Here is a 71,358-nt window from a genome sequence, read left to right as displayed (position 1 = left end):
CTAATCTGGAAAAGGCTTAGTAGCTCTAATTCTAATTCTAATCTAATTTGAAAAAAGCTGTGTAGCTCTAATTCTAATTCTAATCTAATTTGGAAAAACTGTGCAGCTCTAATTCTAATTCTAATCTAGTTTGAAAAAAACTGTGGAGCTTTAGTTCTAATTCTAATCTAATTCAGAAAAGCTGAAAATTTTCTAGTTGTCCAAGTCTGGTTCAGAGTATCTGCAAAATTTCATTCCATTGAGTTTCTTAGTCACGCCGTATCTTGAAGTATATGTTCTTTTCACGTTCTTTTGCGAAACTTCATCTCCGAGAAGCGCAGCTGGTTGGAATACCACCAAATTCCCTTGACGCCTGCTTCGCTTAAGTTTCCGTTCAGGTTGGTGGTGGCGCATCCTCCATACCACCAGGCTCCTTCGAAGCGAGAACCGCAATTATCATAATCATAATCGTCGTTATCTGCGTCTTTCGTTGTAATTTGTTGATTATTGTGAGATGAGAGACCATCTTCGGTTGCATTCCTGAAGAATCCGGACACGTGAGCGTGTAGTTGTCGGTTGCTGATCCGATGCTGAAGTTGCTGGAAAAAGAAGAGTTGTGTAACCATAGTGTCCCATATGGTGTGGACACAGCGAGATTGAACAGCTCACTGCATTTGAGTTACGTCATACTTTCCATTTGACCAAAGCTACTTTACGGCCGGCTTGCCGAGCGCTAGATTCAATAAAATGGGTATCAATGGAAAGCTGCTGCTATGCTGGTTACGGAAATATAAATTTTATTCTGTTCATGATCCTGGAACCGCCCAAAATTAGCCTAGAAATTTGCATTGCGGTCGAGTTTTGGCATCGTGACGCGACCATTCTGTCTAGCAAAACGAGAGTGAAGCTGAGAAGAAAGAGCCAGACTGTCCTGTTGCGTCACAATGCCAAAACTCGATTCCAATGCAAATTTCTAGGCTGATTTTGGGAGTCCCAGGACTATGAACAAAATGAAATTTATATTTTCATGATCAGTACAGCAGCAGCTTTCCATTTATACCCATTTCATCGAATTTAGCGCTCGGCAAGCCGGTCGCTTTTTTATCGCAGTCTTGTGATGTTTTGAAACGATGGAAATATTATTAAACCCGATTGATTGATTGATTCATGGTGTAACGAATTGTTCGTCAGTGTCTGTCACAGTGTCACACTAGCTTTTTTGAGAAACAGAAATCGACCTTTATGTTACATTTGCTGAATTATTTCCTGTCTTACTTTCACGTAACTGTTATATCTTTGTTGAAACCTTTAGACCAGTGGTTCTCAACCTTTTTGGCTTCGCGGACCCCTTGTGACTGCCACGGACCCTCGCGGACCCCCTCAAGTTTTAGTTCAAGTTTAACTTAATTATAGTGCCACTTTCATCTGTCTTGTGCAAATATGAAATGTAGGCTTGTGATAAACAGCAACAAAATGACTTTTCTTGATAACAACATCATACTGTTTATGTAGAAATTGAGTAGAATTTTATTAGTTCAAAGCTAACTTTGCAGCTGTATTTCTTGAAGTAGGCCTACGTGGTCCTAAATATCAGCGTCTTCGATTTGATATGAACGAGTGCCGAAAATCCCTTTCCAAAAAGATAGATGGTAGCTAATGTCATATTTACGCGTAACGTTTCCGACGACACTTTTGGTGAGATCACAACATTTATGGCCATGGAATGAAAAAAGATATTTTTAATGAACATATCACGCCCAGCCTAGTCATTTTTATCTAGCATCTCATCTTGGAAATTATTCTGGAGTAGTGCGGTTATGTATATCACATGATAGAATGGACTTCGTGGCGAGGTTTCAATCCCTTCATTGAGAAAAGTTAGGAAACATACTCCAGGAGTTTTTATTTCAAACCACTTAACTAATTTGGTGACACTGACTACGAAGTCACCCTGATTGATCTTACTATATCACCATATTTTAGTATTTTCCACAAACTCTAATAAAACGTCATGAAAGAGCAAGATGTTTGTATCAGTATAGGTTATTGGCAATTAAAATGAATTTGCACAGTGAGGATATTTCATGTCATACAATTATTCTGATGATGTGAGTAATGAGGTTTTAGAAGTTGTTGAGGAAAACTGTCTCATGTTTTCCCTAATTTAAAAATATACAAATTAGGTTAACAATCCTTTTGCTAATTTAGAGGTCTCGCGGACCCCCTGGAATTGCTTCGCGGACCCCCGGTTGAGAACCGCTGCTGCGGAACCCATTTTCTCATGAAAAGTCTACTTTCGTGCCGCATGTTATGGTAACTAACTTCATACGACGGAAGATTTTTTTTTAAACATTAGGGGGTAACGCAGTATGTAAAACTGCGCTCAAAAGTTATGGCAGGCTATATGTTTCGGAGGTTTATCTGGCTCATCACATCTCATCGATGTCGATATGCACGAGGCCTGAAAGAGGCTAGAAGCGTAACTGAAATGACTTGAATCAATAACAATAACATTCCTTGAAATATAAAAGTTAAATATTCCGCACACCATGATGTCATTTTCAACAAAACAAATATTGTTACAGTCCCTAGTCGGCTGTCCATATTTGCGTAGAAGACGGTTGCAGTATGATTGAGATAAATCTGAACTCAAGTTTGACGGAAGTAGACGGACAAATAGTTTGAGAACCACAGGTATCAAGCATGTTTTCAAAACAGATGCCATGTCAGGAGATCCATTGCATCAAACTTGCCTGTATTTAGCCACGCAATAAATTGCTGTATCTTTCGTGATCATGTTGATTTCCAATTCCATATATCCTTCCTTCGTCTTTTCATGTAAATAATTCCCATAGCCCTGGAGACAAGCATTACAGAATTATGGAATGCGTCGGTTTTGAATCAAACTACTTTGCCAGAATCAGCTTTATTACAAAGGTCGTAACCAAGATAAGATCGACGAAATCTTCCAACTTCGAGGAATCAAATCAAAATCTTCCTACCGAGCCACAAATCCCCATTACAATCCCCAAAACTTTTCTGGTAATCATCCCAGCCTCGGTAGAAATCCACGTCTCCGTTTATTCGTCGCTGGAAAACCTGCAACGTAATTCAGCATATAATCAAAGTTTCAGATATACCACGAATCATATTCTCTGAGTGCCTGTAGGATGGTTGTTCACACCTCATTTTGAAGTCCTGTTCACCATAAAGCATGTTTGCTCAAGGCGTTGCAAAAGAATGATTTGGAATGTTACACACAGTCCCTTCCTTGCCCGCAGTGCATATCTTGTTATCATCTTTCATTTTGCGTTGAAGTTTCATCTGCATCTCCGACGTCCATCCCGGACACTTCATGAAACGTACACATAACAAAACCTTCAGAGGTGACGTCAATCTACTTGTGTACCAACCCCGCAGTCCCCCTTCGAGATCCATTTGCCGTTGACGTATCTTCTCATACAGAATTCCGCTGGAAAAGACAAGATAGATTATTCCGATTCAAATTGGAACGAATTCCTCGTACCTGCCGAACGAAGGTACATTGCGAATACAAACAGCAAAAGAATCCAAGTCTTGAGCGACATTTAAGAAGCAATCTGATACTCAATATCAGATGTAGTGACCACGCGTATCCTACTGAACGTAATAAGATTGATGGAGGTAGGCAGATGAATTTATGCTATGCGACCGACTGCAGCTGAGTCACGCCGGCAAATGTGTTTCTGAGTACCGTGATTTCTGATTTAGTACGGATCTCAGGTGATGTTAGTTCATTGAGAAAATATTATCGACTGTTTATGACTTACATGGAAAAGATTTACATTTTCAAAATAGCATAGTTTTATAAAACTAGTAAATGAGAATGCTGGTTTGATTACACTCAGAATATTGAAATGACTTGACAAGGTATATAAGCAATGAGTAAAACATTGTGAAAACAAGACTTTGAATGCCTGCTATTATCTTAGTGTTAGCACTCATTAAATCGCTAACGATGTTCTGAATTTGTGGCGGATATCTCTACATAGGGGCCTCCTAATAGGCACTGCCTACCTATGCTTGTGGATTGATCTGTTGCTAAAGACGTAGCATCCATTTTGTTTTCCAAGATATGGTGATACCATTTTATAGCGTTCCCAGTATTCCTAACATGTAGGAATTACATGTCAGATTGCGTAACTATATTTTCGCCCTATATACTATAATCAATATTTCAGATATTATTATATTCGCACTGCGCGAAAAATTAGATGCTCACTGACTTTGCATAGCATTGATATCATGGATTGTTGTGCGTGATATGCTACTTGATATCACCAAATAAGTCTCGTGCCCGCCGTTACCTAATTCACCCAGTTCGTGAATCGCGTAATACCGGACTTAGTCCACTACGGAAATGGTGTGCCGTATGAAATGAACGTAACGATGAAATGTAACGGTAACGATCAAATTCATATATGAGGAGGATCGTTCATTGTTTATTATTATTATTTATTTTGTTTATCATCAAATATCGAATATTGCAACGATTTTGTATCCTGCACGCAAATCGAAGAGGTTGGCAGCCCCATTTTACACCCACAGGAATTTAAGGAGGATCGTCGGGGGAGTGAACAAAGCAACGATTAAACAATTAAATAGTACTACAATTCCACTGTGCTATCCGAAACGCATCAATCTCACATTCACAAAGAAGAGCTTGTAATATAATGGAAATGAAAACGAAAATCGAAACAACCTGGTGTAACTTAATGTAATCGATATTTCTTTCGCACCTTGGTTCGAGCGAAGCTGTCATTATACATTACGCAAACACACGATATGGAACATGCACATTTTACCGTATATTTACATTGGCTTATCCATGCAAAGTTGTCTGCTGTTTTTTCGAGGACATTGATACCGAACTAAGGAAGGAGATCATAAAGTTTCTTTATCCAAGAGAATGCTATAATATCCTGATTAAAAACTGTTAATCGTGACAACCTATTTCGCAGGATTAAAAGTTTAACCAGAAAGTCGGGATAATCCTCGCGCGAACAGTTTTAATTATACGATTAGCATTCTGCCGGATAAGCTAACTTTATTATCTACGCCTTAAGTTTCAAGCTATACACATGTGGGTTATTTGTGCTAACTTAGTGTCCGTGGTTTATTCATACAGGCGCCACCTGAGATGTAATATATACGTGATAGTGTCGACTCAATACTTGGATATTCCGCTAAAATGCACTTTAGGCACATTTAGCTCTTCACTATCACACTAGCAACGAAAGCACAAATATAGCTTGGTTCGGAAACCGAACATTGCACATGAGAGATTCATTATCTCCCTTCGAAGTTGTAAGTCTACTCATAAAACTAGGACATGCATACAAGTTGTATTCCAATTAAAAAATTGATGCGCCCAGATTCCAACTATAGTTGGTAAGTCGCATATGACCCAGCATAGTCGATATCTGCTATGACTTCAATCTTTTCAACTCTGAAAATGATATTTCAGTAGTGCAAGATGTCGCAGAAATGATAGCAAATATATCAACAACCTATGAGAAATGGAAACGGCTTTTTTCAGTGACACTAGAAATGAATTGAGTTAAAAACGTTCTCCCGCACCCTTGAAAACTCTGTTCGGATTGAGGTTTCGGAACAGAATGTCCTCAAGACACAACAATTTCCGCTCTATAATTCTATTGTAAATGTCATTGCAATTCTATTGTGACATTAACAATGTACGATTTAACAATTTTACAGTACCACACAGGAGCTTTCAAGGCAATGTGAAGATACGTGGCGTGGAACAATGAATGTGAAAACAAAACTGAAACAATGTGCTGGACCTTAATGGGAGCGAAAGTTATGTCGCAATCCACAAATAATCAGTTTTAATAATATCTTAATGGGGAGCTCACCTATATAAAACTCCTATCATATGTTATTGGTCAGATTGTATTCCGCATTTCGGGCAAAGAGCTTTAAAAGTTAGCCAAGCCAAGATTTAGCAATATTCATCTATATCAGCGGTTTTTAACCAGGGGCCTATAGATCCCTAGGGGCTACGAAGCACCAAAGTAAAGGGTTACGAGCAAAGTTCCCTCTAATTTTTGACGAGTCTGCGCACACTCACCAACTCACTGCGCAGACCCTTGCACAACAGTGCGAAACGACTAAAAAAAGGTCATCATTTCGGATTTTCTGTGCGCAACTGAGATTTAAGTGCGCATAGACCGTGTCGGCACTGCGCATTTGCGCACGTGCGCAGCTTAGAGGAAACACATTGCTGGTTACGAGATGCGGAGTAAAATTATACGCTTTTTACGGCTCAAATTTATTTCGCAAATCAACATAAAGTAAAATTTTTGAAATTTATTCACCTCAAAAATAATAGTAAGCCAATAATAAAAAATACCATAAGTTACAGAAATGAATCTTGCCTTCTTCAGTTTTATTGATAAAATATTCAATAAATGCCTTTAAAAAATTCACGATTCGTGCGGCTAAGACAACGAATGTGTTGCAGGAATATAGAAATAAATAGATTTGTTTTGCCTTCGTGAATGGCGTAATCACGGGCTTTGTTCGCTAAGGAAAAATGTGTTTGTGAGTGACCCGCGTGTACCAGCAATATATAGCGGTAAACTGCACCCAATAATAAGGAGGTGTGGGGAGCGAGGCAGTGTTTGTGTGCAGCCTTGAAAATGTGCGGCTCGGTCATGGATAGGCGCTACGAGAATAATTTCGTGACAGCTTAACGATTTCGGCCTACGAGCCCTGAACAGATTAAGAAATACTAATCAATACGGTAGTCACGCACACGTATAAATTATGGGCTACGTTCAATGTTTCCACCGCAAAAATGGGTTCCATAATTCGTCATTTAATTAAAGAGATTCTCCTGTAGTATGTGTATGTGTACCCATACCCATGTATACCCATGAGAAGAACCATCATTGAAAAGCAAACGGTTTTATGTCAAAAATTATTCGCGACAACTTTCCACAGCAGTGGTTCTCTACCCCTTTGTCTTCGCGGAGCCCGTTTGGACTGTCACGGACCCCGGATAAGTTTTATTTCAGATTCAGCTAAATTATGTGCAACCGCACTCTGTTTTAACGGTAGGCTAGTGATAAACAGCAGCAATTTGACTTTTCAGGAAAATAACATCATACTATTAATAAAATTATGGAAACTTTTAACATCTCCAAACGAATTACGCAGCTGAATTTACGGAAATACGTGTTCATCTTGAAAATCCAAGTGTTGCCTTTGAAATGAACGAAAGCTGAAAATCCATTTCCATGAGATAGGAAGAGGCAAATGGCGAATTTCAGTCCCTTTGGTATAGATTAGGAAAAACCCGAGCTAGACATTTCTAAACAGCAATAAGTATGTATCAGTAGACCTACCCGGTGGTAATTAAAATGATTTTGCACAGTAAGATATTTCATCTCTCATTCTGTTGAAGTAAATCCTGAAGTATTAGCAGCTATCAAGCGAAACTGCATTACGATTTCCCTAAAGCTTAGAAAATTACAAATTAGGTGATCAATCATGCTGTAAATTTAGATGTTTCCCCGCCCCGTGACAATTTTTCGCGGACTTATGGAATTCCGCGGACCCCGGTTAATAACCACTGTTCCACAGGTTGTATTTTATAGTAGATTGGCCTTTACATAGCTCACGGGAAATAATGAGTTCCCCTTCGCGAAACGAGGAATGTTCGACTCAAGATAGTGATGCGACGTGTTGCGGCATCAAGAATTGTTGCCTATCAAATATCAGCGCATGCTTCAGCTTATTCCGTCAAGTGTCAATGTCCATATTTGTACGACTTCTATACGCTGTCTTTGTGAGCGGCGTATTCATATTCAAGATTGCAGTGAGAGCGGGCGGAGCAACATGGGTATATGATTGGTTGATCTTGTGCTTAGGCCTTTTCATCATCGTGGAGATGTTTTACACCGCCATACGAAGAAAGGGAAAAGAATGGAAGTGGTATGTTTAGGGTTGTGTGTATTTACAAGGGAATGTGCTTAGAAAGACGGGATGTGTTATGAAACATGGATTCATCCAATACGCATTTAAGACAAGGTTTCTGTAATTGTAGTTTTGAAGAATATATCCATCAGTAGGGCTGCATTTAAAACAAATGGTTGTTTAAAACATGTTTTAGAGAATTTTAAATAAAGGCCTGTTTAACAAAAGTCTTGTTAAATTATACCATAATTGTGTAAATACTTTCAAAAAACATGTTTTATGAGCCTGTGGACAATTTCCTCTCGATATAACCGACATATACGATACGGGGTGGTTGGAACCCACAAATAGTCGGTTTAAGGGCTATAGTAGCCTACGTAGATATTTCGTCACCGGAGCTATATTTACCCTATATTTTCAATTGTCAATGTCATTACAACATGACGTCACAATTGAATATTCGTGACGTCATCGTTATAAAAAAAACATACAAAAACAATAGAAAACATGTTTTAAACAAAGGGCCTTGTTTTAAACATGTTAGCTTTAAATTAATTTTTGTTTTAAATGCAACCCTATCTATCAGTAAGTACAAATAAATATATTATTGGAATGGCTTATTTCCGCACCATTCGTGCATTGGCCCAACGGAGCACAAAACACATAAAAGTAGCTAGTGTTGAATTTCTTAAAGTGGCACCACGTTTGCACGTTGCGTCACAGACCTTATATGCGAGAAGGATCGCCCTTGTTCATAATGTTCATACTGTAACGGCAGTTGAACCTGATATCATTCGAATGAATGATAAGCTAATGTTATATTTTTCAATCTCACTAGATATACTAATATAATATCTGTGCGACCGACGTGTATAGATCGCAATTGATGAAATGCCACAGTTATTGATATGGAGTCATTTTCACACGTAGAAGCGCATTACAGGTCGGAATGACATGCTCAAGAGTTGCGGACTAGACTGCGGATAAATCTCAATATTATTTGATCGAATGTATTATTAACCCGTTTCAGGTTCAGTCCGAGTACGTTGGCTTTGCTTATCGCAATTCTACCCACTATCTGGGAACTGCAACTAACGGATGTGCATGGTGTGGAGAAAGAGGTATATATAGGCTTACCATACGTCCTCTTTTAAGAGGATTTGTCCTCTTTTTTGACTTTTTTGAAAGTGTCCTCGGAGGACGCCCTTTTGTCCTCTTTTTTGAGATTTTGTCCTCTTTTTTGAAAATTTAGGTCAGATTCAGAGGAAATTGCGAGTGATATGCCGCAAATTAGCGCAGAAGTGAAGCTCCGGCGGGTATTTCGGAGGGAAAGGTGATTTCAGCTCTGAGCGAGAAGAAGACCTTTTTTTTTTTTAGTCATCCACCTCTCACAATGTGGAGTGAAAAACGTGATTTTGAGCTCTGAGCGGAAGTTTTTTTTTTTTTTAGTCAACCGATCATGAAGTGGGAAAAATTTACCGGTTTTTGAGAATTCTTCTCCAGTTTTGCATGTCTGAAATTTCTGAAAAAGTGTCCTCTTTTTTCATTTCCGAAATATGGTAAGCCTAGGTATATATTTCTAACTATATACATTGTCCGCATTTTCTTTTATATATTTCAACTGTTGACGTGAGGGACTATCCAAATTCATGTTTCATATTTCGTGTTGATAAGACCCAGACAATCTTATTATTGCCAGGCAGCAGCACTGCCATGGGCCATAGGCTGCGTGATAGTTGATCTGCAGAAATGTTGTTACTGTCATAGCGATTACTCCTTCATACCATTACACTTGATTCACATAAAATGCCCTATCTATATTACCAGGACGCGGTACCAGGTATAGTGCTGGCCATGGTGTTCTTGATTATGTTCGGAAAGTGGATGGCTCCTAAAGGAAAATTGTCAAATCACGAGCATTCTCTACTCTTGATTTCTACACTCGGATCTGGTGCGGACATAGTGGACCTTCTGGATATAGTGGGTGGAGAGAAGGTAACTAAAGGCGTAGCCCTTGTTAAGAGATAGCGTAGATATTTCCGACTATTTTTTTATAATATCTCCTCAAGAATATCCGTTCATCTGGCTGGTATGTAAATGATAAACAGCTCTGTTCGCTAAATGCAACGTCATGACTCTTGTTTACGAGCCCTTAACGATATCTACTTTTGCAGTTTGCACATCACGCAGGGTTACTGGTTTAAAATCACAATAAATGTTAAAAATCAAGGATTTAAAATTAAAACCCTCTGTCTATACCGACACCCTTTTTCGACACCCGTTTTATAGTCGCTGGACATATTGTGGTGATTTGGTGACATTATCATTTATAGTCGATAACCTTAAGTTACGATCGATTTAGAAGTTATTGATTCTTGTGATTACTATGAGCCTACTCGATATATATATACCTAAATTCAGGACCATGGCCCAGGATTCGACATCGTGGTACTAACCGCCTTTTCGATCAGTCTTCTGCAATTGTGTGTTACCACTACCACTGTCAAAACGCTGTCTGCGACTAACCACAAGGATAACAGTAGGAATCGTGTCAAACCAATCGGCACGTCTGAAGAGAAGGAAAGCCAAATGCAGGATCTTGACAATTCGTCCACTAGCATTAACTTGGTACGAGGAAGATACCATCTGTTTTGCTTCTACAACGAGATTTGGGCGCTAGTGCTCTGTCTCGTGTCCCAAGACGTACCATTTTTAGCCATCCGGCTGGTTGCCATCTTCGGCGTCGGTAAAGATCGGAGGTTCTCGACCCTTTTTTTCGCGATCAAAAACGTCGTCACCATACTATTGGCATTCAACCGAATCCGGGTCATTTTCAAAGAAGACTACAGACCGTGGAAGCAGCAATGCAGGGATATGCGAAACCACGAGAGCGTAGGCGAAGACTCGCACAACACTGGAGTTGAGTCGCCAAATACTTTAGAAAGCCCCGCTCCCTGAGATGAGCATGATGGTCGATATCTGTATGATGTATATTGTATATAGTTGTTTATATGCTGAACAATTGAATATAAGAACTGTATGGACATAGGTAATAAAATGATGTATCAAAAAATTGTATCTGTTCTGTTTTCCGTATAGATGATGATGTCATCTTATTAGCTGTCCAGGATGGGCAATATGTACAAGTTACAGACTGAAACCCACACGAGTAAAACAGCATAAATCGTAAGGTGATTTTTCATGAGTATAGCGACAAATATTTCAAAATGTGTAGCCGTTCGGTCGTAACAGGGCGGCTACAAATGCAATTTCTACAACAAATTGCAGCAAACTCTGGCAGATCTCGTGGACACAACGTAAATATAATAGTCTACTTTGCGTCCAAATTATTTGAGGAAAATCCTACAGTCAGCTGGATAGATTGTCGTTATCACTGAATTTTGGCATTTATAAATGAGATCCGATCGGTTATGATTTTCCCGGCCTATTTTGGTCGGTAACATTGTAAGCCGGCTTCTGTGTGTCACGCAATGATCACAGAACAGCTATTTATGCTAATGTGGCACTGCAATGTAAATATGATGTTGTTGTTGTCTCAAATTGAAGATAGAAGTGTGATCAATTATTGAAAGCAACCATTCTTCTCAGAAAACCACCGTATTCAAATTTCAAGTAATAAATTCACACGAGTGTTACTTTCCACTCTGGCTTACCTTTGTAACGTCGAGGTCACGCCTATTCGTTTTATAACCATTTGTGAAATTTCCAGCGCGTGTCGCTTTCTCGACGCGATCCAGCAAAGGAATTTGCGATAGTTGTCAGCCTATATTACGAATGAAATGTGTCTTACGTACCACGGTGGCTTAGTTATGGTAATCAGGCGTACGGTGCCGGCGATTCACGGACGACGAAACAACGATGACAGAAATACGGTTGGTACCTGTAACAAGCTTCACAGACCAAAATATACATGACTGACCGTCGTGCGCCAGTACCGAATGCTGTACGGCGTGGTATCGCAAGATGCAGTTTCTTCATAATATTACCAAACAAGTACCTCTAATTCCCTGCTTGATCGCGCCTAGAAAGCGATGCGTAACAGACAGTAAGACGAGGACAAACATTCACCTGCAGGGTTGCATTTAAAATAAAAATCAATTCAAAACAAACATGTTAAAACAAGGCCCTAATTTAAAACATGTTTTTTATAGATTTTATGTTTTTTTAAAGCCATAACGTCACGAATATTCAATTGTGACGCCATGGTGGATTGAGATTGACAATTGAAAAAATAAGGTAAAAATAGCTTCTTTGACGAAATATATGTACTACTGCTGTTGAACCGACTATTTTGAGTGTTTCAACCATCCCATATAGATATACGTCGGCTACATCGGGTGGTAATTGTCCGTAGGCTCATACAGCATGTTTTGTGAAGTATTTACACAATTATGGCCTAATTTTAAAACTTGAAAAAAAAAATTCACTGTACCTAAACATGTTTTAAACAAAGTGTTTTAAAACATCATTTGTTTTAAATGCAACCCTGCCTATATGGGTTGGTCCTTGTGCTACGTAAACAAGCGCAGATTATTTTATTAATTATAACATGCGTTCAAGATGATATTATGTAAAGCACATCCACACCGCATTTTTCAAGAAAAAAACACTACACTTGCAGAATTTTTGGAAAAGAATACGCCTGAACACTATAGTTAAAGTCAAAATCAACTAAATTTGGTGCAGTGGTTCCACCCAACCTTTTCGATTCATTACCAATCTCGACCCTTGTTTCTCAAAATCGGCCACGTTAGGAACCACTGATCTATTATAACACTATTATAACACTACATCGAATATCTCTCTCTATATATATATTTACCTATTAGACTACTTTGGTGGACAGTCCTGTTTTGAAGCAGTTGGGCGACAATTATCGCCAACAGAAGGAGACAAGCTAGGCGTCTAAAAATAACTCGATTGGTTTTGGAATATCGATTCCGCGCTTTGTCACTGGTGATTTGCGGTTTATATCGCAGCGTTTAGAATATACACGAAATGTCCTCCAACTGCGGTCGCCCTAATTTTTCCCAACTTTTGCAATATCTATTAGACCACTTTAGTGGACATTTGTTACTTAGGGAGACAATTCGCCATTTTGAATTACCAGACCATGACCATTGCTGTTACTGAACTAAGGTGGACATTGACGTCGTATTATATGACAAGGTTCGGGAACCAGTTTCGTCAAAAGAGTCATTTACCAATGACAATCACTTTTGACGTCACTATTTGAAATCCACGACGTCATCCTTGTACGATATCGATGATCGCGATATATAATTCGCCGTCTGTTTGTTTTTTATTCATGGTGTTTTGACTAATTTGGTAGTTTTAGAGTATGCCTATATTCATTTTTTGATTCCGTATTCACCGACTTTTAGCACAGCCCACTCTTAGGCTTTTATAAATCACCGCTTACGCGGATCACATGACGGCGTGGAGCCTAGATAAACCTCCAACACTTGGGTAGGAATTCTCGTGTGTTCCTCAGCCGGACTCGAACCAACAACTCATTTGTGTTGCAGCTGTGGATTATACCAATGACCACGCCATTTCACCACGCACATATTTGCGTTTGAAAACTGCTGTGAAAATACGGAACATATGTCTTTATAAGAAGCTACAGTTGGCCATGCTGCATATTAGATCACCAGTTATCTACGGCTAGTATGCAAATAACTACGACATTCAATAGCTACCTTGCTGCGATGGCAGATCTCAGTTACCATAAAATAATAAATATATTCATTTATTATAATCGACCCGCATATCCATCGGAAGCTTCTTGTTTCATGGACTTGGGGTGTATTAGCAGGTATAAGGCAATTTTCGACTTAACGTAAGGCACACTTTTTGATCAATTATTACTAGTGCTGCAAGACAGAAACCTTCGAATAAAGACCACTTTAACATGTCTCTACCTCCTATCTCAGACTCTCGTCATGTTAAAGCTGCTTCAAATCGTTACGGATTAGCTGGAAATTAGTCCACTTCATTAGGATAACTCCATTAAAGGGTGGTGGGATAATTTTTTGAAATTAAGGACGACGAAAATGAAATGAGCTGACAAGCAGGTAAAATACGGGTAAATATATTTCTCCAGTATTAGTAACATGTATTTTTGTCGGACCAATTTAGATTTCATGAAATCAATCCCAGTTATACAGGGCACACCGATGTCTCTCTGCCTTGATTCGAAGTTTTTACTGATTGCAAAGTCGCCATTCCTAAAATCTCATCCACAGAGACATCAATTGCATTCCTCAGCAACTCAGCGTTCGAATATTTCTCTGTCACTTGACATTGACTGATCCAGGGCGTAAATGATGCCGATTGCAATTGAGAATGGGCTATGCCAATGAATGGTATTTATGAGTTGAAAAAGCATTTATGGTACTTCACTTAAGCGTTGATACTAGAGCTGTGTATGTGCTGGAAACTTTGCGAGCTTCAGGGAAACTAAATGGTAACCCACTGAGCTTATAAAGCACATTCGATATTTTCTGGTCTTTCAATATCACCAGAACCCCCTTCTTGTCATAAAGTAATAAAAAACATTGGTGATTTAACACGATATATGGATACAATTAGTTATTAGATGGTATTCACCGAATGTGGAGGATGACATGAAAAAAGGACGATGGCTTTTGATAGGAATAAGATCTGTCACGATGCCAATTAGTCTTATAATCCGCCTGTAAGAGTACTATAGGAGTGCTGCAGAGCAAATGATAGAATATCATAAATATCAAATTGTAGCGTGAAGGAATCCACCTTGGACCGATAAAGAATATAGATATTGACTATCACTTGAAAAATATATTTACCCGTATTTTGCGTGCTTATTGTGGTCGTGAATTTCAGTGTGTAAACTACTCTATTGGAAAATTATCTCACCATCGTTTTAACGTGTCTATTTCAATGAAGTGGACTAATTTACAGCTAATATGTGTCATCAATTTCTTTCATTTACTGGCGATGTAGGCCCTTGTCAAGATCAAAACAAGTCTAAAAGACATCCCTGCCTCTTCAGGCATAAATGGAACACGATTTTTGGTCATGTCGGTGTGACGAAATTGGTCACCGTAAATACTATTATTTCAAAAATGACCGAAATTTCCATTTGACTGGCCTCGGCTTCTACGCAGCGGGAAATCCAGCAAACCTAACCGAACATTCGCCGCATTCATTCATAGACACGCCTAGATCTCCAATTCAATCATTCTCGCTAGTGAGAGCGTGGCGAGATAGCGTATAGTGGAATAATCCACAACCGCAAGACCAGCTGGTTGCGGTTTCGGGTCCGACCGAGGTCGACTCCAGAATTTGTACTAAGGTAATAAAGGTTTATCTCGGCTTCTACGTAGCATCTCATTCGCGTAATCGTTGTCTTATGAAGGTAAATATGGCATAAAAAAACATCGGCATGGTGTAAAATGTGAACAATGTAGACGAGCACCGTGAATATCAAACAATAACGACCAAAATTGTTGCGGTACGTTACATTGCGGCGTGAAAATTGCTTTCATGAATCGCATCGATCTGATATCGTCTATGCTCACTGTTCATACTTTCGCAGTTGAAACACATTAACCTAGATTTACCGGCTCGGAGTCGAATGAATCTTCACTAATCTATACTAAAACAGTCAGAGTGGGTTTGTTGATGCAGCCATCCACCAGTAAAACCAGATTCGAAATAGTGAAGTCATGTACTATTGACCTTGATACCGATAGATTTCCTTCATGTGTAATTTCGTAACTAAAGCTATATTTGTCGCCAATACTACGTTGAATACGCGTTTTGTAAGGTATCATAAATGTTACGGGTAATAACCCTGCCCGATCAATTATAATTACAATTATCAACATGGCCAAAGCGTCAAACCCTCTATAAACTAATCCCAACCTATCTTCATTTCGAATTGCGAACCTCCTTGATTACCTTGGCGCTTGATGGGGTCATCATCATTGTAACCGGGTATTGCACGCGACGTAATATGATTTAATAGGCTCCAGGCTCCACCCATGTCTGCAGGCCTGTGCTTCAAATCCCGCACTCATCATAAATGTCATAAAAAATAATTCCGGATTCCAGCCATTCACTTATTAAATTGTCAGCTTACTCTAAAAAAACACTGCACACCAAATTCGGTTCAATTTTAACAAGCATAGGACTCCGCAGATCAAATTAGAATTTTTAATTTATTAGGTAAAATTTAAAAAAAATACAAATTTTTCTGCCAACCCCATGAAATTGTTGAGCTGTTTTCAAAGACGATGCAAAACAAATTTGACTCAATTCCGACCAGTAGAAGCGGAGTTATGTGAGTTTTTCGATTATAATCCTCGGATTATCCTGGATCGGTGGATCATCCGAGAAGTTCACGTTTTTCATAGGCGGGCTATCCGAGGTTCCGTCTCGGTCGTTCACACGACTGGGCCATACGAGGTACCGCTGCGTTCGTCCTCGGGCCCCGCGTAGACCGATACCCGATACGATCGTATCGGACTTTCAGCCGACTCGGAATCGGCCTTCAAAAAACAGTGTATAGCGCTTTTTTCACAGTTTTTTTAATCACCGATTTCTCGCCAACCGAATATCGTAGCCGGATAAATTTGGTACCGGCAGACGCGTAATTCGATTACGATTCCAACGATGCCCGGGAAATGGGGCTGGGACGCGTAGAAAAAAGTTTTCTTCCAAAAACCCGTGATGGTACGCCAATACGGGTTACGCAATTGGTTTTCGATCCGTCGGTATCAGAACAGAGATCAAAATACCAATCGACAACCGCTGGTCTTAGGGGTTCGACAGAGTTATCCCCGTTTTCCTCTCGTCGAACTGAACGCGATGATATCCGATTCAACGGCTTGGGACCCGGGGTTGGCCCGGTATTGGCGTTTGAAAAGTCGGTTTTTGTCTCCCAAAGGCTACCGAATTCGCAGAATATACAGATCGATCAGTAGCTTAGGAATAGCCTACTTGTATCACAAAAAATTTAACATGCCGCCTTTCTTACAGAGATAGGCACAATTCAAAATGTTGAATTAGGTCGATGACTTTAGTATTGTATACGTACGCGCGACCAATTGCGTGCCATCAACTGATAAGGTCTCATGTCCGCTGTCACCGAGTGATTGAAAGATTAGTTTCAGCGTATTAGCAGGTTATTGTAAATGGACGTTACTTTGGACGATGGACTAGCAGATGATGTAGAATGATGCAGAAGATGTATTAGCACCTCATGGCCCTAAAGTTTCATGACAAGTATATTAGCATGAATCCTATAAACACGAATCTTATAAGAAAAGTTTAAGATGCAAACATGCGTGAATGAGTTACTTCCCAATCAGTGTTTTCATCGAACGATTCGTTCTGCGTATTGAAGAGTATTCCACATAGCTGCTGAATTCTGCGTAGAATAGCGTATAAATTTGGATCGCCACGCCGACTCCATTTCCATGACAATAAGTGAGTATTGAATATAGAACGCATTTCTCTTCTGTTGTGTTATATTTCACGCGAACGGGTAAATACTGGACAGGACAGTCGCCAAACGGATACTGCGGCCTATGATCTCTCCCTCACTAATTCAATTCATGTCGTAATAGATTTTCACTTCGTAACGCGCTTTCTGATACATTTTTAAACGTCTATGTCAGTAGCAACGGATTCAGAATCCTCCTTGATAACGTGTTCACATAACTCAGTTAGTAAGATGTTGACTGCCCGCTCAATATATCTGAGAATATTTTGATCGCGTAACGTTAACTTTATATTGTTTCCCGATTAATTTCAAATATTTCAACTAGATACTGATAAATATTGATATTGATAAATCGTATTTAAACGCTGTGTGAGGGAGCATATAGTTACGATAACATCTGCTTTTTCGTTTTATTGATTCGTTGTAAAATTCAGTGTGTGGCCTATTGTAAAGCTCAATCTTGATGAGGCAACTAATCATGTTGCATTTTTGTTTTGCAATTTACTGGAGTTGTGTATCATCTCCAAACGTGTGTACTGTGCATGTAGTTAACAATTTGGCATTACATCGCTGCCTTGTTTTTCAGCCACTGCAAACAATCGAGACGTTAAGGTAGCTGGGAAGACACTCCAATGAATTTGCCGTCACGCAATTCTGTTCAATGCGTGACCGATAAGTGCCTGCGGAGGCTTCATTATAACCAGACGCAAATGTGAATATCACTCCCTAGTCTGCCATAATGAGCAGCGATGATGACGTTATACCCTCTGATCAATTCGACATCAGTCATTCAATATATGTAATGTTGCCCTTGCCTTGACTTGAACAGACGGGGGCCGTAATCGATACCCGAATCAGACTGCTTCTTACCTTGTTTTAATATAAGGAAACTAAAATATCTGTACCCATGGAAAGTATTAATGTAACGCATATAATGTAGGATTGTGGGTTTGAAGCCTATACTGAGCTTTGTAGCCGGCGCTTCATGCGAATCCGACACTCTGAGTATTTATATAGCTGATACCACAATATGTTTGATAGCTGTTTGATTTGACATTCTCCTGTCGCAGCATTGTGACGTTATGAAATGCCAAACAAGTCAACTAATTTACTATTTGCACTTGGCTGCTTTTCAATCCTATCTCGCCACATTTCAGCCTGATCATCATTATTTGTTTAGGTTAGCTTTGCAGAATCATTCTATCCGTGTATGTGATGACGAATAAACGAGCTCGATTTTTCGATCAAAAACGAAATTGGTGTGGATGCGGAGAGGGGATGATTACACCCGCAGCTATATTAGATCACATTTTATATTCATCTGCGTTGACTACTGCGTTCAGAGAAATATATTATTCTTGTATAGGAAAAAGCCATAAATCCACTGACTGTTACATAGCATCACGCCTCCCATTGATACAATTAAGAATCCTATATCTATCTGGTGATCGCCACTTTGACCGAATGTAGCACTTTTGACCTATGCAATTTCCACTTCGATGCGACCATGTAAAATTTTTGAGGAATTAATGATTGATTCGGTCAATAGTATTGATAATTGCGTATATATTGCTATAAATTTTCTATCATCTCAGTCCACGTAATCATATTTACCTGTAGAGCTGAGTGAGATATTGTCTAGGAATATTCAGGGCACGTAATTAATAATTGAACATATTCGGGCGGGCCCGTTGGTGAAATTACTTAGCTACATGTTGTTATTTCTTGACTTCATGTTCGCTATGTAATCAAAAGATATTGAACTCACCTAGATGTAGGCTACTAAACTAAAAAAGCACACGATTCAAAATTGGTATTTCTTCACTGTCAAACAATAATTTGGGATGGGATGTCATTTGTCCTGTGAGGTCCAGATTGTCACGACATGAATATTCAGCGCCAGCAATTTAATCACCCGGACAAAACATTTTTATACCGAAGTTTACGGTCTACATAAGGGCAATCCTGTTCGGATAATGCTTTCTCGCTGACGATCTTTTTGGCACACTTCTCAGAGACCAATGTTGACCCAAACTTCATATGTCTTCTTACATCGTGGCGTGTTAATGGCCAACGCATAAATGCCTACTTCCATAACTGATGCGTATTTATCGTGGAGGAAGGGTGCCTGATAATCAAAACATTTATCTACATGAAATCGCGCCAAGCGCGAGAAAGATTAAAAAGTTGCAAAAATTTCAAATATACAGCGTATCATTAATGTTCTTCCACGAAATAATTTTCGACACCCTTCGGCACCCCCTCCCAAGTGGGATAGGATTATCTGTGTGTGGCGGAATTGATGGCAGAAACGGGGGGAGGGGTAGCGTAGCAGTGCTGCGCGCCTCTTTTTGATCTGTAAATCATGGGTTCAATCTCCGGGCGGGTGAGACCTAAGATTCGAAAACTGGTATCCACGGTATCCGCTGGTTGGGATAAAAATAAGTTTGTTCGCTTCCTCTCTCACTCTCTCTCTTTCACTCTCGCTCTCTCTTGAGCATTTGCAAGGGAATCCTTTCTTATTTGTACGATCAGAGCAACAACGCTCCTCGGTTTATCTGGGCTAATCCTTCGACAAAGACATGGATTTGTGAATGCCAGGAAAGTGAACAGTGAATTGCAAGGACAGGCAACTGAAACGCAGCTGAAGAGATCAAAATAGAAGCCAATCACCTTGGCTATTGTTAGGCCGAGATGGATGCTAGATTGAAGACCGTGCTTGGTAGTTTCAGCATTATCCATTCTGTTCAATATGTCGCAATGCATCTTTTCTACCGCATTGTACATTGTCTGGCTTGAGCGGAAACAATAATTTGAGCTAAATTAGAAATAAAAGTAGGGGGTCCGCGGAGGCTCGCGACGGTCCAAAAGGGGTCTGCAAAGACAGAAAGGTTGATAATCACTGACATAAAGTATATGCCTTCCACTCGCAACTGACAGAGCATCTTCAAGCGGTCTTGACACAAGTAAATCAACGACCTATCAGCTCGACATATCGGGTGCGGGACATACTACAGAATATTTATCATGCTATAACCAAGACATATATTTGATGGAGTTATATTAAGGCAAAGCAGTGATTCTTTTTAACAATATGTATCACGCGTGTTAAACAACAACATGTAACAATGATATAATGCCTTTTCGCCTTTGCTAAGAGCTAATAAGGGCCCAATATTAGGAGTCGACATTAAAATCGTACGACCCGCGGCGTCTACCAAGATCGCAACTAGACTTTATGTCGAGTCATCTCAATGGTAGTCAGCATTTTTTATGTCGCCATTTTTTAACACAGTGTATAAAGGCTAAAAATCCCTATATATACGGGAATGCTCTTAACTGAGTAATTCCAAAGCAAAAACTATCATGTATGCAAAGCGGTGTCATTTTATACACGCGAAAAGTGGAAGAAAATCCCCCCTATTGGTTGTCGACTTAATGCCACTTTTCAAAATACGGGGTTTATACAGGGGTCAAAATGTCGCCATTGTAACTCGAAATTCCTGCTACTTCCTGTCTTGATTTCTTTTGTAAGGGACAAATGAGGGACCAATAACCGTGGTCCCAAGCGGATTTGCTTGACAGACGATAAAAACTGAGGGAAAAATGTCGCCAAGAATTAGGGGGACACAAAATTGTCTCCCAATTTTTATCGTCCCCCAACTGCCACAAAAATAAGTACGATTGTCTCCCAAAGTAGCCTAATAGGTAAATATATATATATATATATAAATATAATATATATATATGTCTGGATAATTCGTCAGCAAATGATCAGCACAGCTAATACTTGACTTGTAATAATATGCAGTGGAATCTAAAAACCCGGTTTTCTACTTACAATACCCTGATATAACGCATTATTCGTCGTCCACGAACGTTCAATTTATGTCATAGTAGGCTATACTCACAAAAGTAGAGAGTTTAGTAAGCGTTCTTTCACAAAGAAGTCGATTAGATACGTGAAATGATAATCGATGGCGATCAGGATCACTTCCCATTTTTGCGATTGCAGTTGATTGCGATTAAAATCACTTGAAAGTGCTGTAATCGTCATATTCGATCGCGAACACAAAACCCAATTGCCCCATTTCTGCAGCGGCAGAAAATTCAGTCGGCATAAAGTGGATCTTCAAGTTCACAGTATATCAAAAAGCCTTAGACTATATGTACTTTCTACATCGTAGTAATATATTACTGATGTTTCTTGGCTACATATGATTATATTATGCAGTGGCGCTGTTAAGAGACGGAATGCGGACATGTTTGACCCTGCAAATTTCCTACGTATGTATCGTGACGTCATTTGCTTTCGTTACGTCGCGTCCTCCGGCATTTTTTTAAAATAGCCCCACCGATTAGTTCAATTATTAAGCTCACTTCACATATTTAATTAAAATGGTTATTCAATGAACGGTAACCTGCAGAAATTGTCCTGATCACGGGCATGATTGTATAAGACAGATCGATGATGGTGCATTGCGACTAACCATACTATTCACATACGTAAGACAGAGGCTAGATATCTAAGATATACCCACAGAGATCCATACTGTACAGAAGACCAAAGCTGTTTAGAGATCGGTTAAAACAGTGGTTCTTAACCTGAACGCTAGCGTCCCCCAGTGGCCGATTCGGATTTTGAAGAGGGCCGTTCTATCACACAAGATAGGGATTGTCCCAACATAATGTTTCTAGCATCTTGTATCCTGTATCTTACAGCAAACGGCGTGTCTAAATCTGAAAAGTGGCGATAGTTGTAATAACAACTTTGATTTGATCCCTTAGTACATATACAATGATTAGGTCGTTAATTAGTGTATTGTCGCTTCCAGCACGAAATATTTCCACTAGTGCGGAGCATGGACCGGAGCCGGATTGGATATCCGGCCGGATTTTTTCAATTTTGGCCGGACCGGATCGGAGCGGACCAGTACTTTTTTCGGATACGGCCCGAGCCGGATCAGTACTCTTTTGATAAGGCCATAATCTTTATGGATAAGCATGACGTTTGTAACTAAATAACTACCAACCAACAACACGCAAGTAACTGCCAATCCAGTGCGAAAAGAATCGAGCAACCGTGTTGGGCCGGATTTCCGGCAGGACTTTTTCATTTGTGGCCGGAGCCGGATCGGAGTCGGATCATTACTTTTTCCTGATACGGCCGGAGCCGGATCGGAGCCTGACCAGAGAATTTGTCGATCCGCTCCGCACTAATTTCCAAGTGAAGTCCAAGCCCGAATAAGGAGCGCTGAAGGAATCGCGCTTGTAGGGGCGCGTAATTCAAGTGTCGGTCCATCCCACCATTGAGAGTTACATTAGGATATATTTCGTTATCCACGACGTAGACTTCACGTGAACGAGAGTTCCCCCAACAATGTGAGGCTCTACCACCAACAATGTTCAATTGTTCATACTTCGATGTCCATTATCAGAAACTACTGTTAATGCAAAGCCACGCTAAGTACAATGTGGTTCTGGACTAGCCGTGTGAAAGTTTTGTCAGATATGGCGGTATCGCACGTGTGTGCTTTCATATTTACACCTTTTGCGATTCGGATCATTCCTCTTGAAAACGGTTAGATAACGGGCCAGCAAATTTGAACGATCGCGTCTCTTTGATGATATATCGCATAATATGATCACCAGTCAATATATTGTCCTGTAACAATGTTTAGCGATGTGGAGTTGTCAAACTATACTCTCGCGATATAATCGCATAGACTTTCACTCCAGCTATACAGGGACTACGCGACGTTATATCGCTTAGATTCGGCTGTGATAAATCGGCTTGAGGCACACTTTAATAAATCATTGGTTTGTATATTTTACTCATGTTAAAAGCAAGTTTGATTGAAAGATCACACATGAAAAGATGCCACACCCCTGCACCAATAGTCAACCTCATCATATGACCCAGACTTGGACAACTAGATATTTTAGCTGTCTAATTTCACTAAATTAGTGCGAAATGCCAGTAATCTAATTCTAATCTAATTTGTGAAATGTTTCCATTCTCTAATTTTAATTCTAATCTAATTTGTGAAATGTCCAAATTCTCTAATTCTAGTTCCAATCTAATTATTGTTTTCCTGAAAATACCTCTTTGTCCGAGGCATATTGCACTATTGCAGTGAGTTAAGAAGAATATCCCTCTTGCGCAGGGAAATCCAGTGCCAAGCCGCCATCGCCTTAATCACACCGTGCAGTCATAGTAGATATTATGACGAATAATAGCCTGCTAGAGTAGCTTGTAGTCTGCGAACAACATTCTAGTTTTTAAAACTTTACGTTAGTACATCGCCGTTCTGACTAACATGGGCGATGCCCATGGTTACCATAAGAAGTAATATTTTATTGAAGTATAGTAAAAATCGAGCCAAGCTCGGTGTACAGAAGTTAACCATTCTCATGGTTATGGGAATGCATTGTTGTTGTTGTTGTTGTTGTTGTTGTTGTTGTTGTTTTTTATTAAACAAAAATATGTGGCGCTTATCGCCTGACGGATTTTTGCACCACGCGCTGTGATTTGATATGAACTGAATTTTGCTGTATTCATTTCACATATACAATTTCATTCAATTTCCAAGTTTTTGCGAACTAAGTAGCTCTAATTCTAATTCTAATCTAATTTGGAAAAAGCTTAGCTCTAATTCTAATTCTAATGCAATTTGGAAAAACCTTATAGTAGCTCTAATTCTAATTTTAATCTAATTTGGAAAAAGCTGTGTAGCTCTAATTCTAATGCTAATCTAATTTGGAAAAACCGTGTAGCTCTAATACTAATTCTAATCTAATTCGGAAAACCAGAAAATTTTCTAGTTGTCCAAGTCTGAGATGAGCCATATCCGTTGTTGGTGGTGTTGCTGGTGTTGTTTGTGGTGGTGGTGGTGTTTCAACTACATTCGTAATTTTCCATCAGGCCAATATTCTTCACTATGATTCTTGCTCTATTCTATACTGATCTACTGAGTCTACAGCTGAACCTCCAACACATAGGTAGAAATTCCGGAGTCGACCGCGGCCGTGGTCGAACTAGTGGCTGCCACCATGCAATTAATGTTACAATTGCGGAATGTATTAATACACTATCTCGTCACCAGCTATATTACTGTAATTGCTTATTTTTCATCGAAAATGTTGTTCTCATTAGGTTACTATATGGTGGCGGTGGAACCACCGAATGAGCATTTTCCCGTCCCCGAGAATAGCTTTTGTGCGATTCGTCGTGTGGACGTTCTCAAGGCAAGTCCATCTACATCGCTGTAAGAGTTATGGAAAAAGCCAGCTCGAAGCCTACTGTTAGATGATATCCTATTTGTACAAGAGACCTATGTCAATAAACAGTCACAATAGAAATAAACCATGACTGTTGACGGTATGCATCAGATAATGTCGCCTTCTATTACTTCTCGGAAATATACCATTAGTTAATTCGACAGCGCGTCCCCGAGTTACAACAGAAAGTTTATCTTGATACGAAGTAGACTTCATGACATTTGTCAATTTTCTTTGTCCTTTAGGGTCAACTCTACTGAGTGGAATTTCGTCGCTGTGACACAATAAAAAATTGTAAAAACATGTTGGAACATTTGATGTCGGATCACGATAACGCCATGGAAATAAGGACAATAAGTATTCTCGGTAGGGGGTGAGAAATTCACGATATGGCCACTCAGGCCTCGTGTAGTAGTATAGGATGTACTTGTTAATGGCCCTAGCAGTGAAAATGGATCGGGCGTGTATAGAGGTTGCTCTGGAAAGTTATAATCCGATTCGAGGACATCAATGACTATTACAGTTGATTGAAAGAGAGTCCAGAGTCTTGTATAAACATGTTTGCATCGTAGCAGAGTGTGTGACAACGCCACTAATACCTATACTGATTCGTCCTCAAATTAAGTAGAACGCGAGCTGTATTGTGTGTAGATTGAGGACACGGTACGGTTAATGTGTCTTGTTCTGAGGTGACGGTATCGTACGTGACTTCAATGGCTTGATATTTTGCGATCGCCAATGTACTAGTCTGGATTCAGGTTCCTAATTACAAAACCTGTTTTTCGAAGAATTATTTATTCTAGTTCCTATAACATAAGTGCCATAGCAGTTTGCTTATTGGCGTTAGTTAGGAAGTAATTAGTTATCTATAACTATGTCTATCACATTGTCCTTTCAACATGAAGATTAGAAAAGGGGTCTTAGCTAATATCGATGCTCGCGCGATGTTTGCGCCGACATGAAAACCAAAGACAGAGACTCTTAATCTGCGGTTGCGATGCAAATAACTCGTTGCTAAGTCACTATCGCAATATATAGTCTACAATAACTAAGGCTACTATATTTCAAGGCCGTTTTCACTGTCATTAAGTTGATGCACTTGGCTCCGGATAGCCAACACCCTGTCGTTCAATGCAAAGGATAAATAATTGTACCTAGTTTCTAACAATACCAATCCATTGTTAGCATATCTATTTTATATTTGATCGCCGAGCATGAAATATTGTAGCAAGTAGTTAGTGAAATGGCATTGCCGAAGAAAAAGCTTCAAATCGATCGACATAGCCCATTGCTTAACCACGGATGTGTCTTCAGCATAATCAGTCACTGTCGCATAAATAATTGCTAAGTGGAATTTAACAATAAGGTCTGTGTAAAGCCACAATGTGCTGTTGTGGCCTCTTGGAGAAGGAATACACTACACCTTGTGGTGTGATATCCGGACCAACGATAAAGACCTTTCTGGTAACCTTTGAGAAAATCATCAAAGTTATCATAGCAAGATCACTGTATGCGTTGTACACATTCCTGGTGGTCTGGAGAGTGACTTTGGCATTAAATGACGAATCATACTGGTCGTTGCTGTTCTGCATTTCTTTGGTCGGAATGGAAACTCTTCATACCATCGTGTGGAGGAAAGGCGGGGAACTGAAGTGGTAAGTTACGTTATAAATTTGTATATCCATGTTTGTCGATAAATGCTTTTATATGGAAGAGAAAGCCCTGTTGCTGAATTTTCCGGGTGACGAATGTTCTTCCTTGCAGAAAGCTTCGAGTATAGAAAGCTTCCCCATATTCATAAGAATTGAAGTAAAGTTCGCCATTTTTGTAGTAAAGGGATGGTCTCAATTGTTGCAACCTTGTTGATTGTCATCTCTTGGCTAGTTAATAGTATAGTCATAGTGAATAGCCAGTCATGCAACCGCAGCTTTGCATCTCGTTATTGGCAATTAAAAATGCTAACATCTGAAATATTGTAATCGTCACATGAGTACCTCCATATTCTGGTCTGGAGTCCAGACTATCAATCTTGCAGATTTCTTAATGGGACTATACCTAAAAGTATAGTGGTATCCCATATCTTGCTTGATTCACTCAGTAATGACATCCAGCATGTAGCCTACTGTGTGAAAATTGACAGCCGTCATTGACGATATATTCGCTACTGAAATAGGTATGTTGTTAATCAGACAAAAATATTATCGATCACATTTGTGTAAGAATATTAATGTTAGACAGCACCCGTTAGTCCCACATCCGTCGTCATAGCGAGCTGACATAATGGTACAAATAATCATACCACCGATTCTAATCGGTTGCGGATTGCCGAAGTAACGTGCTCAAATGTATACTACGCGCAGGGTGACGCCAAGTGTCTTTTTCTACCTCGTTTGTGCGGTGCCTTCTATATGGCTCCTGGAGTTGAAGCTTCTTGCAGATAGACAGAGCTTCAACGGCACAGATTGCTCGTCTGGCAGTTCTCTGTCTCCGACTAGCGTGGTAAGTTGTTATACCCACGGGTGCTTCTTCTTCATTGGTGTAGGATACATCACAGGTTATACCAGAGGTGGGCAAACTACGGCCCGCGAGAGTCTAAATAAATTTATTTAAAATATTGATAAAATGCGTACTAAAAATCGAATTAATGCAAGGACGCGATTAAACTTTTTCTTAGTATATTTCTTCGTGATAATTCTGAGGCAGTGGTTCTCAAACTGGGGGCGCGAAGTTGAACTCAACTGAAATTTTTTTCGCGCTTCGCGCTATTCACATTCGATTCTTATTTATTGCTCTGTATTTATTCTGAATTTCATATTTTGAAAATCTCTAATTCACGGCCGTAACCTTCCATGCCAACAAACTATCCGTCAGGTTTGCTAGCATACTGGTTGTGTTTTGTGATATGACGATAAGGGGGGGGGGATCTTTCACCATCATAAGGTGGGCGTGTATTAAAAAGTTCGAGTACCACCGTTCTATGGCAAATACTTCCCATATTATTTTTTATGTTTAATTTCTGGCTCGACAGCCCGATCTCATGGCCCACGAAGTTTGAAAGGCTTCTACTGCTAAACATCACATTAATCCTAAACGAGATTGACATAATTCGGACATAATTCACGAGTGTGATTCCAGATTGGCCACTCCAGTTTTAATTATTTCAGTGATGTGCTTATAAAAACGATTCATGCGTGTCTTAGGTAGATTCGTTCTCTCTATATGCGTAGAATTAGGGTATTGATATTTTATCTACACATAGTAGAAGGGTGTTTGAAGCTAGCATGGTTATGATGCTGTCAGCATTGTGTTTCCTGGAACTGAACCAAAGGCGGAATTATTAAATCTATGAACAGATCACCCTTCGCAAATTCAAATTTCAATCCTGTTCTTGAGCCTATGAAATCTCGCCACTGTTTCTGACGCTTGTATGATATCATCAAAGCACTATTTGGTTTGTTTTAAATAAGCATATATATTATCTCCATGTCCTCACTATATAATCAAATACCAATATTGCGTTTTGGTTTATAATCCCAATTTTAAATAGTGCGGCCCGCGAATGTATTCAGATGTTGAATACGGCCCGCGAGCTCAAAAGTTTGCCCACCCCTGGGTTATACCATTATGGATACACAAAAAGTGTAAATATTTCGTATTACTGCTACAATAGAAGTTTTGATAGATGCATCACTTTTCACCACTTGTTTAATGATATCATTACTTGGTATCTTGAGCTAGTAACATATACTATAATACGAGTTGCCCTTTTTCATTCAGTCTGAATTGACATTGACGGATGATGATTGGACTCTGGCTATGGAACAGATATTGATATTCGTACTTGTGTTCGGAAAATGGATAGCTCCAAAGGGAGAGTTATCGAGGGATGAGCTGTCACAACTTCTTCTAGTGTATCTCGGCACTGGGGCGGATATTATGGAGCTCCTCGAATCATTCAACGAAGACAAGGTTGGAAGCTTTTAATATGTCTGCAATAATTTGTCAGCAACAAAATCCACACCAATGCACATTGATTAAGTGCGATTCAATAACTATTCATGCAGTTGCGGCGAAGTGTATATTTGAGAATAATTCACCCCAATTCCTTTCCATATCAAATACTATCTCACCAAGTAGCCTACGGTCAACAAGTTCCATGATACCATTGTTTTGTGAAACACTCCTGTTTCTAATTTAAGGTGAGCAACAACGCGGATATCGTTTACTTGGTGATGTCCATCTGGAGTTGGAGTTTGTTACAATTCTGTATCGTTCCGACGGCCACGAAACAATTACCTGACGTAGATAAGCCTCTTAAGCCGGAAGACTTTGACTCTATAGACAGCGAACATAGCCGAAGTGGAATCACAAAAATCTCGAATCCTCAAAACGGACACACCAGAACACGGGGAGAATCAAGCTTGCGTTCGAATGGGACAATAGTGAAAGCAACTGACGAAACCAATAAAACTTCTCCAAATAATAAAGACCAACGAAAAACTGGCAACAATAAAGCAATAAAACAATTTGGCAGTAGCAACAAAGTGGGGGCAGCTAAAGACGTGTCTATCGGGGCTGAAAAAACGAAGAAACAACAACCGATCAGTTCAAAACAGTCAGATAAGAGTGTAAGCAAAAATCGAATCCCAAATGACAAATCTAAACCTGCTACTATCACAGTTAAAAGTAATCAAAATGTAGAAAGTAAAAAGCACAACCCACCAACTGCACACACTTATAATCAGCATGCTGCTATTGGCCATAATCAGTCACAGTGGGATCACGAAATCATCGTCATACACGATTCGAAAGATAACTTGAAAATTGAAGATACCGCCAACGAATGGATCGCGGGAAAACGGTGCTGCACCTCATTCTGTTTTTACAACGAAGTCTGGAGCATGGTACTAAGCCTCGCGTTCCAGGACGGGCCATTTTTAATCACAAGACTGGTGATCATGTTCCATTATCAAGTGGTCAGTCACATGACCGTGTTTTTTACGTTCAAGAACATTGTTACAATAATACTGATACTCAATAGAATACGGGTGGTTGTACTTGAAGATCATTCAAATTGGAAAACGCACATGAGAGAAGTCAAGAAAGTGAGAAAAAGGAACGGTGAATTATTGCGAGAGAAAAGAAGAAGGGAGTTACGTGAACTTGACAATCACTCCAGAAATGAAGGTCAGCAAGAATCATTAATGTCAGAAGATGATTCAAAATCAAAGAAGACCGTTTGGAGAAAACCAAAGTGGCTGTTTTGGCGGTCGTAAAACAGACCTTAATTTCCATTTTGATCGCATCGCATTTTTGGCATATGAATGCTTTACTGTTACCATTCTGCGTGATGGAGATCTGCTGACATGCTTCATTCGATATATTTGCTCTGTGGTTCCACCAAATACATACTTATAAAAATTATGTGTTATGTATGCATATGCAGAAGTCGAAACCGAAGCCCCGTCGGAAAATATCATAACAGGACAATCAATTGTGCTCTAATGTATTTCCTTTGTATAGGTTACATTGCCTCGTCGCCATGAAAGAATGCCGCAGATGTGATGACAGACTATGGGTGGCGTATGTGTGTAAATATGTCACCTTACGCATAAGGAAACTTCTATGGTAAAAAGTCATCGTGCGTGACGTGGTGACAGATCGCTGGTTGGTGCACTTTGAACAGACCGCGGCTTAAGGGATTGGAAGATCATGTTTCGTAATTTCTGCCCTTAAAAACAGCCCACTCATCGCTAATGCTGCCTCACCTCGAGTCATGCCGTATATCCCTCGCTGCTGAAATTAGTACTCTGATTTCTGAAGGGATAAATGTTTGTGATTCAAAATCTTCGTTTTTCATAACGGTGGCTTGCAACAATCGTATTATAGGTATAGGTTTAACGGTACGGGAAGCATTATTGTTCGCCACGATAGAATTATGTGTTCATATAGTGTCCATTCTGCTATACGTTCTGACTCGAAGTCAGCGCCGATCGTTATCTTATTATCCTCCATTCAAAATTATAATCTGACGTCAGTCAGCCACGTATGTGAACAACTGAACATGGTTCGTAGCATAAATGTAAATCAGTGGGGGGAGCATTCGTCAGCGACAAATTTCCACAATGGCTATACTGTGACGTATAAAGCAACTGACGTCGTCATTTTCGAAAATATGTTTTTCCCTCATAGTGCAGTCCCATCGGGATTATTATCTCGCCTTCGAATATCAGTTCAAAATGACTGAAGTTCAAGGAAGCAATGCAAACAAAATAAAGGTGGTTATAAATAATTGTGATAAATTCTCCAAGTAATGACAATCTACTACTTCGGGAATTTGCTTTAATCGCGACGTCATGATGACCACGTGTTCCAGAAGTAATCGTAATCGCGATCGATTACACTGGTCAACACATATTTTTAGGCAGACAGAGTAAAAATGATTTCGGGGGTTCTGACGGGCACTGATTCCGAATATGACCTGTTTTTTCAAATTGTCTCTTGTTTTGGAGATAACCCGTGGGGTCATTTTGACAAAATATCCCAATTTCGCTGTAATGGCTAGATAGAAAATCGGCTCAGTCGGAATATTAAGTTTATAAATTCGATCTACTTGTTATTTTTACACACGGAAGACTCTTTTAAATCAAAATACAGCAATATCACTATATTTAGGGTTATCAGATTTATCATAGTTATAGACTTTCGCGGATATCATGTACAGAAATAAACTTCAGTCATGTATAGGGCAAGTTTTGTTACAGCTTCCGGCAGCTTCCTACATACTCGTAAGATATGTAGAATGCTGTTTTAAGCTGTTTGAAGGAATCTTATAGTGCAACTTTTTGCAGCTTTTGTCCATTTTTTCCATGCAACTTTTTGCAACTTTCTCGATTTTTCATGAAAGTATTTTCGATTTTGGTGAAATACACGGCCAAATTCGACTGAAACACCGTAAATCAGCACCGAAGTAACGCTTTTACGAGTATTTCGGGAGATGAGCCGGAAAATTGACCTTTTTTTTAGTCAGTCGAGCAAAATGTGGTCAAAATGCAACTTCTGCAACTTTTCAACTTCTTTCAAAAATAAATGCCACTTTCCACGGATTTAACTGCAACAGAAACTTGCCCTAGTCATGAACATAAGAATTTACCTAGAAACTCAAATAACGTGGCATTAATTCAATCAGTTTCACGTCAACCACCTATTGTAAATTTGAAATAATCAGTTGGAGTATTATATTATTCATCTATTTTAAGGCACAATTATTGCTTGTTCGATTTTCACCTTTTTTGAGCAAATTAGTGCAGTTTCTCGAAAAGTTCCTCCAATTGTCTGTCATAATATGTTCATCTCATATGACCAAATATCTTTCTCTTGTTGTTTTGATGTCTTGGTGGAACCTCTCCCCTTGCTAATCAACAAGATCACCAGGAAATATATTGAGATGACTGGACAGGAAGTGAACTTTTATGCTCATGTTTGTTCCAAACTTACCATAGGCAGATACGGATTTTCGGATAAACTGTTTGTAGTTGAGTGCTTTATGATCATCTAAAAAGTTTTATTTACTACATCTTTTGATGAATTCCATGCAGTGAACTCCATCCAAAGATACCAGACTTAAGCTTCTCGTTTGATAGGGATACTATAGTTGTACCCACTTTGTTGATTCAGCGAAAAATTACTCATTTACAAGTCAAAAGAAATGAGACGCATATAAGTATTGTAGTTAAGCTTTTCAAGGACAAAGTTTATAGCTTTATATACTCCTATTTAATCTTGGTAGAATGAACAATTGATACAGGAGAATATGTATTTCCGTTGAGCAAAAGTAAAATATCCAAGGGTAAATACAGTAATTTTCGGCATTTTAGGGGTATAAATATCTTCTGAACAAGAAGCAATCTGGCTAAACTAATGTGATATTCGTAATAAGCAACCTCGAAAACCCCAGAAACGGTTCTCAGATGTTTTGCTAATATTTTTTTCATTTTGTTGACCAGTGTTATACATTGTTACAGTAATCGTTCTGTGACGGGTTCAAGACTAAGTTCAATGAAGCAAAACAAATGCAATCGTAAACAATCGTGAATACTTTACCATGTAACCGAAATCGCAATCGAGATTTTTCTGTAATCGCAATCATTCATGAAGCAATCGCCCCCTGTCTGACCGGTACCACCCACCGCGAAATATATCTGTCATCAATCTGTTGTTTCACCGTAACACTTTATTGAACGTCAACATACGGTACAGCGACGCGACAACGTTTTCGATATACTGAATCGCTTCATAAAACGTCAAATCCATCATCGTCACTAAGATATAGGGACGAGAATATTGCTTGTTGACAATAGTACCTCATATACCGATTCGAGAATACTACGGAAGGTTCACTGCAACAAAATAAAAGATCACGTCACAGAGCGCTCTGCTACGTTGCCGAATATAACTTGTATCGAAGTGCTATACTGTACATATACGAGGCTGCTTTTCGCGCGCACTGTTCTTATTCCCAAATCCGTAAGGAGAAGGGTGCTTGCTTTCATCGGCTCCCGGTAACTGGGATTTATTTTCGGACGTTTTGTTGACATCGATCGGTTCGGTTGCGATATTTTTAAAATTTGCAGGGCGTGGTTGGACAAAAGACCATAATGACAGGGCCATTTACTGTGGATGTAAACATTTCAAAATCAAAACACACGCCAATCTGCTGAAAAATTGTATTTTCGCCTCAAGACGACTTGTTGGGCGATCGGGTGTTTTGGGTGTAATTAGGCGGTTAGGAGATTCGAATTATTGTTCAGCTTAACCGACCCGATAGCGTAACCCCCAAACAGCAGCATGATAAATGAGACCTTCATCTACAATAAAAATTCTTTTTTATTGCGAAATTCTGCAATTGAAATAGGGGAATCATCGCTCTTACTGTACATGACCAGAAACAATTACTGAATTTATGGACTTGGTTTGCTGAAATTGATTCGTTGGACTATATATGACATGACGTGTATTCAACTGATTTGATTCACGAAAATATGCTGGCGAATAGATAGTCTACGCACGGGTAAATTCATATATAATCATCCGCTCTGTGATATATCTGTCGTGCTCAATCATCGATAAACCTGAATGCCTCGGTCGATATTTTGCATTTGACTTTCATCGATAATAATTTGTTGAAGAATTAATGAACATCTTCTTGACGTGTGACTAATATTCGGTGCATTAATATTACTAATCTGCGCACTGCACAGTAATATCCATTCCTGAAAATACTCATTTCAAATATACTCATGACTATTTTCTCGAATTGAGTAACCTTGAATACACAATTATACAATAACGAGACAACTTTTTATGATGTATAAAAGGATTCAGTGGTGCTTTTCGCGACAAAGGCTTTATTCGCCACGGAAATCGATATAATATAACCTATATACGATTCAATGAAGTTTCCGAATATGTTTTTATACAATGTGACTGTCTTGATCAAATTGAGAGTGGATCTATCGTGACATTTTTGTTTTGGATCAAATTTGGGCAGGGCATTTTCGGCCTTGTCCTTGACCCCACTCCTCAACAACATATAGGTGGTCTCACAATTAACGGAGTATGCCCAATACAGTTAACCCCAAACATCACAACATTTGGCGGAGCCGACGTATTGATATTCCAATGACACGTTCCCGGTCGACTATCCCTTCACAATAATATCAACAATAAATGTGACGTATTTCTACATTTTTGCAGAGCCACTGAGTTACATTGCTGGCATTACCAAGAAATGCGCCATTTTTTCCAATTTTACGAGAATTCATAATATCTATATTTGTTAAAATATTCGCTAGAAATCTCACCTCTAAAGTCCGCTGCGTCAAATATATAAATTTGAGTGCGTGCTTCATTCAGTCAATCAGTTTTCTAGGAGTATTCACTAGACATCGACGGAATCATCTCCTGTACAAGATCCTATATTTTGCGAAGTGAAAATAATCGGGCATAATACTATTCACAATGAAAACTTTTAACCTGGTTTTATTTGTTTTGTTGTTCATGGTTGTTCGTGGCAGAAAAATACCGAGAATGACGGTGAGTTTGAGTCATACTGATCATATACTTCGACGTAGTAGAGCTTTATAATTAATGTAATAATCTTCTACAAGGTGTACTCTGGCGATATGGAGAACTTTCAATATCGTGAGAATATTAGCGCATTACGATGACCAGTGCGTCATTTTACACTGATCTGAGGTTTCAGTTTATTCGGCTGCTTAATTGCTCATATCATGTCACCCTCTTGCTACTATATGATATATATGTGTGGGACAGTTCTACAAACTACCGAGCTACAAATGCTCGCTAGAATATATGTCCTGTCAAATAACATGGTACAACTTGCCCCGGATATTGTAAATTCGAGAAATTCGCGACCATCAATTTTCAGCATTGGTTGAGAAAGAAAATCGGCACATTTCTGATATTGAATCAATTATTCGAAAGAAAAATCATCTAATCTCGTAGCATTTAGTATTATCGTACTATAATCCTGGTGCAGGCTCCAATGTACAGGCAAATATCTATTCAGAATAGCATCAAGTATCGGGAAATGTAGGAAATAATTTCAACATGATTGTCAAAACACCGGAATACGTCGAGTCAATTAAGTGTCCATGTAACGCAGTGGCTCCCAACGTGTGACCCGTGGCCACCTATTTTGACTGAGACCACATGCAGAACCTATGTTTTCTTGTCATGTGTTTGTTTCGTATACGTAAACCGACTACATCGCAATAAAAAGAAGGCATTGACTGCTTTTCAGCCGCCAATTAATCCATATTCTCTTCATTCCAGGTTGTGCAGAGGCTTGACGATTCCGATGTGGTATCTCCGAACACAGGAGCACAACCCGAATATCCGCCGGAAAATATCGAATCACCAACATCGGCGTCTAACAACAGACGAAGGCGACATTCAGTCGGCCCTTGCGTCACTTACTTGAGTCGGCGCGCGCGAAAAGTTCCGATGAAAGTGTTGTACAAAATATTGTGAGTATCCCATTCGACTATGTAGTAACAATTTTAGAACTAGATTCTGGCATATTAAAATGATATAAGACTGCAGCATTGCCCTTGAAATCTATCCGACCAGCTAAAAGTTGAAGTTCCCCCAGTCTTTCCTTAATTCTGTGTCACTGATTTTGTGGGTTTAACTGGTCATATCACAGTTAGTGATAGTGAAATAGCGAGTATCATTTAGTATAACTTCGTATCATCGTATACTGTTAATTCGAAATTCGAAATACTGCACCTCCCTGTTCGAGCGAGGGTTTTCATAGCTTAGCCAAAATGTTATTTTTTTAACCAAACGGAAGGAAAAGATGCAACTGAGAATATGGCACAGACCATGGTGACGTCACAAAAATATAGCATGCATATGAAGATAAAACCAATACAAAGATTAAAAACTTTTGCGATTCAAACCAGAAGTTTAAATAAAATAGAGCTACGGATTTTCCCTTGCGCTCCTGATATATCACTGATTCATGAGGACTAATGTTCCAATTCTTTTGCTCAGCAACTCCAAGTCAAGAAGCATTTGCGGACGACACAAATTTATGTTCCGAAAACGCCTGGATATTCTTCCGTGCAATCCAAAATTCAGAAGCTGTTCTTGAACGACGTGGAGAAAGTTTCGTTACGATTTTATGATATGCATCTTTTCGAGTTTGTTCATAACGCGATATTGCGATTGTACTCATTAGATTTTGTACTATACCTCTATCACTGTTGATTTGAAATGTCGCTTTCTATTACACTATGGGCAACAATTTTGAACGAAATATTTGTTGACTTTAATTTTGCACTTGATTTAGGCTAATTTTGGCGTGCTGATTCCAAAAATGCAGCTGTTTTTTTTATCACGTCAACTTTTTGCTCTACGACATATGCCCAAATTATGCAAATTTTGACGAATTTATCCATATTACTTTTCTGTACCATATAAAAATCATCACTTTTATCATATAATAATTTATATAGCCAAGGGCTCAACTGAATTATTAAGGAGATAGGAACTGGTATCGAGCTAGGCCGATGCTTTCACCTATTTTCGGTTTGACGATGCAATTATCCGAGGATATTTCAAACACATATTTGACGCAAACTGCAGGATATGGCAAGAAAAATAAACATTACATTTGCTATCAGCCATAGGTCCGATGCCACATTCAGCTTATCCAGTGTAACTTGATACTCCTATACGCTGGATATAATGGATCAAGATGAAAATCTTAGGGATAGCAATCCTGCTGATGAAGATTTCGAAATTGAGGAAGATTCAGAACGTAGAGTAGTCCATCAACATAAGTTGAATGATCTGACATAGGCTTTGGGACTTGGAATAGAAACATTCGGAACTTTTATCATCCTTGCGAATTGGGAAAAGATTACTTGGCAAGAGAGAAGATATCTCGCTTTCGATCATGAGAAAAGCCGTTTTCATGGTAGGGCTACTTTCGGTAGCTTTGTGTATTGCTTTGATACTGGCATAGGCATGATACTGTTACCATGGATTGATGGACGAGTTAGGAATTCTATTTACAACTCGAGTGAATGGAAAATGTCCATACGTAGCTCAAAGAGGATCCTAAAGTGTGGCATTCTTCAAAATGGCAACGTCAAAGGTGCATAAACAGCTGCACACTCAGTTAGTCTTCGTGAATAATACAGAAACGTTGAGAATGATACAGAAACATTGAATTGTTGCAATATCACAAGCCCCATCAGATGATATGTGTCAGCTTTGAAATATTGTGTTTTCTTCGTGGTCAGACAATAAGGATGCACAATGTACATGTAACCCTGATGCACATGTGCCACTGTCATATGTTTATGTCGGACAGCAGACATTCCAAAAAGCTAAAATATCTAAATAATTTCCCGGAAAACCTTCACATAGTCAGAGATGGGCAATGAGAAAATGTCCCTAATATCTGATGATGATGGGGGTAAGATACCAGAGTAGATAGGAGCTTACATATGTTAGCTGACCATTGCTCGATTATCAAACGAGACTACTTACAGAATTATGGGTTATTAGTAGGGCTGGGCGCAATGATTCGAGTACTCGAATCTGAATCGAGTATTAATTTTAATGATTCGAGTTGAGTAGTAAAAGACGAATTTTTCGAGTACTGAAATTTTACGCTCCTTGCCACCGAAAATTGATTTATCCACGAGAATTATAGTTTCGATACTAATTTCACCGTTAAGGCCTTGTAACCTTTATTGGCCGTATCGTAGCATACGAAACATGTAGTACAAAGCTACAACAGTTACAGGAAATAGCACATTTCCGAAGTCATGATCATCCCACAACATTGTCACAAAGTGCAATGAAATCGGTATGGTCGAAAAAATACAAAAGTATCTTTAATGCGAAGGATAATATTCATTTTATTCTTTATGGTCGCATCACAAGTACGTATTTGAACTTTGACATAGTATATTCTGTTATGACGTCATAATGAGCGATACTAGATTACTCGACTCGACTCGAAGCATTTTACGTGATTCAGAATCGAATCACTCAGGTACTCGATTTTGCCCAGCCCTAGTTATTAGTGTAAATTTGGACCCTGAAACTCGCACTTCATTAGTCTTGTAGAAGCAGTATCAGTTTAAAACAACCAAATAAAGCAGTGCAAATGTATATTTGAAGTCTATTGCTTTACTTTCGACTGCTTGTGGTTTTTAAAACGTTTTATATAATATGTGGGTCATGAGACAATGTGGTGGGTCCTTAACCCAAAAACTTGGCGTGATAGAGAAAAACAGAAGTCACTTTTGAACTCAGGGCCCAAAAGTTAGTCAAAATCAATTGTCTAATCAAAGCCAACAAAAATTGTGTTGACCAATGGTATGTATGCATCGTTAATATTCCGTGGGACCTCTTGGTATAGCTTCCATATCTGCAGAGAACCTGAACTGTATCATCATCAACCATTTGTAATATTTTATTTATTGTTGCCAAAGTGGTCACTTTCCTGTCGTGGCCATTTTCAAATCCGACTCTGTTGAAAGTATTGCTGCGGAATATTCTTCGTTCGTCAATAAAATCATATCCAAAGGTATAAAAGTGTACTTCATAAAATCTGACTGAATATCATCAGTTATGATGTCACACTAAACAGCTATGACGCTCCCCTTTCGGAAACGTTTAATCCTTTGGTTTGAAAAAGCATCCGAAAAAGGTTACCAAGACTTGGAATTGAAGATATTGCCTTCCGTCAGCAGCGGTGCTAACGCAGAGTAGATATTCCTGCCTCTCGGATAAAACTTGGATTTTGGATTACGCGAGCCGGCGATCCCTTATACTGATAGTTATTGACATATCCCCGCATCACCTATAGCTGGTGCTCACCTAATCGGATCACATTAAATTCGAGTGGTCGTATAGTAGTATCGAATGATCTATGAAGCACTACGCAACAGCGTGAATGCATTGCGATTGCAGAGGTAAGTTAAAGGACGCTTTCAATGCAATATATGTAATCCTGGATATTGTTGCTAGTGAGGTCTAAAGACGTGTCTTCTTATTCCAAGCAGGACAGTATCATAGCCGTCATTGTTTTGTTGCATCAGCGGTATGAATAAGGACCGGTGTGGTATTTAAATGGTCCATGTAAAAGCCTACGTAGTTGACAATATTTGTGAAGATTTCTTTTAACATAATGACAATTTCGCGATCATAGACAGTAGCGCTATTTAGTTGCTAATTCTGGATCAATTTTGCACATCACTGTGTTCAAGTGAAGTGATTGATTGAGGTTACAGATCTGTCAGCATCAGCATGGATAACTATGACGTGTCGTTGCGAGTAAATAGAGACTATTGTCATACTTAATTGCCACGCTTAGCACCTGCGTAATTCTCACACCAATGCAAACGGAGGTATGTACGATATAATAGATCACTTCTCGACACACACGGTCTAACGAGATATTTTGTGTATGCTGCATTATATTTGATCATTAAAGTATCTCACCAGACCTAGCCTAATGCAGAATTTTGATTTCGTAAGTTTGATGGCAGTATTTTACAGACGGATATCTAAATCGACCACTAAATATCATTAACATACAAAATACATGAGCATTATGGTATGTATATGCAGGCTCGTCAGGCAAGTAGGCACAGCTACAAATATTGATTCAAAAGAGGCGATAAAATATGGTCCGGTGTAATAAAATCACCATCTGCATCTTGTAGACTTATGGCATGAGTAGAAGGTGTTTTTATGTAGCGGTACCTAGAAACAGCAGTAAGGAAATTCATTGGAATGACGTCTGGCCAAGTTCTCTCTGGATAATAAGTTTGCTTGTGGTCGGCAATGGCAACTCTTCTGTCAGTGATACGTCGGTGCGTTCTGGACGAACACTACATGCACTCAATATGTATCACATACCATGCGCAGATAGCGGTGGTCAGAGATGAGTAGTTGGTGTCGGTGGTGTTCATTAGATTAGGATTAGGTTTCATCAATTGCATCAGGAGTTACGAATACCATTTACTAAGCTTTTCGCTTATCAGTCACTGTTTCCGACAAAGCAAGACGAAAATGAATAATATTTTTCGACCAAATCTATTTCGTAGCACTTTTATGACAAGGCTGCGAGTCAATCAGTATTTCACGGAAATGTTACTTGCGCCAACGTGCGCATTAGTGCTGATCAAAAATACCTTTTTCTCAAATTTTACTGGCTACTTGATAAAATTGTTAGGTTACTTAACTAAACGCTGCGCACCACTTTTAGCTCAATTCCAATATTGGAAGTGACGTTCTTGTATAGTAGAAAATTTTGGATTTATTTATTAAAAATAAATGTAAGTTTTTTTTCAAATTACACTGGCTAGTTGCTACACCATGAAATTGTTGGGTTGTCTGAAAAAAACGCTGCTCAAGAAAGTTGACTTAATTCCAGCGAGTAGAAGCGAAGTTATTGATGTTCAAAATTTAAGATTTCAAATCCTAGTATTTACGGTGAGTAGATCTATAATAAATATTTCAAGAATATGCCACCGTAAATGCTATATCTTCCAAATCCAACATTTTCTACTGCAATAACTGCGCTTCTACTGGTTGGAATCGAGCCAAATTTGTTGTGCATCGATATTCCAGACAACATAACAGTTTCATGGGGTATATAGTAATTGAAATTTGTGTCAAATAAATTAAAAAATATTCTACCACAAGAACTTTGCATCAACTGGTTTGAATAGTTGATAAAATAACTCCCAGTAGCATGAGTTGTATAATTTCAGTACTGAAAAAATTCGTATTTCACTATTCGACTCGAACCATTACAATTACTGCTCGATTCGTTTTCGAGTATAGTCGAATCATTGTGTGAAGCCCAAACCGTATGTGTCTCCTCCGATTCCGAATTCATCCACACGTGTTGAAGTTCTTTTGGTATGGATCAGTGCAAATCTGATTGTATCAATATTAACAATCAATATATAATTCGGAAATACTCTACTCGATTCGATCCGAGCCAGAAGTCATGGATTTGGATTCTAACGCGCCGTATTACGATTTCGCCCATCTCGGTTTATTTTAGAATTATTCACCCCATACCGGACAAGCATCCCGACACCACGATAACCAACGGTGTTAAAGTATGGTTGCATTTAAAACAAACGGTGTTTAAAAACACTTTGTTTATAACAGATTTGGAGCAGTGTTTTAAACAAATGCCTCTTAAAAAATTGTTTTTCTTTTTTCAAACGTTATCTAATTATGCCACGTCCGAATACCCATGTAGTATGAGCTTGCGGACGATTTTCCCCCGAAATAGTCGGCTTCTATCGATGTAGGGTGGCTGGAACCCTCGAAATTGTCGTCGGTACAACAGTTTTAGCATGTCGATATCGATCATTGGTACGGAATGGGTGTATGTAAAATGCTTCATAACGATGTAATCCTGGTTACAGATATTTTTGGTGTGTTTAGGACAGTGCTCTGAAGCCCTTTTCGTCGAAGAAGCCATATTTTTTACCCTATATTTTTACTTGTCAATGCCAATCCCCTGTGACGTCACAATTAAATATTCGTGACGTCATGGCTAAAATTTTAAAAAAATGAAAGTTAGAAATGGAAATCATGTTTTAAACAAGGGCCTTGTTTCAAACATGGTAGTTTTAAATGCAACCCTATGTATAACACACTATTACGACTGCAACTTGTAGACGTATATTTCACAATCTTAGTTTTTTCTATTTTGGCAAAGCCAAGTTTCTTGGAAAGGCTGCAATGATTTCTCAAGTGCTCAAGCGTCTTGACACCCACTATATATAATATATGAATCTAATCGTTGGAACAATCAATATTTCGTACACGTACGCGTAGTGCAATGTATACATTGTTACCTGTAACTACAGGGTGTATGCACGTTCGCACAACAACGTCTAAGAAATTCCTTTCGCTTGATGACACCTTGTACATCCTTCGGTTGATTACGTGACGAATTTCAGATCACGCCGTGAGTGATGAACTATGCGAAACACTCGGAAATGAACATTACATTGTAATTATACTCTATTTCCTTGACATGACGGATTCAGCATTATAACCCGAGGCTCTCCACGCGAGAGCGCAGGCTTTCCGTAATTACACGATATCAATTTTTGTTCACCGCATTGTGAAACAGCGTTATTGTGACTGTACTGGTATCACAGACGGCCCTATATCTTCACGGTCCTTTTGGATAGGAATAAAGAAAGCTGTACAATAAGACTTAGACACAATAAATAGGTCGTTTGTTGTCAGTTTATGTGCGCAAGGAATCCGTTCCATTATGCGACCGCACAGTATAGGCGTCGGATATTTGTGTATACGGTTTATGTGCTCATGTGATATTTGAAGTGTACTTTATTGCGAATAATTGTTCGTAGTGTTAGTAACAGATCGGTGTTAGACATTTCATAATGTATGCAAGACATTTAACGTGCACCTGTAAGAGGTTGTTCGCAGGGTTGTACTGTACATATAGCTAGGGATTTGAAAAGATAGAAGGCATAATGAGTCGTAAACCGGTGTACATTAATCGGCTGAACGAAAGAGGGGATCTGGTTCGTGTTGGTATGTTCTTTCGACTTGTATATTCGCATTTATTTGGTCGGTCTGGCGGATAAGTCTCTTGAGACATGCGATGGTGCCACAGAGCGCACATTTTCACACAATATTGTAAGTTCATAGATTACATTCATACATACATTCATAACGCGGTGCCAACACATAACATAACTTTAGCTTAAGTCTATAGATCGAAAGCATGTTTAGTTCATTCTTCGCCTGCGTCGCACGTGAAATGTATTTCTATCTATTTAAGATCTTTAATATTTTAATAGCATTTTTGAAAAACATATCTTAAAATGCCTTTGCTCTGCACATAAATCAATAGAATAAATAAATAGATAAAATATAAATCAGCTCTCATTTCGAACATGTCGTATTGAAAGCTTCTGGGCGTGGTTTTAACATTAGACATTCAGCAATTTCATGATGTAATAAGCCATCCCCCTCATAACTATACACGTCAGCACACTATACGTGATTGGGTGTGCGCTACATCCCCCTATATTATCGCATATATCCAAGACGTCGTAGATAAACCAAAACAGGGGCAGGCCATTTAAAATATACAAGAGTACGTGGATTGTTTGACTATTTGATTCATAGGTAGATATTGCACTTTATCAATAGTAGAGTGATAAATTTTAACTGGACGAAGGTTATAGTACCAGATTGCTTAAGCAGTGCGCTGTCAATTTAAGAAATATATCGTATCAAACTTCTTAAGATAGCCTACTGCTGATTAGCTTATGTCATATGTAAAACGTTACGGTCTATACACGTCTGTACTTGATGATTTAGTTACCACATATACTAGTGCAGTAATCGGTAATAATCCATATGAGTTAATTAAACTTTCTTTACCGGTTTCAGAGGTGGCGCCTGATGGATACAGCGTATCACCGGAACGCACATCTCCTGCAAGAGAGCCCTCTCCACCTCCGCTTCCACCGCCCCCTAAACCAGAAGAGCTAATATTTCATGACGAGCCTCCTGCATTACAAGATAGTAAAGACGGTGAACCGAATAAGACTGTGCCAGAGACACCAAAACAGAATCCGGTAACACCTGTATCACCGACACCGATATCTCCAACACTAAGACTGTATGCGGATAGAGACGTCAGGGCTTTGGAGAAAAACCCAATGCACGATGATATAATGAATGCAGCAGATGCCTTCAAAGGTATACTGCAATTATTGCTTTTATAAATAAAGCCTTGTCTCAAAACACACATGTGACAGTATCTGATTTTATAGGTCAGATGTTATTAATGCTATCAGCAATTGCTCTCCCAGGTGAATATACTCAGATTCTGAGTTAACTTATCATATGTTAAAAGGTGTCATCACAAGTTGTATCTACTCCAGTAAATATTCGCATAAGTTCTTTCGTTCTGCCGATATTTTGACTACACGACTTAGTATACGCTCATAGTCATTTCCCGCCATTTACGTTCAAATTAATAGACAATATACCGATAATATACAATTACATGACTTGCATGGGATAAATTTTAAAATCAAACATTCGTTTACTAAATTCCCACAATTTCTAACCAATTTCAATCACAATATTACAAATCGATCGACTTATAGTTACTATACGACTAGAACTATAACTTTAAGACTTGGTAAAATTTGTTGCATGAAAATTCAATTTTTGACGAGGTAACCTACATAATGTAGGTTTACACTGCGATAATATCGATGAAACCTCGCGACGCTTTTGTTAATTCACATTAGAATAGGGAGATGACATATCTCCGTGCTAAGACGAATCCGAACTCATTCATACTCCCTCATCCCACGATATGATATCAAATTATTATTTGCGGATCGCAGCCAATAGAATGCTATTTTTAGGACGACGAAACGCGAATTCAGTGGGAAAAGACGACGCCACTGACAACAAGGAATCTCCGACAGTAATTTTAATTTACTTGTTCATTCACTTAACATTAGGGCTGTTATGTTGGGAAAAGACTCTTTTTTCCAAATGGAATTCTCATATTGAAGTTATTTACAGGTTGCATAATGCGCCACCGTGATTACTATTATTTTCATTTCGATGGCCGGAAATTACTCTGATTCAGTGTACAAACTGTGTAAATCTGCACGACGTATTGTGCCAATCAGGCAAACGACAATATCTTGTACAATATTTTGCTTTCACACGTATTCCAGTGGATGAAAACGAGTTAAATACACCAATCCTTATGGATATATCCCAATAAGCACTTGTGTATTTGACTCGTTCACCCATTGGAAACTGGAGTGAAAGCAAACTTTTTTACAAGAAGGTACCGTTTACCTTCTTACCCTCTTATGCTATGGTGTTAGTGGTCGAAATACAATATTTTCGTTTACACAGTGTACAGGTTTTTAGGCAACCTGGCAATTTAATCAATAGCATAATCCCATTTGGAAGATGTTATTTTTTACCAGCGCAAATCCAAACTATAACCGTACTTCATGTAGGATTAAAACGTATTCCCGTATACTACACTCTACAATTCGAAACACGATTCTCTGCCACTCCAGATTGTCAATGCCACGAATACGAACTACGTCAAAGTCGTGTCCAGCGTCAGGCACCCGGTGTACGACGCGAGCGAGATCAGAAAAAAGAAGCAAGACAGCGGCCCGGCCAACGCTGAGCTGCGGTGGAGCGATTCAAAACCGTTCGAGAAAAAGACTACGTACCGGGTCGTGCCGAATTCGCAAGTGCCGTCCTTCATCGCTAACGCGCAAGACAGTTTGGAGCAACAGGGTTCAGCCACAGCCCCACCTAGCGGAACACCTTTTAAAAGTATGATATGATACCATAATATTTATTATTATTGGAGATATGCAGAGGTAGTAAGAGTAGTCGGTGTTGATACTCAAGTAAAAGTAGAAGTACCACGGTAATTGTCTACTCGATTACAAGTAGAAACATCGCATTCCAAGTCAAGTCAAAACTATACATCATGTGGACGTAGAAAGGCAAAGGATTTGAAAAGTACTCAAGTGAGTAGCTTATAAATATAGAATGTAGATAGATCACAAACGACAGTCGAGGTTGAGGAGATATTCGAAAATGTATTCAGTTACGTTAATACAGGGTCTATTTCAAACGCATATTACAACGATTTCTCTCATAAACATGATGCAAACTTACCTTAAAACTAATTTACACTTTACAAAATCCAAACATTTAAAAATCGAAGTACTTATTACTTCTTAAGATACGCGATGATTATCTCCGATTATAGGCCGTGTGTCCGATTATTATAATTCCACTACATTGAGCGAATGAATATGCCCGGCGATAGAACCAATTCTTCAGCATCAGACGATAATTTCGGCGATGACAGAATATCTGTAGACTAAATTGGATGCGCAACGTTTCGCTCCACTAACTATAAAGAAGCTCAATGACAGTAGAATTTAAAACACGTTAGCTGATGTGACACCCATGTCCCATCGCACATGTATGAATCTAGTCCCCAAATTGTAAGGAAATCGGCTGCTAAACCGCATGTGTCCAACGGAAAATCTTGCTAGCAAACTGGCTACCTCTTTCGGACAATGGTATTCCCATTGTCTTTATTCCGTAGAGAGGGTAACGGTATGTACGTATACTTTGACGCTCGTTGGTATTCAAATGGTTATTCCAGCAAATAAAATTTTGATATGCTATAGTGATAATGAATTTGTATCGAGGTATACTGCAATGTAACTGAACAATTACTACTTCGTAAGGACAGACAGTTCCAACCAGGAATGAAGATAAGTAGTACCATTCTAACATTATGTGGAAAACACTTAATTTGCATACGTTTGGTAAAAATTAAGCTTTTTAAAGTAAAAAAATGTCAAAATTTTGATTTTTTAGATCGGAATCTTCGTCTTCTAGGTAAAAAATCGCCCTACTAATAATACTCCTTTGCATGCCTTGCCTATACATAGAGGTTATTTACCTATCCAAAATTCAGACGGGATTCGTAATTCATGGTTAACACTTCAACTGCTTCGCCGTCTAAATCAGTTCCATATATTTGAGTACAGGCTCAGTTGTCCGGTTGTGATCAATATCTTGCTTACTCTTTTATCAGCGTGGGATCTGGGCACTACGCACGGGCTTAGATTTGTGTTTCGATTTTGTTAGGTCAAAGTATTGAATGCGTGTGTTGTGCCTTTCCCCGTAGGTGGTCTGTCAGTTGACTTCACGTAATCCATGGTAATAATTCGTTCATTTGACAAGCTGCTCATGTTCCATTTTCCATTTATGTTTACTTGAATTATCCAAGTGGATGATCATCCACGATTCTCTCTACTACAAGGCCCACATTCAACTCCTCTCGAAAGGATATATGAATTGTATGACTAATTATTTACAGAAAAAGAAGACATCCCCGACATCGAAACATTATTAGAACGAATGGCGACGCATGACGAAAAAGGCAAAGCGATTCCAGATTGGAAGAGGAAGCTGATGGCCAGAAATTACAGAGTCAAGTTATGCAATCAGTCGCAATAGAAACATTTATATCCTGGCCATAAACGGAAATTGTTACCCGTCATGACTGGCTGGGAATGCAAAGGATGCAAATATAAAGATATATTTCCCACCTTCCAGGAACATTATAGTGGCAGTCGGACAGCACTTAATACAAATCTCATTCCTTCCTTTTATGCCTGTCTGAAATATTGTTCTTGGGTAACTGTCCTGTCTCCTCTATTTCGCTATCAAGTGTAAACTAATGGTGACATTCTCATATATTTATCATTTTATTGTTCCGTTGCGCGTTGTGTGCTTAAATAACCGTTACCAGAAATAATATTATCGTGTGTTTCCGACGAGCTACAGTAATGATGATGCTGTAATCATATGTTCAAGTAGAAGTAGAAGTAACGCCATCCTCTACTCAATTAGAAGTATAAATAACAATTTCAAAGACCTGTCAAACTGTAAGTAGAAGATGAAAGTCTCATTTAAGCACTCAAATAAGTAGTTAAAGAAATATATTTGGTTGAGGGTTCGCATACCTTTAAAGGTTAATAGAACGTGGCTATGCTGTCGAAATTACAGGGTGCATTTTCGCGACTAACAAAAAATGACTAATAACATTAACCTCGTTGATTTGATCATTTCACTCCAGTGAAGCAAACATATCCAAAAACTGTTTCCACTGTGAAAAATCCGAAGTGTAAAAGTATTTCTTACTAAAATTGTTCAGTATAAGTTGTAATACACTACAATCTCAGCCACATAAGTAAGAATAGTGGAAATACGCAAAGCCTACTCAAGTAAGACGAAGATGTAGAATAACGTCGTTGCTGACCACCCCTAGGTATACAATATATGTAATTGGAAACTTAGTGCATGTTAACTATTTTGTGTTGCAAATATAACCGAAATAATATAGTTCTGTACCTCCAAGAAGCTTTTTAAATAATATAGTTTTAAGAATACCAATACACATCAATTCAATCACCCGAATGATAATGCAAGCCATAAAGTATCTCAAACCTTCAACACAATACAAATCGTTCATGCACCATTTATACGAGCACCAAACTGTTTTTTCAAGTGAGTTCATTGCCGTAACTCGAAATGAGTTTTTCTTCGACAACCGAAGAATATCATTGAGCATTTGTAGACATTGTTGCTTGTCAGTCCACGCATAACGGCCGGTATCGCGTTTTACGATACCTGCTATCTCAAAGGAATCAAAAGTGCATGCAGTGGCCGTAAATGCGAACCGCTCTGTACCATCAGTTGATATCTGAGTTGTTCATAAAAACATAAAATTTGATAGTAGCCTATTATCACTCAGTGATATTACTATACTTAAGCCAGGAGCTATACAGGGGTTCTCAACCTGGGGGGCGCGCCCCCCTTGGGGGGCGCGGAAGGCTCTCAGGGGGGGGGGCGAGAAATTGACAAAGTTAGTATAAATTGTACGTGTCCGAACATGTGTTTCACATCCATTATGAGAAGACGATTAATGAAGATGAAATTTATTACATATTCAAGAAAGCTTGCAAAATGCAAACTCTAGCAACCGCGCTCAACGGAGTATAGTCTGATTTCAACTTGATTTGAGCAAATTTTTGAAATTCTTTGGAGATATAGAGAGCAATTCCCACGTGTAAGTCATTCATTGCTTGATAGCTTTGACAGTAGCCTAAAGCTTGGCGCGCTGGGCAGCTCTTGTTAGTAGCTTGCGAACTGCACTGCCTAAGACAGAATTAGATGCAACATAGGTTGCCCGGTTTCGCCCTCAATTAGGCTATAAATCAACACAATTTAATTAATTTCCAAAACTGATCAAATTTAGCCTGGCAGGACAGAACGACGCCTTGCGCTCTGTACTCACGACCAGCATCAGGATTAGTCTCAGGGTGACCTACCTTGAAATTAATTAATGGATGTCTTGTTCAATGTTTTTTGTTATTTTCAAACAAGTTTGGAGAAATTTGTCATGTAAAAGACTCAACAGCTGGAATGCCGATTCAAAATTGGCGTAAGATATACCTTATGTATACTATTAGATCAGGGGTGGGCAGCCTGCGGCCGTAGAAGGGAATTTGAGAGGCGTTCGACGCCTAATTCAATTAGTAGGCTATATGTTGGCGGCCGTAGACATGCAAATTGCAATTACGAATTCACTCCAGCATTTTCGAGAGATTTTAATTAATCTTGAAATTTTCTTCGCCCTCCGCGCAATTCAACAAGACTTCATTTTTTGATTTTAATGCAGTAGCGCCCGTCTTAATCTGAGCCGGATGGGAATTGGCAAGAAATAACAATTCGTTCGCAGCCCTGAAAAATTTTCGCGCTCCGCGCGACAATATGCACCTCCCGGCAACTATTCATAACATTGCCACTCGCGATTTCGTTGCGTACAATAGGCCATTGTGAAAAGTAGAATAGTCCGGAGTTCACCGGGAATGGATATGGACAGTTTACCATAGGAATTTTGTGTCCAGATCGTTCATTGCGGCTATGCCCTGGAATGCGGCCTTACGCTACCCCGTACATAAGTAATCGAAATGCGGCCATGATTATCAAAAACGTTGCCCACCTCTGTATTAGATGATGTGCTCTTTTTGACATGACGATAAATGCAAGGGGGTCAGGGGGGCGCGATTTTTTTGACCATCTCTAAGGGGGGCGCGAGTCAAAAAAGGTTGAGAACCACTGAGCTATAAGATTGAGCATACAAAACACAAATTGCATCAAATGGATGGAGCTTGTTTGCTAAGTTGCTCAAAAGTTACGAAGGTATGTTATAGTTATAACTGCAAAGGTGTAGATTTGAATGATTCTGCGTATGTTCGTCCTTCACCAGTGTCATTAGCAAATCCCAACTACTTCAAGCTTGCAAAAAGGGATTACGCTGGCCTGTTATAAGATGACGACAATAAATTTTTAAAATCCTGCAACTGATTGACCAATGGTCAATGACCATGCACTGAGATAGCCTCGGCGTTCTCCTGCCTTGTGACCTATCAAGTATTGAGCACCATTAATAACGTCAACAATTCATGGTAAGCTGCACTGAACGTGATTTTAATTGGCCGGTTACGGTGTCCGCTTGACTTACCTAAAGCAAGTTCGATATTCTTGTCCCTGTGGGTTGTTCTAGGTTAGGGGTCACCAACACGCTGCCCGTGAGGTCCTATTTTACGGCCCGTGACTTGATTTGATAATTCGGATGAATGCTGAGAAAAGCATTTTGAAATGCCGAAATTGATTACAGTTTCAATAGATTGTTGTTGTTGTTTCAAGGATAAGCTATTCGCCTGTGCCCAATATCACTATTCCTCACTAACCAAAACGTCTTTGGCAATTGCAACAGCATTCCCTCGAGGGAGAATCAGATGATATGAATGGGCAATGGGCATAGGCAATTGGGCAATAGACTAACTAATCGCTGCTCGACCGGGACGCGTAGAAAGCGGCTTAGGGCTACCCATAAAATCAAGCTTTACGTGGAGATGGTCTTTCAGCTGGTGTCGTCTCTCGCTAGCCCCAATATCGATTCCTTCGTCGCTGAAAAGCATTGCCAGGTAGGCCTATCTTGCACAGAATAAAATGAAATTGATGATCATGATTTTTTGTTCTATTCGTCTTCACTTATTAAAATATTACTTCTTTTGTGGTAACTATGCCCAGAGTTACCACAGGTATGGCACAGCGTTGTACTGACGTACGGTTTGGAAACGTAGTTGCTAAGCTGTGTGGCGTGGTGTGAAAACTGAGTTGGCGACCCCTGTTTTAGATCATAAAATTTAGATGAACATTAAGCATTCATATGGGATGAATATTGGAAATTATTTCCACTCAGCATAATATTCTGCCCACGGTATGCATAGTGAACGTATACGAATGCTTGTATGAGGCTGCATACAACGAGACTGATTCTATTTTGTCTCCTAATTTATGTTTGCAAACAATATGAATACCGTCGTCATTATTATCTTGGAGGCATGTTATCTCATATCAGAGAAGCATATGTCATATCATATTTGTTATATAATACAATATAATATAATGGCAATTCAAATCATTCTTGAGAGCCACAGCTCGTTCGTTGCACCGGTGTTTCGCAGACCAAAGGTCTCGTATTCGAATCACACGAGCTGTCCATAGTATCCAGTCAGGGTCGAACAAAATCAGTTACAAGGCTGTTTGAATGGGCAGGGTTGCACCAACAGGGCATCCAATGTAAAATGGTGGTCAAATCATGATGCGAACCACTGAGCAGTGATGACTTATTTACTAAGCCAGTGGTCCATGACCGGGGTTCTCAGAGGCATTCGCATGGGTTCCACATAGACATATTGACTCATACATAAGATTCGTAGTAACACGTCTGTCTTGTTCATCATTGGCTGCAGGCAATTTGGTGTGATCAGCAGTCGAATTATGACTGTTAGTGGCGATTATGTCTCCAATATTAATCAGAGGCTTTTCAATTAAGCAACTGGTATCCCGCGATCAATACGAAGACACTTTCTGAGGCGAAGACTGCTGGTCTCTCTCTTTCTCTCTCTCTCTCTCTCATCATATCTATTAGCATCATAATATTTATATATGTTGACCTTAAGTCATGTTGTCTCATCCAGAGATTGTTCACAATCGCAAGCCGCAGTAGTAACCACGACAAATGATTATCGCAAACCAACCACTCAGTTGACAGATAATCCCCAGGGAACGTATTAAACCGAGGATTAATTGTCGGTTGTTGACAAATTGCCGATGATCGTTTGCATATCCAACCGAAGCGTAATGAGTTGAGAGGTGATTTTTGTTACGCCGGTGACATCAAAACGCAACTTGCAGTTTTACTGATGCGTGGCGACAGACCCAGTAGTGTCAAAATACTACAATGTCATCACACGCGACGGCTCAGGAGAGTTGCTCAATGCTCACGCCAGTCCAGTTTATTGAAAGATGTGTCAATATGAAGGCCTAAGGTAGCACATGTGTGGCGCTTGGATCATTAGCAATGTGAATAGGAGGCAGCTTTTAATAACTAATATCAAGAATAAAAATTTTATCTGGAATGATAATCAGACAACATCGTTTTACTTGAGGAGTCCCAATGATTGAATTTTTACTGAATTCATCCGCTCCTATATACACGTGTGCACTGTGCATCGAGAGGCTCGTGGCATCATTGCATTTCCGAGTGTCCACTGCCCATTCGGATTACTAAATTAGTGATGTGTACAATGTACATTTCAGTCAACAGTTCTTTGCAACCTTTGAAAACAACACAAATCTTCGGAATTGGCCCTGACGCAACATACTAGTGAAGGACTAATATATTCGGTCTGCATGTACTGGATGTTGTGATTATTTCAGACAGTATTATTATGTATGAGGCGGTAATCGCTAGCTTTGATATGAAAAGATTAATTCTGTGTTCATTCGTAAGTGTAATAAAGTGGATCTGACCCAGAGAACGGTCTAGTGCTAGTGTCTGTTCTCCTGTATGCATTGACGTATTCTTTACTGGCAGAATACATCGCTTATGCCTTAGAAACGCTAATTGGAAACTGCGTTAGCATGAATGATATTATGGAGATGGGTGCTTCCCGTTTATTTACCTTACGCTATTATGATTAATCACCCCGCGTCTGCTGGCAGGGAAATAAAAGTTTGACAAAAGACCAGTCGAATTACGTTTGTCATCTGTGAAATTGAAACGAGTGTCGAACTTACCAGTGTACTCAATTATTCATCAACATCCTCGCTACACCGGAAACAGGCACGAGGGAAAATAAATGTTTGTAGTCGGAATGCACGCCCTATATGTATCTATTCTTAGAGCACCGAAACAAGCGGGAAAATGTCATTTACTGCCGTACTAAAAGACAACTTGTTCTGTAATTTACTACTAGGTCGATTATGAGGACCAGAAGGTTTACGCGTAGGCACTAGGCAGAGGTTGTTATTGTATCACATAGTATTTCAGGTGTTACGTCATCTATCGGCATGGTCAATTTATAGCAGGCCAATAGTGGTAGGGTATTGATTGTATCTTAGCTGCTGACTTATAGCACGGCCCACCTTTATCGGATCAAATGACGATGAGAAACCTAGATAAACCTCCTACGCTCTTGGGGAATTATCCTGTAGTCGACCACGGTCGGACTCGAACCTGCGACGTAGGCTATAGCGTAGGCATGCAGCCGTATGCTATCAAAATTACCGGTCATGTGGCTCCGTAATAGCAAGATTGTATTCACTGGGGATTTGCGATTCAAATGAACATCAGCATTGGGCTTAATAGTCAATGCCAATATTGCATAATTTTTGTTGCGCCCTTGCTGACTTGCGATAGTCACCGGGTGGAAATGCTACTTGAGTGTCAAGACTGTCGTTGCTTTTCTCGGTAATACGAACACCGGGTTTGCTGTTAATGACGTGATAGAACTAGAAAGCAACTTGCGATCGCATCTTTATAGGATGAAAAGCGCGAGTGCGGAAAATATTTTCATGAATTTTACACAATTATATAATTTTGTAGGTTATTACCAGTTATCTTTTACCAGTGCGAGTAAATTGCCATAATATCCATCTGGAATAATTTGCGATACTATTGAAGCTTGGTTTCCTCACAAAACGAATTTGTGGAATGAGTAATGAGCACACTAGCACAGCTCTACTAGCGATACGTATGCTACATTTCCGGGCGTACGCTCATCCGAGACTTTTTTCTGTACAGTGTACACTCATAAAAATTTTATTAAAACATGAAACCCTTGTGTGATTTAGTTGAGCTGCAATAGCGGGAAATTAGGATTAAGAATAGACACCTTAACATGTTTAGCTAGCAACATATAAAAACACCCGTGCTTCCAGCCTGCGATGTCTTGGCACGTTCCTTGAACGTCGATATATTGAATATGAGGCCGTTGTATATTGACAAGGGTGTTAATGGAAGCCACGATATTGTTGTTATTATGTATATTGTGTGAAAACGATTAACGCATTTACGGTGCCGATGTCTCGCGGATTCGATATATCATAAAGGATTATATATTCATTGGTCGTAAATGAATATCCATATATTCTAGAAATCAGTCACTGTGACACGGTGGTGTCTGCGGTTTGTTGTAAGTAAGCCGGGATACCGGCATTCTAAGCGAAGCCTCTATAAAAGGTTTGGGATACGCCGATGCGTCGCATTAGATTGAATAGAAGAATCGACGGCAGACAGCGGATGATTGAACCTTTCGTGAACCGCATCGTGGCAGTTAAAATGCATAAAAGTACACACGGATCTGATGTGTCGGTTTGGAGTGGAGTTATTATCTATGTGGTTTCAATGTTGAGCATCAAAGTTTCAACAGCTCAGGACGGGCTAGTTCCAAATTGCCCATCGAAATGCAAGTGTTTCTACGTATTTCCGAACGAACTTGAAAAGCCTACGACTTACTGGCCTTTGACGAGCATCCACGAGGATAGGTACGCTCTGCTTGCGGCATCATGTCAACGGTAAGTCTTGAACGTGTCTTCGAGTTGTCAAAATCACCAGACACGGTCTGCATCGATGCCATCTTTGTGTTGGTGATTGGGTGATTGTAGGCAAGCTAGTCAGTATCGTTAATCAATTACAAATCATATATATCATCATTTCCTTACATGAAATCGATTTATGCTCTATTGCTCCTTGCATGGTGATGAGGTAATACATAAGGGCTCTCTACACATTGGCAGCTACGTGCTACAACATAACATCCCCAGATTTTCCTACTCTTGTTATGATTTGCATAGTTTAGATACAACATCTGTGTTACCTTATATATTTGACATTATACTTCAAGATATGTAACCAGCTCTACGTTTGGTAGCACACACACAAGTCACACATAATAGCTATGATAAATCTATATCTACTTCGACCTATATTCATAATCCTTAATAGTATGTATAATCGTATTTACGACTATACGTTTTTTACGCGATGTGGATATTGGTATGTATGTTGCCCGTCCTATAAAAGTCATATCTGTAAGTGTGGTCAGCTCATTCTAGCTAGAATCTAGAATATCTAGATATAGCTCAAGGAGTTCCCAATGTAACTTGATGATATTCGTAATTTATATTGACGTTGTGCAACGGGCACGGAAAAGCGGAGTAACCACAGCAGTCTAAGAATAGTCGGGTCAATTTGAATAATTGATGAGACAAATTGTTAGGCCTGGCTGTGTATAGCTGTGTAAATACACATCGGTACCGAACATGATTAAGCCCATATAGCCGAGTAACAAGACCATTAGCTCATTTGTCGGCGACGGGTCGATAATAAAATGCGCGACCTTTGGCACTAATAATTTATTTTCGAGCAGCGTAATTTGGGGAAAGTCAGCTATGGAAAAGTAATGGTAAAGTTTGTCTGATTGCACTCATTAAAATGAATTGGAATAGTGTGCTTCTGGTATGCATGGTATTTATCGGCTACCATGGTCATTTACAACAGGCCGATATTCTTCGTTTTTATCCCTTAGCTGCCGACTTGTATCACGGCACACTTCTAGGCTTTTTATAAGACACCGCCTGCGCGGATGAGATGGTGAGGAGGAGCCTAGATAAACCTCCAACACTTAGGTAGGAATTATGAAGTCTACCTCGGTCTGACTCGAACCCGAAACACATTGATGTTGCAGCCGTGGATTACACCACTACGCTATCTCGCAACTTCTGATTGGAACAGTCTGACGGCTGTTGTTGATATGGTGTAATGGAGTTCGGCGGCTACGGCGTTTTGAGCCAAAACGGCTCAATCAGACACTTGGGAAACGAATCGCCGATCCCATCACATCCCTATTATATAATAATTCCCAGGTAGGGAATATCACAAGGAACCACTGGCACTGTGTTTATATATAGGTATTGATACATATTAAAACCCAAAGACAAGACTAAACAGTGCACACTGCACAGTGCACATGCACGCACATGTGCATATGTACAGTAGGGCTCTTCAAAAATGACTTTTTTCTCAAATCGTACTGACTACTTGATAAAATTGTTAGGTTACCGAATATAAGCCTACACACCAAATTTGGTTCAATTCCAACTAGTAGCCGCATTGCTACGGGAGAAGAAAGTTTTTATTTATTATATAAAAATAAATAACAAAATATTTGAAAATTTTCTGTCACCCCGCAAATGACAAGGACGTGGTTCGTCAATGCCAATTGTCTCCAATAACGTCCGGTATACACTGGGTATTCACTATTCACTCGCGGTTAACTTTTCTCTCACATGAGTGACATTATAATTATGCGTGAGGTACACAGAGCAAGTGTATATTATCCAAACGATACTGCTGCGTAATATTGAAAGCAAACAAAATAATCAAGTGTTTCAAAGTGTTGAGTATTGCGTATACAAGGGGTAATAAAAGACTGTTGCGACTCTGTTGAGATCACCTGGTTGCATATAGAATCCCCAGTGCTGGGTCGTGGCTCGCAGCTTTACCATCTGTATAGTACATTGTATACACAGTCTTTTATCGTCTGTAATAGGATTGTGTAAACGGCATACACTTGTACTTTTAGTGAGGCGCAATGTCCATTTACCCGCGCGGAGAATAAAATGGCACCGAATTTTGAACTTCAGACAACAGCTGACTTTGGTCCCCAAGGAATTACCGGCAGCTACCGCTATCCTTCAGCTGGGATACAACCAACTAAAACACGTGGATAGAGACGCGTTCGGCGGGCTGACGCAATTAAAGATGATTGACTTGAGTCATAACAATATCAAGAGGTGATAATTATTTAAGTCAGCTCCATTTCTATTTGTTATTATTGCCAGATGCGAAGGATTTTCTTGATTTCTGCTTGACCTAGAACTTGACTGCTCCGACTAGAGCAGCGGTCGCCAACTCAAAACGGGTCGCGGGCCACTTTTCAAATTTCCTAGCGGCCGCGGGCCGCATGAAATCAATATCGATATATAGTTTGCAAAACGTTATAAAACTCTTCGTCAGTACAACGCTATGCTACCTAACATAGGCGATGGACATAGTGACTACAAAAGAAGTAATATTTTAATAAAGAAATAAAAATACAACAAAAGATCATTGTCATCAATTTCATTTTATTTGTAACTCTGAGCTGTGCACGATACCTGGATACGCTTTTGAGGGCTATATAGCAAGATACGTTACAAGCTGAAAGACCATCTCCGCGTAAAGCTTGATCTTGTGGGGAAACCCTAAGCTAGTGGCTCACAAACCTTTTTAGATATGCTTCCGTAATGATACTAAAAAATTTCGCGTCCCCCTTATCTTCATATCACAAAATGCACCCATACAGCTAGCAATCCAAACAGATAGTTTGATGGCATGGAAGGTTATGAATGTTGATGGAAGAATTCTATAAAATTAATTACGGACTATACACAGAGCACTAACTATAAATACGAAATCAAGGTGAATCGCGCCTAGCGCGAAAATTTTTTCAGTTTATCGCAGCTCCGCACCCCGTTCAGATGCTTTCACGCCCCTACAATGGGGGGGGTGCCCCCAGTTTTTGAACCACTGCCTTAAGCCGTTTTCTAAGCGTCTCGGTCTTGGCAGTGTTTGGGTCATTGCATGTTAATTTCAGTATTTCAAATGTTTTCTTAGCTTTCTTCCGAAATCTCAAATCAAGTCGCTGGCCGCAAAATATGACCTCGCGGGCCGCGTGTTGGTGACCCCTGCACTAAAGTTAATATGCCAACCTTTGAAATGCCACTAATCAATGTAACGGAATTCGCTTGTGAACAATTCCTCCTTACGTTGTGGTGACAAAATAACTGCGCGGTCTCAAAATCAATACTTCGCTATAGAATCATCTCTTCGAATCCAGCAGAGGTTTTTGACACCAAACCCTATGGCCTGCTTTTTAGTAGGCCATGCAAACCATAGTGGGCCTAGTCTATATGTGTTGCCAATATTTAATCAAGTTTCGTTCGAGTAATGCAGGTCTCGAAGGAAAACATATACCGCTGAGGCCTAACGAAATATCTGACGAATTGTTGTTTCACAAAATGATACGCTGTTTAATGTTCATCTATCCACGAAGTCTCATTTACTTTCTGGGTACCAGATGTTTGTGGTAACTAATGGCTATGACTATAATGTCAGGGTCGCATTACATTCAAAATGGAAACTGAAAAATGCCATTAACTTACAATCAAAACTTTGCTGTTAGCTTCAAGCATAAATATAATGGCTGAATTTCGAATGCACTCTCTCGAGCTGATCAATATTTCTAGAATCGACAACAGCACCTTCGACGCTATGAAATTTCTCGAGCATTTGGACATCAGTTACAACAACATGACGAGGTTTCCCAGCGGATTTCTGAACGCGTGGTTCCGACAGACCGTCTCGGAGCCGTCCATTCTGCAATTGAGAATCGCTAAAAATCCTTTGCATTGTGACTGCGCCTTGCGCGAATTTTTCGCGACAAACGTCTGTTCCGACGGAAGATCGTGTATCGAGTAAGGGATTGTGTTCGTTAATTGTTTATGCAGTCAATAGCCCCCGTGTGTAAGCTATATGTATAAGGATGATGCGGGCGTTCTGTTCACGTTGGTGTCATGTTCCAACTTAGATATTCAAAGATTCGTGTTTGCAGATGAACCTTGTAAGTTCTACATTGTGAACAATATTGCGAAATATTAGGATTTTACAGTAATCCTAATAACACGCTTGATTAAAATTCATTGAAGTGCTCCTTCCTATCACTCTCTACATGACTGACACGTCTCCGACACCTCTACGTGCTGATCCAAGAAACTGGTCGTTGCCAAAAATTTCTAACTTATCGCTCCTATATCAAGTTTTATTTTTGTATGGACCTCCCCTCCTAGTTCATTCAAGTACCTTTGTTTGCCATCAACGTCTACTTTTGCCGATTTGTGACGTTAAAATACTATATATATTTGCTATGTTTTGAGAAACCAAGAAGAAGAAACCAAACAGTTAATTGAATATAACTTCACATTTCCCAACACGATCAGCCCTTCGTCTTCTCCCCCCTCCCCCCACTATCTTTCTAAATCGCCAGCAGCAGACAACATCGGCACTGTGGACATCACTGGGTTAGAGTGAAATAGGGCCTAGTCATCCCAATGAAACCTCAAATCAGATTTGGGTGTCGGTGCGCTAAATTGTTCTTTGACTCGGCATATTTTCTGAGCAGAAGATATCTTTTGGGGTAAAAAACGAATCCCATTTCTATTAGAATGTTACCAACAAGTTGTTATGTGAACATGATAGGTAATAGCCTATCTCCGCAGCCTCGCTGTCATGAGTGACATGGTTCGAACGAAATCAAGCACTCTCAGACTAATGACTCCTCAGTCAATACATCAGGCAATAAATGTTTTATGATTGAATTAGCATCGTGACGTCTCTTGGCGTTAAATTTTCTTATTGCAGCGAACCTTTCTTAAAAGCTCGTATTCACACGAATCACAACCATTTAGGGGCTCGCATCATCCCCACCATGTAATATTCCTACAATTTCTGCTAATCTAAATGGATATAAATTATTGACAAAACATCCTCCTCCATAAATCTTCTTGTATGTGTTTAGGTTTCTCGAAGTGTTGGGATCTCTCGGTGAATGCAACAGCCCGGAAAGAATAAAAGGCACATCACTTCCGCAGTATAACTTGCAAATATTTTCTTGATTTATCTCTCGATTGGCGATAAGATTTTTGGATGAGGATTTCATAATAGCTGCATTACTTATATTATCTTATTGGATTCAACCCTATATCGCTGTAATGTTAGGGTCGTTTCCTGGCTTGAATCCAGAGGTAGTCAGTTACGAAGTACTTAAGTATAAGTTTTGAGTACGTGTGGTACTTACTCAAGTCGTTATGTTTTAGAATACTCCTATTCTACTTGAACACTATTGCAGACTAAACTACTTACATTTTGCAATTTAGATTTTGGATAGTAGAAAGTAGATTTTGGGCAAGTTTACATTACTTTTATGTGTGAAACTGTTGTGAGAACCGCGTGAAATAGCCCCAGTATCACAATAACTGAATATAATTTCGAAGATTATATCTATTTGTATTGTCATTAGCCATTTTGCGTTAGTCGCGAGATAAATAGTACAATTTCGAACGTAACTAACTGCCTTAGATTAACTTCCAAAGGTATGCGACTGCTCGATTAAATTTGCATTTTGAAACTGCCTACATGAGTTCTTCTCGTACCTGTATTTTTTTCTTCCACGTAAAATACTTTTCACATGCCTTGGCTATTTCTACCTGAAATTGGGTAGAATTTTACGGTATTACTTCAACTCCAACTTAAGTGCCAATGCTGATTATTTGACCTCCTTTGTTTTCATATATATTATATAGGTTGTTGTTTTTGTGAACTTGTGATTATATATGTTTGGCGATTACACCGCTGGGGGTTTTGTTCGCCATATCCAAGTATTCTTTTGCATAGATCTATATAAATGGGGGGCCAACAATACAAACCTTAAACTCAAACAACATGGATGCGTTTTAAACATGTGTGTTTTTTAACAGAGGTGGTCAGTAACGAAGTACTTCTACTTTTTGAAAGTACTCAAGTAGTTTTCTACTTCTAGTACTTACTCAAGTAGATATGATTTTCTCTACTTCTACTTCTACATCGTAATATTTCGTAATCTACTTACTTACTTTTCGCTATTTTCAGTTTGTCAAGTAGAAGTAGTTTAATCCTCCACTACGAAAGATAGCCTGAGGAATTTCGGCGTTGTTTTCACGGAGTATCAAGCATTTAATATTCATATAAGTCAAGTAAAGCCCAGAAGTTTTGTTGCGCTTCCTCGCAGTAGTTATGGAGTGACAAATATGTTTTCACGAAAGTATCAGTGAACATAATTTAGGTAGCGGATTGCTTAGTTCCTCTCACACCGTATTCTCGCCCATATCAAATATTTCATCACTGTATATATGGCTCACCATAACATAACGTTTGAAACTATCGTTTCGCAATCTAGCAATTACCTATGATATCGTAATCTATCAGCCCATGATGTGTCCTGCTAATCTGGAAAATCCGGCTTTTTTGAACGTTACACCTGTTTTAGCAGATCACCTTTGAAGCTATATTGACAAAAGTAATGAAATATATTTTCCGCTTTTTAGAAGTGGTATATGTATTTCACTGTCATTTCCTAGTATCATACTTTGAGTTCTATTTATTTTCAGTTCCTTTGTCTGCAGAACGTACATGTTGAAGCATAAAAGCAAGTGTAATAATGCCTCCATTTTCTGAAAATAAAGCTACAATAAATATATTTTTTTTACGATCCACAATATTTGTTAATAAAGTATTCTAATCGCGCAAAGTGTTGAAACCGTATCCGATACAACTTCTCCGTATTGCTCTTCGCCTAAGCTTGGGGCCTTATAATATGGGGTAGGGCGCCATGCCATGATGTTCTCTAAAACGGGGTCTTCTAGTAAACAAAGGGTTAGTATCGCATTTTAATATCAATGCTATAATTTGCATCCCATGATGCGAAAGAATGCTTATTCTGTCAAGAATTGACACTTCGTTCAATGCATCAATACGAATCAAGCTCTCTGCACCTTCTGCATAGCTCAATTTGCAGTTTTTGACAGTCCATGCGAACGAATTAATACTGTTTTCAAAACTACTTACTTACTTACTTGAGTAGATTTAAAGTCGATCAATTCTACTTCTACTTCAAGTAGTTTTAAGTGGATCATGGAAAAGTACTTCTACTCGTACTTGAGTTGATTTTCCATCGCAACTTCTACTTCTACTTGAGTAGCTTTCTTGACTACATTGACCACCTCTGGTTTCATAGGCATTTTCACTTTAACCACAACCCGAATAAGACCGGGTAGACTAGATGAATTTCTATTACAGTACTCAGAGGTACCACACTTTTACTGGAACTACGTTTTGTTTGGCAGATTGTTATCTAAGGGATTTCAGCATAAACTCTGCAGAACGGGTACTCATATCGACGTCCCGATGCTTGTTACTATGTTCACGTGGTTTGGCGGCATTATCGTATATCTTTTGTACTTTGTCCAATGGAATCGAATGGAGATGGCGAAGCAAACGTCATATTTGGCTTCTCTGGATAAAGGCGTGAGTATCGTAGACATTGTTATACTTGAAGTCTTTAAAATCGAGTGAACATCAGCAGCATTAACTATTGATATCCTAATGATGATTCATTGCATATCGCGAGTGTAGCGTAGCCAATACTGCGCGGAGGTGTCCGCAGTGAGATAGAAAACCCGATGTTTATTTCTTATCAAAAACACGAACACTAGAATCCCATGCATAAATCACGAAGGCCTGTGGCACAATGTTGGACGGATGTAGCGTACGACTGTATTCTCGTGACATTCTCTGTTAATGAGCTTTGGCGAATATCATTTCAATGAATCCGCATTGGTAACGAGGTATGTGTGTGTCGGCGTAGGTTCTCGGTACGGGTATAACCACATATGTCGCCGTTTGAAATCAAACCGTATGTTACATATTTTGGAATAGTGACTGTTTATGCAAGGTTGTATATATAAGGCTGTACTATGCACGCCGTACACAAGTCCCAAGGATATATGTGTGTGCTCAGGCACATATATACCATATTTTGCAGGATGTAAACAAGAATCCCGAAAATGTTGATAGTGGAAGCCGGGAACCGAAAGCAAAGGGGTCGGATCGTCCATACGTACAAACTTCGGATAATAGCTTGGAAAGAAAATCCAAACACCAGCATAGTAAGTTCGGTAATCACGCGCTTATCACATTTTAGGTGTGGTTATATACGCTATACAATTTTCATACCATAAGTCATATCGGAATTATATAACACTGAGTATAGAAAACTACCCACAATATATGATCCAATGAATTATTATGTTGTCATTAGGGCGATTCTTTTCATCTAAAAATATGAATATTTGACCTAAAAAATCAAAATTTGACATTATTTGACCTTAAAAACTTAATTTTGACCAAGTTTTGACCTCATGTATGTAAATTAGGTGTTTTCCCACATCATATTAGAATTTTATTACTGAACTTCATCTCTGGTACAAACTGTATGTCCTTAAGAAGTGGTTTGCCCTGAAAAAAACTTTTTTGACTGGAAAACCGACAAATCATTACATGAAAAAACTTTATTTTAACGAATTCTGGACGTATGAAAAATTCCTGTAGTTACATCACGTATTACAGTAGAAATAATTAAAGTTTGTTGTAGTACAACGGAAGATAATTTCCTACATTGTCGGGTAGAAAGTGTCTGTCCTTACTAAATAGCTTGCCAAGAATGAAGACAGAACGTTCAACAGCAGCAGCTGTTGACTGGCAACACTAAGTTGTGCGTACACTGCTCGTGACAGACCGTGTTGCTTCAGTGTGACAATGCGCTCTACATCACAATTTTTCATCATGCGCTTCTTGATATAAGAGCCAATGCCCACGCCTTATTGCTTCAGTTAGGATATTGCGGTTCAGCATAACAGCATGTCAACCTATTTGTTACATTTGGTCGTTTATGATTCACAATGAGCAGATGATGGGCCGTCTACAACGGTCAGCCTATAAAGTAGGCTGCAGGTTGAAAAATGTCAAATGATAAGTTCAACAGTGCAAACATTCACGATACAAACGAAATGCAGGTGGCAAAAAGATTTGACTTTGTAAACAATATTGACAATTTTTTGACCAAACGCTACCATTTTGACAAATCTTTTCGTATACGTTCATTTCCGGAAAAGGCAACAATGCTCCAAGGGACATTGGAAAAAACTTCAACTTTAATGTCGCGTATCAACTTTGCTGATCGGTTTATTATATTTAAACACAGAGTATGCAGTGACACGACAAGCCGACACCATGCCTGAACGCCAAAAGCCTGATCAAAGAAAGATTCATCGGCACTGTTCCTCCACTCCTGCCACCTTGCAGAAAGAAAATAGACAAGAAGAAGTTTTCCGAATGAGTAGTTTATAACTATAACTACACGCAGGGAAAGCATACTACGACAGGCATCGGTGTGAATGATTTCCGCCGTGCGGCAGATTATAGTATGGGGACACCATAAACGATGCTATCTATGACTTTGGTTAGATTGCACCTCGCTGTCACTGTTACGTCTGCTTACAATCAGTATTCGATCGCGATCAATTCCTAGTACTGCGTGAAAGTCACTTGGGATTCATGTTGAGTGTAGACCAGTATTGAAACAGATTCACGCACGGATGCAAGAAAATCAAGAAAAGGGTCATGATTTTATATTTCAAGTGCTCTTTCGAATTGCCTGATGTCGTTTAGCGATCCGTCATTTAAATATTTTACAACATTTTGCTTGAAACTGATGCCATTCGATATAAGTAAAACGATGAATGTCCAGTAAAAGAAGCCTGCCAGTTTTACTATTATATTATTTTGTTCTGCATATAGAATTCTGCTGTGGTTGGGGTTGCATTTAAAACAAAAATCAATTTAAAGCAAACATGTTTAAAACAAGGCCCTAATTTAAAACATGCTTTTTATTGTTTTTTATGTGTTTTTTAAAGCCATGAAGTCACGAATATTCAATTGTGACGTCACAGTCGATTGACATTGACAATTGAAAATATAGGGTAAATGTAGCTATTTTGACGAAATTTATGTACTATTGCTCTTGAACAAACTATTTTGAGGGTTCTAACCATCCCATATCGATATACGTCGGCTATATCGGGTGGTAATTGTCCGTAGGCTCATGCAACATGTTTTTTGTAAAGTATTTACACAATTATGGCATAATTTCACAACTTAAAAAAACACTATTTTGATCTTTTAAAAAAGCCTTTTTTAAAACACTGTTTAAGACATGTTTTAAGCAAAATGTTTTAAAACGCCGTTTGTTTTAAATGCAACCCCAGCTGTGGTGCAGGTCAGTGGTTCCCAACCTTTTTTGACTCATCGCCCCCTTATCTATCTCGACACAAATTTTCGCCCTCCTCACGGATTCGATAGAGGGGGCATATGAACGGGAAATTTATACCGGTTTCAGCGTCTACTTTACGTTGAGTTGACCTTTTTTACAGAATGAGCCTCCTTCATGTGCATTTTTGACTGTGATAGTTAAATATATATCGCTGAAGGTTCTTACATTTTCTTCGGCCCTTAGTCGCCCTCTCGTTTCTCAAAATGGCCCACTTGGGATCGATATCGCCCACGTTGGGAATCACTGGTGTAGGTAATAATAATTATCGACGGTAAAAACCCACTGGTCTACACATAACCGAGCAATGATTCCTTCCTGCAGTTCTTTGCGGCTAACTAGACTAGCGGATGATTTTGCAGCTAAGGGGTTAGGAAGAAGATTGATTGATTAGAAATGGTAATTAACATATTGATCAAGTGGTTTGGGTACTATCTTTGAAAAGAACGAGTTTCCACATGACACGGCAATAACTGTGGCCAATAGTTATTATGTAGGCTAATCCAGGGGTCTCGACCCGAAATTTTGATTTGAGAATGTTCCGCAAACGCCCCCCTACACGCCCCCGCCCCCTTTAACGTGCTGATTACTAAAAAATTGGTCAGCACCTTTGCACAAACCTACTCATGACATATATCGGAAGCTGGCGACTGTGAGCAATGCGCATTTTCAGTTATGCAATTATGAACTCGTCGGCGGCCGTCTGCCGCAGACTATAGCAACGTACATGAGCCTCTTGCAACGAGTTCCATCTATAACCAATCGACGTAGTGAAGTACTGCTACGTCAAATCCCGCGTCACGCCAGATACCGATAACGATATATTGGTGTGTGTATGCATTATACTATTAGCATAGCACTACCGGCGTTTTGTAGTTTTCCTGGAGTGAAAAATTACCGTCCTATTCATTTCTGTTCTCCCAACACTTTAATCTTCACAGTGATGGTCACACATCTACTTCGCGTTATAGTACGGTTGTAGGCCTCCCACATTTTGGAATCCGGAGAGGAGGACCCTTTTAGAAATCATAAAATTTTGTTGTATATTGACTAAATAAAAAGTGATCCCTTTGATTCGACTCCCGAATGACCCGCTCGAACGTCCGCGTTACCTGTGCGCGTCATTTTTGCCGATTAACAGTTGACCCTGTCCCTTAGCCTAGCCTGTTACAGCTGTAAAGGAGGACGAATTCACAAAAAAGAGGACATTTGGGCGTCGTCGGGTGGACAATTTAGATTTCCTGAAAAGGGAGGAAAATCCTCGCTAAAGCAGGAGGTATGGTAACCCTACATACGCTATAGTATTGTATAGATTACTAACCTCCGTAGGTTAGTAATCTATAGTCTGTGACGCTTCAGCTGATCTTGATACCTTGTTTGCTAGTCAACATATTCCGCAGAGGTCGTTTTTTACTTTTATTTTGAAAAATCGACTAAAACAATCAGAAATGAGCCGCCGATAGCATCCGCTTAATGGGGATTTTTGAAACCGTCATTGGTATTTGATTTTCGTCTCCGCGACCCAGGAGAATAGACAAACGACCCCCTTGGGGTCGCGAGCGCTAGTTTAGGAACCCCTTACGTAATGTAATACAGGCACTCTTTAAAGTACATATGGGATAGGCAGTAAAAATGAAATAGTTGCAGTTTCGCAAATCATAGATTTTGCAATGGCCCCGTATATTTCAGCTATAAGCACTGAACAGTTCCGTTCTATATTTATTGATTTCACCGGATCACATTGCCTCGGGCAATCATATAATGACGAGGTAGCAGCTAGGTATTCTTGCATCGCCATTTGCTTCTCGTAAGTCGCAAGGTAATGTGTTTCAAATGGAGTAGAGTAGCTGAGATGAGAAATAATGAAATCTGAAGCTGTAGCTTGATGAACATTTTGCATTCAGCTCATATATGTATTCATAAGCCTACAGGGCGGATTACATGTAGCAATATGAGTTAAATGTGAACTAGTCCATAAGTTAATAGACTACATGGCGATGCGATGAGGAAACAAAACCTAATCACGATTTCACTGCTACTAAATGCAGTACTGCTCATTCGATTTTCATTTCGAAGATGGAAGTTACGTGAACAAGTCAACTTCATAAACCACGAGATCGCGCGCCTCAACGATTCTGCTGCCAACCTGCAAAGCTATTGCGACGAAGCCACCAAATCAGCGAAGCAAGTCACTCAAAGTTTGCGAACTAATTTTCTTCAGTTGAAAATGATGACAGAGTACACAAAAAGATCTCAAATAAGGATTAAAGGAGTACCGGAGAGGGAAAGTGAAGATTTGTTAATAGTAGTAAGTCGGTCATGCATGGAAGCTTGCACATTATATCATTGAATCCAATGAAAGTACTAGATTGGCACATGATGAAATGGTACACTACATTTTGGGGTATATAACAAGATTCGAGTAGTATTACGTTTATACATCTTACAATTGAGAATCTCCACTTCGTAAATTTATCAGCTCAAAGATATATTTGGAGAGATGGGAATATCAATATCCTCGAGAGATATCAGCCGCGTGACACGAGTTGCAACCACCACTAAACAAGGTACTCCGCGTGTAATAGCAGCAGAGCTATCAAGCCAAAAGGTATATTTACGATATATTTACAATAACCCGGATAACCATTGTACGGCCATGGATTGTGACTTCAAGCTGAAGACGAAAGTTTTGATCAAAGCCTCGACGGCACTTCTGGACAAGCCGTATGCAATTCAAGATGACGTTACAAATCATGCAATGCCGGAATCATTTGCAGAGGTAGAAAAACGGGATTTTCCTGCGGGTGAGAACCTAGTAGTGTGCTAACGTGATTCATCTTACGGTGGTCATCGTTAGGTGATGATTATCGCGATTTTTTTTACATGTCAAAAAAGTCATAATTAGGTCAAATTGTAGCGTTAGGTCGAAAAATGTCAATATTGTTTACAAAGACAAAAACATTTTGCAGCCTGCATTTCGTTTGTATCGTAGATTATGCACTGTCGGTGAACTTATCGTTTGACAGCTTACAGCTTGTAGCTTACTTTATAGGCCTACGGCGGTATACTGCCCATTGTCTCCTCGTTGTGAATCACAAACAGCCTAATGAAACAAATAGGTTGACATGGTGTTATGCTCAACGTACCGCAATATCCTAAGTGAAGCAAGACTGCGTGGGCATTGCATGGTTTTTAACCAAGAAGCGCATAATGCAAAATTGAGGTGTACATCGTTGTCTTAATGAAGCAACACGGTGTGTCACCATCGTCAGCCAACAGCTGCTACAGTTGAACGTTCTTTCTCCATTTTTTTCTTCTTGTTGTTGTTTGTATATTCATGGTGTTGGTCGACTACAATGGTCATTTACACTGGCCGATATTCCTTATTTTCGATTCCGTATCTGCCGACTTGTAGCACGGCCCACTTCTGTGCTCTTTGTAAGAAACCACCAGATTCCGTAAAAATAATATTTTGTCATGTTAAATTTGTCAGGTTTTGAGTCAAAAAAGTATTTCAGAGCAAACTACTTCGTAAGGACAGAATGTTCGAACCAGAAATGAGAAGAAACAGTACAATTCTAACATTATGTGGGAAAACACCTATACTTTGCATACGTTAGGTCAAAATTAGGCAAAATTTAGTTTTTTAAGGTAAAAAAATATCAAAATTTAGCATATTTTAGGTCAAAATCTTCCGTTTTTAGGTCAAAAAAATCGCCCTAGTGATGATTATTGGAGCTGTGTTATGTGCACTACAATATTTAACAAACAAATCATGGTTTGCGGAATTACGTTGATTTAAAGTGTTTATCTAATTACTTTCATTGACTTTTGTTTAAGTTCATTCGCAGGCCAATTGAAACACACTTTTGAAAGGTTGCGGTTACATTCGTTCCGTCTCTGAGCCTGTCACCGTTGCAAAATCCAAGAAAACCTTCGGCGCATGGCTCCAGGACTCGGTAAACACTGTAGCAGAAACCACAAGCAACTATGTTTGGATACTGCCTCATTTTTACGAGACGAACGTTGTCGAGGAATATGCGAGCATCAGCGATTTGAGGCGTCGACGGATTCATAAAAAATACGAGTTACCGTACAGCTGGGCAGGTTTGCTAGATGTGCGGTTAACGTGTATAATATGGGTCATGCGATTCGTTATCACGCGAAAAAAATTCAGGAACAGGACATGTCGTGTATGACGGATGCTTGTACTATGCAAAATTTGGATCCAATGAAGTCATTCGATATGAATTTGCAACGCAGTCGATGTTGAAGGAGAAGCACATTCCGCGAGCGTTGTACGGCAACGATGCTCCTTATCAGGTTGGTCTACCGATTCCTTACCTTCGTGTAAAATAATTGTTAACTTCCTTCCCTATAGTCCTTGGCTCAGCCACAGTTGTCATATTACCCCACATCAAGCGACTGTAAGTTGCTTGAAGCTGCATTTGTATAATTTTTAACTGTTAGCGACACTTAACCATTATAATTCTGTATTTCAGTGGTCTGGATCTACAGACATTGATTTATCAGCGGATGACGAAAGCCTATATGTCATATATGCAACATACGAGAATACTATGGACATTGTTTTGGGACAAATAGATCCTGTTACGTTGAATGTAGGTGTTGCTTTCATAGCGATTCAGTGCCCCGCTAAAGAATGCCGCTTATATACACAACGGAAGATCTATACTCAATGAAGAGTGAGATAACGTGTTAATGACATGAGCTGTACCCGATCATGAACCTTCCAAGACTGATATGTTACTTCGTTCAGCTAATACGCACGTGGAAAACGAATTGGCGCAAGCAATGGTCGGGAAACGCATTCGTGATGTGCGGTGTGCTTTATGTCTTGAAGAAATATGACGAAAGTAACTCTGTACTGAGTTACGCATACGATACCGAAATAATGCGATACACAAGAATTCAAGTATGGAATATGTTCGATTACATATGTATTGTATACTGTTTAACGATGCCTAGGCTGCATTAACAATATGGTTCACATATTCATTAATCATTACTACGGGTATTTGCCCCATGAATATTCTGAACGGACGGGATTCCGCTACCTAATATTATAATGCCTCGAAATTGATGATATTTTATGCCCGTCATAGCCACATATATGATTTCTATCTTTGATGCATGTTCATTGTTCAGAATTCGGATACATGACTTTGTCTTTCGACGTGTTTTCTGTATACACTACACAGTCATAAAAAATGGCCTGTTTAAGCGCACCAAGATTCTTAAAATATGTCGGTTCATAGTATGGATTCATACATTGGTTATGTAGCTAATTAGGCCTATCTTCCGTACGCTCGCAGTCATTAAGAATCGATAGACTATATATATGCCACCGACAACTGTATATTATTTTTTAAAAATGCAATTGCTAAGTGCTCCTACAACAGCCAACTATACCCATACATAGTTATATATTTTACATATTTCATAGTTATCCTTCAATCACGACACCGAAGTGCTTATGTACTAACAGATTCCCTTTACGAACAAATACGAGTGGAACACAATGCTTGAATACAACCCTAGGACAAAGATGATATACGCCTGGGACAGGGGCTATCTGGTTACATACAACGTAACACTGTCGGACGAAATCGCAAAGTGACTGATGCTCATAGTATCAACGCCGACGCGGTCTATATGGTGGATTGAGCTTGTACTGTGATATATGGAAGAGTTAGAAAGCTATCTCATTTATCTCAGTTCAGTTTTATTAACCGAATGGCAACGGCTACAATTTTCGAAAAATTTTACTTCAATTTTCAAAATCGAAAAACTGTGCCTTAATGGGATTGGAGCACGGTAAACAAGGTAGCGTTCGATTCAGAATTTCAACGCGGATCCGATTGCGCCACTCAAATCATTTCGAGCTCTGTGTCTGGCCACTTATATCAAGAGCAAGCCGTGAAAACGTTGGTT

The 71,358-nt window shown here is 39.3% G+C and overlaps 7 protein-coding genes across 9 annotated transcripts in view; 6 read left to right on the top strand and 1 right to left on the bottom strand.

The window, feature by feature from the left end:
* Positions 1–281: 281 nt before the first annotated feature.
* LOC145438025 (ficolin-2-like) lies at positions 282–3,566 on the bottom strand. Its single transcript, XM_080315388.1, has 5 exons — positions 3,506–3,566; positions 3,393–3,451; positions 3,241–3,330; positions 2,729–2,836; positions 282–578 (listed from the first exon to the last, which is right to left on the bottom strand). The coding sequence occupies exons 1-5, from the start codon at positions 3,564–3,566 to the stop codon at positions 282–284; spliced, it is 615 nt and encodes a 204-aa protein (XP_080171514.1).
* Positions 3,567–7,348: 3,782 nt separating this feature from the next.
* LOC145437568 (transmembrane protein 26-like) lies at positions 7,349–11,019 on the top strand. The gene is made up of 4 exons (XM_080314836.1): positions 7,349–7,977; positions 8,990–9,080; positions 9,787–9,954; positions 10,381–11,019. The coding sequence occupies exons 1-4, from the start codon at positions 7,673–7,675 to the stop codon at positions 10,915–10,917; spliced, it is 1,101 nt and encodes a 366-aa protein (XP_080170962.1). The 5' UTR covers positions 7,349–7,672; the 3' UTR covers positions 10,918–11,019.
* Positions 11,020–25,939: 14,920 nt separating this feature from the next.
* On the top strand, positions 25,940–30,178 carry LOC145437567 (uncharacterized). The gene is made up of 4 exons (XM_080314835.1): positions 25,940–26,409; positions 27,115–27,253; positions 28,532–28,723; positions 28,954–30,178. The coding sequence occupies exons 1-4, from the start codon at positions 26,138–26,140 to the stop codon at positions 30,028–30,030; spliced, it is 1,680 nt and encodes a 559-aa protein (XP_080170961.1). The 5' UTR covers positions 25,940–26,137; the 3' UTR covers positions 30,031–30,178.
* Positions 30,179–34,310: 4,132 nt separating this feature from the next.
* On the top strand, positions 34,311–37,014 carry LOC145436797 (uncharacterized). The gene is made up of 3 exons (XM_080314020.1): positions 34,311–34,849; positions 35,612–35,805; positions 36,335–37,014. Exons 1-3 carry the CDS (start codon positions 34,775–34,777, stop codon positions 36,432–36,434), a joined length of 369 nt encoding a protein of 122 aa, XP_080170146.1. The 5' UTR covers positions 34,311–34,774; the 3' UTR covers positions 36,435–37,014.
* Positions 37,015–42,708: 5,694 nt separating this feature from the next.
* On the top strand, positions 42,709–47,673 carry LOC145437566 (uncharacterized). Its single transcript, XM_080314833.1, has 5 exons — positions 42,709–42,901; positions 43,769–44,080; positions 44,761–44,822; positions 45,439–45,706; positions 47,280–47,673. Exons 1-5 carry the CDS (start codon positions 42,841–42,843, stop codon positions 47,417–47,419), a joined length of 843 nt encoding a protein of 280 aa, XP_080170959.1. The 5' UTR covers positions 42,709–42,840; the 3' UTR covers positions 47,420–47,673.
* A 6,264-nt stretch (positions 47,674–53,937) lies between these two features.
* Positions 53,938–65,684, top strand: LOC145437564 (leucine-rich repeat-containing protein 3-like). Of its 3 annotated transcripts, none has more exons than XM_080314830.1 (7): positions 53,948–54,898; positions 57,029–57,178; positions 58,673–58,900; positions 60,001–60,072; positions 62,363–62,543; positions 63,061–63,193; positions 64,279–65,684. In XM_080314830.1, the coding sequence occupies exons 1-7, from the start codon at positions 54,579–54,581 to the stop codon at positions 64,422–64,424; spliced, it is 1,230 nt and encodes a 409-aa protein (XP_080170956.1). In that variant the 5' UTR covers positions 53,948–54,578; the 3' UTR covers positions 64,425–65,684. The 3 variants fall into 3 exon arrangements, with proteins under 3 accessions (XP_080170958.1, XP_080170956.1, XP_080170957.1); XM_080314831.1 differs by having other exon boundaries at positions 53,952–54,898; positions 63,061–63,184; XM_080314832.1 differs by lacking the exon at positions 57,029–57,178 and having other exon boundaries at positions 53,938–54,898.
* Positions 65,685–66,981: 1,297 nt separating this feature from the next.
* LOC145437563 (noelin-like) overlaps positions 66,982–71,358 on the top strand; it is a 4,906-nt gene continuing 529 nt past the window's right edge. Inside the window, exons 1-8 of the mRNA XM_080314829.1 lie at positions 66,982–67,711; positions 67,883–68,011; positions 68,078–68,207; positions 69,280–69,510; positions 69,581–69,726; positions 69,906–70,025; positions 70,184–70,339; positions 70,913–71,358. The exon at positions 70,913–71,358 is cut by the window's right edge and continues 529 nt beyond it. Coding sequence (XP_080170955.1) covers positions 67,406–67,711; positions 67,883–68,011; positions 68,078–68,207; positions 69,280–69,510; positions 69,581–69,726; positions 69,906–70,025; positions 70,184–70,339; positions 70,913–71,044 — 1,350 coding nt within the window. The 5' untranslated portion in view covers positions 66,982–67,405 and the 3' untranslated portion in view covers positions 71,045–71,358. The remainder of the gene's footprint in view (positions 67,712–67,882; positions 68,012–68,077; positions 68,208–69,279; positions 69,511–69,580; positions 69,727–69,905; positions 70,026–70,183; positions 70,340–70,912) is intronic.

This window comes from Botryllus schlosseri, chromosome 4 (genome assembly GCF_051294905.1).
Source record: "Botryllus schlosseri isolate E-star chromosome 4, Bs_hap1, whole genome shotgun sequence".
NCBI classification, from domain to species: domain Eukaryota; kingdom Metazoa; phylum Chordata; class Ascidiacea; order Stolidobranchia; family Styelidae; genus Botryllus; species Botryllus schlosseri.
Note: the sequence above shows the minus strand (reverse complement) of the source record. Positions and strands in the feature narration are given on the sequence as shown.

Excerpts from the sequence above, each read along its gene's own strand:
- LOC145438025 (XM_080315388.1), bottom strand. The coding sequence starts at position 3,566 with ATGTCGCTCAAGACTTGGATTCTTTTGCTGTTTGTATTCGCAATGTAC. Across the intron at positions 3,331-3,392 it reads TCTCGAAGGGGGACTGCGGG|TGTCCGGGATGGACGTCGGA; the intron begins GTTGGTACACAA and ends CGTTTCATGAAG. Across the intron at positions 579-2,728 it reads GCGTGGCTAAATACAGGCAA|CAACTTCAGCATCGGATCAG; the intron begins GTTTGATGCAAT and ends TTCTTTTTCCAG.
- LOC145437568 (XM_080314836.1), top strand. The coding sequence starts at position 7,673 with ATGAGTTCCCCTTCGCGAAACGAGGAATGTTCGACTCAAGATAGTGAT. Across the intron at positions 7,978-8,989 it reads AAGGGAAAAGAATGGAAGTG|GTTCAGTCCGAGTACGTTGG; the intron begins GTATGTTTAGGG and ends AACCCGTTTCAG. Across the intron at positions 9,081-9,786 it reads TGCATGGTGTGGAGAAAGAG|GACGCGGTACCAGGTATAGT; the intron begins GTATATATAGGC and ends CTATATTACCAG.
- LOC145437567 (XM_080314835.1), top strand. The coding sequence starts at position 26,138 with ATGTGCTGTTGTGGCCTCTTGGAGAAGGAATACACTACACCTTGTGGT. Across the intron at positions 27,254-28,531 it reads CTCTGTCTCCGACTAGCGTG|TCTGAATTGACATTGACGGA; the intron begins GTAAGTTGTTAT and ends TTTTTCATTCAG. Across the intron at positions 28,724-28,953 it reads AATCATTCAACGAAGACAAG|GTGAGCAACAACGCGGATAT; the intron begins GTTGGAAGCTTT and ends TTCTAATTTAAG.
- LOC145436797 (XM_080314020.1), top strand. The coding sequence starts at position 34,775 with ATGAAAACTTTTAACCTGGTTTTATTTGTTTTGTTGTTCATGGTTGTT. Across the intron at positions 34,850-35,611 it reads GAAAAATACCGAGAATGACG|GTTGTGCAGAGGCTTGACGA; the intron begins GTGAGTTTGAGT and ends TCTTCATTCCAG. Across the intron at positions 35,806-36,334 it reads AAAGTGTTGTACAAAATATT|CAACTCCAAGTCAAGAAGCA; the intron begins GTGAGTATCCCA and ends TCTTTTGCTCAG.
- LOC145437566 (XM_080314833.1), top strand. The coding sequence starts at position 42,841 with ATGAGTCGTAAACCGGTGTACATTAATCGGCTGAACGAAAGAGGGGAT. Across the intron at positions 42,902-43,768 it reads AGGGGATCTGGTTCGTGTTG|AGGTGGCGCCTGATGGATAC; the intron begins GTATGTTCTTTC and ends TACCGGTTTCAG. Across the intron at positions 44,823-45,438 it reads ACAACAAGGAATCTCCGACA|ATTGTCAATGCCACGAATAC; the intron begins GTAATTTTAATT and ends CTGCCACTCCAG.
- LOC145437564 (XM_080314830.1), top strand. The coding sequence starts at position 54,579 with ATGCGTCGCATTAGATTGAATAGAAGAATCGACGGCAGACAGCGGATG. Across the intron at positions 54,899-57,028 it reads CTTGCGGCATCATGTCAACG|ACAACAGCTGACTTTGGTCC; the intron begins GTAAGTCTTGAA and ends TTTGAACTTCAG. Across the intron at positions 62,544-63,060 it reads TGGCTTCTCTGGATAAAGGC|GATGTAAACAAGAATCCCGA; the intron begins GTGAGTATCGTA and ends CATATTTTGCAG.